The 72,089-nt window shown below is 46.3% G+C and overlaps 1 protein-coding gene across 2 annotated transcripts; it reads right to left on the reverse strand.

Annotated features, from left to right (window-relative positions):
* Positions 1 to 13,327: 13,327 nt before the first annotated feature.
* Positions 13,328 to 41,404, reverse strand: LOC142564917 (uncharacterized). 2 transcript variants are annotated; one of them, XM_075676120.1, is made up of 7 exons: positions 41,322 to 41,404; positions 37,668 to 37,761; positions 32,994 to 33,106; positions 27,714 to 27,782; positions 19,573 to 19,608; positions 16,260 to 16,325; positions 13,328 to 13,667 (listed from the first exon to the last, which is right to left on the reverse strand). In XM_075676120.1, the coding sequence occupies exons 2-7, from the start codon at positions 37,750 to 37,752 to the stop codon at positions 13,563 to 13,565; spliced, it is 474 nt and encodes a 157-aa protein (XP_075532235.1). In that variant the 5' UTR covers positions 37,753 to 37,761; positions 41,322 to 41,404; the 3' UTR covers positions 13,328 to 13,562. The 2 variants fall into 2 exon arrangements, with proteins under 2 accessions (XP_075532235.1, XP_075532236.1); XM_075676121.1 differs by lacking the exon at positions 41,322 to 41,404 and adding an exon at positions 41,226 to 41,311.
* Between the last annotated feature and the right edge of the window lie 30,685 nt (positions 41,405 to 72,089).

The following is a 72,089-nucleotide window of genomic DNA, read 5'->3' on the forward strand; positions in this document are numbered from 1 at the left end:
AAACACGACCTACTAATGTCCTGTTCTGTCGTTCCAAAATCATTATCATCATCACCAGCCTGTTTTATGTCCGCTGCAGGACGGGCTCGCCCTGCGATCTGCAGTTACCCCTGTCCTACGCCAACCGATTCCAACTAGCGCCTACGAACTTGCTCATTTCACTGCTCCACCTAGTCTTCTGCCGTTCTCGACTGCGTTTCCCTTCTCTTGGTACCTATTCTGTAGCCCCAAAAGTACAGCGGTTATCTAACCGGCGCATTACATTACCTGCTAAGCTGCATTGCTTTCTGTTAATGTCAATTAGAATATAGTCTATACCCGTTTGCTCTCTGATCATAATCGCTCTTTCTGTCTGAACGTTATGCCTAGCAATCTTCGTTCCATCGCTCTTTGCGCGTTCCTTGACTTGTCCTCAGTCTTTTTGTCAGTCTCCAAGTCTCCGCCCCATATGTCAGCACTGGTAAAATATACTGATTGCACATCTTCCTTTCCAGTGATAATGGTAAGATCAATGCGTGATCGACGAAAGACAGGAGACGACCGTAGTCCAAAACGCCAGCAAGAGGAAAGAGCCCCCCGTCTTTATTTCCACAGCCGTTTAAGTAGAACCAGCGTGACGTCAGTGACACGTGGTTCCATACATGCGTCAGGCGCAATGACTCGGCGCGCCCGGCGGGAGCGTGCTTTCAGCCGCAGAGAAGTACATTCCAGCCCATCCCCCCTTTTGCAAAATGAAAGTGGTTTTCGTGCATGACATTTAGCACACCCGCACATGAACAAAAAGAAAGAACCCTCAGTGGTAATCTACCACGGACAAAACCTTATTCATCAATCCCGTACCGAACTGGTCGCTTAACCACTCTACCAGACTTGGTCACAGTCACTGAAGCAGAAGGTACTAAAGTTGAAGTCATAGCCCCCGATGCTAAAGTTAATGAATCTGTTAAGGTAGCGGGTGACTCCCTGTTCATAAAAAATAATTCGGATGAATCACTTTCGTTTGGAAACTCGTAGCTGCCTTCTGCTTCCTCTGTTCTGGCAAGTGGTTGAGCATTCGTCGGTTACGCCGCAGCGTACTCCCATCCTGGGTGCGTATTATGTAGGACCGCGGTGTAGCGGCTGTGGCTAACACCGTTGCTCTAGTCTTCATGTCCGTTACCCAAACGGAATCACCAGCCTTTAGTTTGTTCAGTTCTCGGGTTCTGTGGCGCCTCTTGTAGTACCGTGCTTGTAGCTTCTTCTTGGCACTGTCTTTGGCCGCAAGATTAAGCAGCGGTGGCTGCACTGGACCAAGCAGCTGAAGCGCCATTGGAACTCTTGTCCTAAGACGCCGGCCCATGAGGATTTCAGCCGGACTAGGGCCCAGAATGCCTGGGGTTGCCCTGTAGGCAAGCAGAGCCAGGTATGGGTCCTTAGATTTAAGGATCAGGCGCCTAATTGTTTGCACCATACGTTCAATTTCCCCATTAGCCTGAGGGTACCTAGGGCTAGTAGTGACGTGACCAAAGCCATAATCATGTGAAAACTTATCCCACTCTGTACAAGAAAATTGTGGTCCATTGTCTGTCCCTACGGTCTCCGGGATGCCATGGCGTGCAAAAATGCTTTTTAGCCTTTCTATCACCGCCCTAGCTTTTGTTGAGGGAAGGAGGGCTACTTCCGGATACCGTGACAGGTAGTCGACCACGAGAAGAATGAATGAATGAATGAATGAATGAATGAATGAAGCCTTTATTTTAAGGAAGGAGACGGCTCTAGGCAAAATTTAGAATGGCTACCGGGGACTCTTTTGCGGACTTTGAACAATTCAGCGCTATGGTAGCGGAGGCACGGCCGGAGGCCAGGGAAACTATCCCATGCGATGACACTGCAACTCACATGGATATGCACCTTGCAAATCTATGGCGGAAGGTGAACCGCCTCACACAGCAATACCGGTATAAAGGAAAGCGTTACAAAGATCTAATGCGCCTTAAACATCAATACCGACTCATCAAGGAATACCAACCACGAGAAGATAATTACAGTTGTTAATAAAGCAGAAGTCGACCCCAACTCGTTCCCACGCGAAACTTTGCGTTGGGGTTGAAATCAATGGCTCCGAGTTCTACTTGACAAAACGCGCACAAGCAACACATTCTTTCACTTACCGCGCAAGTTGTTCACCGATGCCTGGCCACCAGACCAATTCCTTTGCCAAAGCTCTAGTTCTCGTGATTCCCTGATGTCCATCATGTAGTTTTTTTAGTACTTCCTTTCTTAGGCACTGAGGTACCACAAGTCTGGTCCCTTTTAGCAGCATGCCATTGCATTCGGCAATTAGTGCTCTTTCCTGCCAGTACGGAACTAAGTAGCAAGGAAGCTTTGGTTTTTTTGGCCAGCCTTGGCGACACAACTTAAGCAAGGCTTGACAAACGACGTCAGTCTTTTGCACATCGCGTATTCTGTTAACAAAATTGTCACCCATTTGAAGCCCTTGCACACATGTTTTGACGAAAGACGACACTTCAGAGACGGTCAGTTCACCGGCTAGTTTATCTGGTTTCGTCGGTGCTCTTGAAAGAGCGTCCGCCGTTATCAAGCTTTCACCGGGAACGTACACAATGTTAAAGTGATACCGCATCAGCCGCATTCTGAAGCTCTGAACCCTTGGCGGCAACACATCAATAGGCATTTTACCAAGCAACGAAACGAGAGGCTTCTGGTCTGTTTCAAGCATCACCTCAATACCGCTTATGTATTCGTCGTATCTGTCGGCAGCCAATGTTTACGCTAGTGCCTCCTTTTCCACTTGCGCATAGCGCTGCTCAGTTTTCGTTAGTGACCTTGAAGCAAACGCTATCGGCCGGCGCTCGCCATTGCGTTGTTTCTGGAAAAAGGCGGCACCGAGACCGTAAGACGAGGCGTCCGCCGAAAGAATAGTGGGAAGGCGTGGATCGTACATAGCCATGCACTTTGCTGAGCAGATAAGAGATTTCAAGCTTTCAAAAGCCGTGTTCTTAGCAGGGCCCCAAGCCCAGTCTGTCTCTTTCTGCAAAAGCTCCCGTAGCGGGGCAGTGGTTTGCGCCTAGTTCGGCAAAAAACGGCCTAGGTGGTTGGCCATGCCCAGAACGCTGCGTAATTGCGATATATCAGAGGGTGCTTTCAGCTCCTTAATGGCTCTGAGTTTGGCAGGAACCGGCTGTACGCCTTCCTCGCTGAGTAAATGGCCCAGAAAGCTTATGCTTCGAACACCGAACACACACTTTGCTTTGTTTAAGGTAACGTTAGACTGGGCCAGCTTAGCTAACACGTTCGATTGTCTAGATTCATGTTGCGCTTTGCTGTCGCCAAAAATGAGAATATCGTCCATGAGGTTAACGACGCCAGGAAAGCCTGCAAGGATTTCAGACATTCTTCTTTGAAAATACTCTGGAGCTGATGTAATCCCGAATGGCAACCTAGTGAAACAGTACCGCCCAAACGGCGTAATGAACGTGGTCAGCACTTCTGAGGCTTTGCCGAGTCGCACCTGATGGAAGCCGGAATTCGCGTCTAATTTGGAAAACCATTTTGCACCGGCAAGAGAGCCCAGTGCTTGGTCGACAGTAGGCAATGTGTATCTTTCTCTTAAGACAAACTTGTTCAATTGCGTAAGGTCTACGCAGATCCTTACATCCCCCGAGTGCTTTTGTATAGGTACTATGCCGGCACACCACTCTGTTGGCTCTTCGACTTTACGAATGACGCCCATTTGTTCCATCTTCTCGAGTTCTCGTTTTACAGGCTCCTGAAGCGGTATCGGAATTCTGCGCGGTGCGCTTATTGCAAATGGAACAGCATTTGGTTTAAGCCTTATTGTATACTCCCCCGGCATAGTGCCCAAGTTGTTGAAAACCTGAGGGCACAAAACTTCGTAGTTGGGTTCCTTGTGAGCCACAGAGTCAACGAACTTGACTCCCAACGCTTCGAGAGCCGGCAAACCCAGCAGTACATGGCGCAAAGGACTGACCACATAACACGTTTGGCGCGAAGTTTGTCCCCTCCAAAATATATCCGCCTGAAACTTGCCCAGAACATTTAAGCGGTCACCGCTAGCGCCAGTCAAGACCTCGTCGGCCTTTTCCAAGCTCGCGGGAAGTCCCGGAAATGATGCTGGAATTACGGACACTTCTGCGCCTGAGTCGACCTTTGCAAAACAGGCACGGAGTTGAGTAATACCTGAACGTAAGGCGCTTTGGCACGAGGCGCCCCGACCGCGCCCAAAAAAAACCTCCCCACTGTCCTTTTGTACAGACGACACTTGTACCTTTCGCTGGTAGCCTGGAGAAGTCGCTTTGAGGCACGCCTTGCCGAAGTGTCCCTTTAAGCCGCAGTTGAAGCACCTCTGGCGTCTCGCTGGGCAGGCTGTCCTTGGGTGCGAGTTACCTCCGCAGAAGATGCACGGTCCCTCGGAACGAGCTGATGTCGGCCGGGTTTTCTTGCTGCGTTGCGGTTTTCGGCGGTAGCCCACTGCGTCGACATTGCCGTCCTCACATGGCTTGCACGGTGTGTATTCGTGGACTTCGTTGCAGTTTCGAAGTTCTTGCTGCTGCTGAACCGACTCTTTTAGGCGGGCCCTCGCCAGAGCTGTTGCGAGAGACAGCTTGGGATCCATTTGGAGCGACTCGGAAAGTTTTTCATCCCGCAGGCCCACGACGAACCGGTCCCTGATGAGGCGCTGCTTGAATTCTCCGAAGCCGCATTTGTCCGCCAAGACGTGTAAAGCAGTCATAAACTGGTGCATTGACTCGCCAGGCATCTGGTGCCGCTTGTGAAAGCAAGCGCTCTCGCAGACAACGTTGCTGTCCTTGATGAAGTAATCGTCGAACTTCTTTTTGACCAGCTCAAATTTCTTCGAATCTTCTGCAGAAAGACTGAAGGTGGCGAAGATGTCCCTTGCTTGTCGACCCATGGTATAAAGCAGATTGCGTACTTGGGCCTCTTCCGGGCGCTCATTCAGGCCCGACGCATAGCGATAGTCGTCGAAGTGCAGTATCCACGCCGGCCACTCTAATGTAGTGTCGAAGTCCAGCGGTCGCGGCTGCTGAAGACTCGGCGGCGTTGCAGTGGCCATTGCAGCCTCCCTTTCTGACAACCTCGCGACGCTCTTTTCCATCGCTTTTAAAAGTGGGTGGATCGCATCACTTCTGACACCATGTCGTATCAGTGCCGCCGCTATCAGTGCGTGATCGACGAAAGACAGGAGACGACCGTAGTCCAAAACGCCAGCAAGGGGAAAGAGCCCCCGTCTTTATTGCCACAGCCGTTTAAGTAGAGCCAGCGTGACGTCAGTGATACGTGGTTCCATACATGAGTCAGGCGCAATGACTCGGCGCGCCCGGCGGGAGCGTGCTATAAGCCGCAGAGAAATACATTCCAGCACAAACGTCGGCCGTACGCGATCCAACCCGTTTTTATTCTTCTATGAATTTCCGTTTCATGATTAGGGCTCCCTGTAATTGACCTAGGTAAAGTACTCCTTCACAGACTCTAGAGGCTGACTGGCGATCCTCAACGCTTGTTCCTTTGCCCGGCTATTCATCATTATCTTTGTATTCCGCATATTAATCTTCAACCCCACTCTTGCACACTCTGTGTCAAGGTCCTCAATCATCTTTTGTAACTCGTCTGCATTGTTGCTGAATAGAACAATGTCATCGGCATATCGAAGTTAGATGAGATATTTGCCGTCGATCCTTACTCCGAAGTATTCGCAGTTTAATGGCTTGAATATTTCTTCCAAGCGTGCAGTGAATAGAATTGGAGATAGTTTTGCTCCCTGTGTAACCTCTTCATTTATAGCTATCTTCCTGCTTTTCTTGAAGATAGTTGTAGAACCTTTGAAGATATTTTCCAAGGTATTTACGTAAGCGTGCTTTACTCCTTGATTACGTTATGTTACACTTGGTTATACGTGGCCCTAGCGCTACAAAACAATATATTAATTATCATCATCAATTGTGGAAGCAGGCAATGCATTTGTCTTCTCGATTTATGTGGCGTTTACTTCAACGACCATACTGTCCTCAACACACTTCGACAAAAACCCAAGTCTTGGCATGAGTAAGCAGAAATAGATCGAAAGTCTTCTCTGACAATACAAAGTCTGCTTTTCGACGTCATCGAAAATTCGCCCAACACCAGTTGCAAAGCGTCGCAAACCGAGGAAACCGCTCGACCCCTCCGCCAGAGCCCTTACCGAGTTTTCGATCCTCTGAAACTATTTACGCTTTATCAGACGCTACGTTTTCAGTACTGCGGACTGCAGTCGCTGTTATTTGCCAAAAAATCAGAGCCACTTTGTTGAAGAAGGATAGTTCAACGCGAAGCTTTCCCCCACTACAAACTGAATTAAACTCCAAAGCCAACGACCACGCAACGGACACAGCATTCCGTTGCCGATACACAGGATTGGCTTTACGGGCACGATGGCGCTCACACTTACGTTCGCGTACGGCAGCCTCTTCTTCTGCCGGGTGCTGCACCCGCAGCCTACCCATGGTGAATGCCTACCAAACATGCCTACCAAGGCATTGTGTGACGTGCTTAATGCAATGCAAAGATATACAGTTCGTCTGAGTAGCGTGGCGTTCAACCACCTTTCTTTAAGAAGGGCCGTAGGTTTTTCTTTGTTTCAGATCCTAGGACAAACTTGTGTTAACGCGGACATGCTGTCTCCGATGAGCAGGGAAGCTCAGCTATTCAGGACTGGGTTGGTCCCATTTCCAGAAGATGCAACTTGCGCTTCCAGCGAACATTGTTTATATGCGCTACCCTTGCTGAGCTCCTCGTTTCGCGCCGTTATCAGGCACTGACAGGGTGGCCAGCCGACGCTGGTGTGGTACTGCGAGTGTAAACTGTAGTGTTCTACGTAGATGTGTAAGTAGGCAATCCTGTAGTGGGGTTTTTTGCGCTCGCGGACGAATAAGTGAGACATACTAAGCGTCGCTTTAATACAAGTACATTGAGACAACGCAACCAACCTTTCATTCACGTACCACAGTGGTTGTTTCAATTTGCGCGCCTAAAATTGGGTCCAAAATTTTCCCAATTCACTATTTTAGGTTAGGCTAAACAAAACTTCCTTCTTTGAAATTTAGACGATGTCACTGTCTTTTTGCGTTTGTATGACGAAAGAATTCAATATATGATAAACGCTCTACAGCACAGCCCTGACATTGGGCTGGCATTTTTGTTGGGGAATATAGAAGTGTCGACGTAAATGTTGACTTCCTTGGTTGCATGCCAGCAAATGGCATTCTTTGCTCAAGTTCAGATAAACTGCGCACTATCCGAAAGTATGTAGCTCATGGAGATGTCAAAAGCCTCTAATACATTCTTGCTATGCAGACGTTTTACCGCCAATTTATTCCAAAGTGCCTGGGAATATTGCAGCCGTTGAATCAGCTGCCAATTAACGAAACAAAATGCTGTTGGCAGAAAAGGAACAAAACGCGTAGCGGTCATTGCTTGAGTGATAGCACGAAATGCATGTTAGCAGTGACCAGATCTCATCAAAGCGTTCACTGTGCAGACGTAAGCAGCTTAATTCAAGGTGCGATACTACTGTAGGAAAACGACGATGCATTAATACCGGTTTCCTTCTAAAGCCACATGCTTAGCGCTGCTGATAAACACTAGAGTATTGCGAAGCTTGCATACTTGACAATCATTTTAGCGCAAAAAAAGGTTTACAATGCTTTTAGATAGAACTATATTTGCCATTCATACCTACCAAGGGGAAGACAGAGAAGACAGCAATTATTTCAAGCATCGAGGTCTTTGCTCTTGAGTTACAGTGGGCGGTGTCCTCAGTCCAGGACTCCGCTGGCCATGGCTGCTCGAAAAAGTTGCTGAAGAGGCGCTTCTCGTGCCCCCAGGGTATCGCCTGTCGGCTGTACCTCCCATCGCTCAAGTGAGATCCTAGGCGTCTTGAAGTGCTGTTTGAAGAAGCACGGCCGCGATATGTGCAAGAGTGTTGGGCGTGCGTCGCCGCATCAGGGGCAGACTCCGCGGTAGGTTATTGGGTAAAGTTTGCTTATTTGAAGAGGTTTGGGAATGCGTTTTGTTTAGTAAGTCTTAAAAGTGCCTAAGATAAGTGTAAGACTTGCCTCTTCCGTACCCAGCTTTTTACCATGGGGAACAGTCTTTACTTCAGCACTTTGAGAACCCGGCTGGGTGTCGGTCACAATAGGGCTTTACGCTGAATCTGTACAACTAGTTTCTTTGAGTATAAGAAGGGCTCCTTAAGATGAGTTGCTGATGAGCTCTCGCAAGCTACAGCTTCCACACAAGAACAGGTGGAAAATTCAGAAGTGCCACGGTTGACAGTGTTCCAGGCTTACTCTGCAGATTGTTGGGGGAGCTCCGGAGAATAACAGGCCCTTTCGTGAGGTAATCGATCATTTCAGCGCAAGGCACTGACGCCAATACAGGCGCCCAGCAGTCTGACGACTGCATGGTGACGGAAGAGAGCGTGCTGCCTCGGTACATAGAACAGGGCGACGAAGACGTAGACAAAGCTGTTACGGTGCTTTTACCGCATATGTTGCTCAAATTCGTCCTGCGCCACTATCACGACTCCTAATCAGTCGGCCCTTCATCACGACAGATTATTGCGAGAAAATTGCGAATGTCGTGTGCAGGCACACATGGATACAAAGGACTCGATGAACACGAATAGCATCGCCTACTACTATATTATCAGCCCTTCAATAAACTCACCAAACTCACCAATTGGCTTAGTACGCTACATCCTTCACTACAAGCTTTTCTGACTTCATGTCTAGGAAACATATTTGAAAAAGTCATACTAGCTAGATTAACTAACCTTCAAGAAGAAAACGACTACCTATCTGGGAACAAGTAGGGTTTGAGGCAGCACATATCAACGCAGGACATATTCCTAATACTGCATGACGAGGTGATAAACAACATCCCAAAGGGGGTAGAACACGTACTGGTAGCACTAGTGGTGGCACAGTATGGTACACGACCTAATTCTACAAGAACTTGTCAATACGGCGTTTGTAGAAAAATCTACAACTACATTCACTCCTTCCTAACAGGACGACAAGGTACAATAGCGCTAGGAGAAGTCCGATCTCAAACTCTCAGGATCCGCAATCGGGGACCTCCGAAAGGATCAACACTATCCCCTTTGCTTTCAATATGGGCATGAACAGGCTAGCTAAACAACTGTAACTAATACCGGGCCTAAAATTTGCCCTTTACGTAGATGACATCATGCAACAGAAGCATTCATGGAGCACAAAAAAGCGTGCTACAAGAGGCGATCCAAACGGTAAACCGTTTTGCAGTAAAGGTAGATATGGCTAGGGTGCCGGAGTAATCTGAATTCATCAGAATTCACGGCAGAAGTACTGCAAACAAGAATTCTCACTCCGGCTCGACTGACAAGAGCTCAGAGAGGCACAAACAATACGTGTACTTGGTACTCGGCTTGAAAGAAACAGACGCGCAGATAAAATAATCAGTACTCTCCGAACGACAGTCGAACAAACATCGAGGCTTATACGAAGAGTGACGAAGCATCGTAACAACTTTGGCGAGGCCGAGACTTTCACACTTGTTCACTCCTAGGTCATCAGCCGCATTACATACAGCCTCCCTTACTAGAACAGAACTAGAGCAGATATGCGCCCTTATACGAATGGGCCACAAAGCCGCTATCGGAATCCCGATGGGCACCTCCACGGCAAAACTAAATGCATTGGGAGTATACAACAGCTTGGAAGAACTAAAGGCCGCAGTATCTATATCGCAATGAGAGCGCCTAAACGTATGCCCAACCGGTAGAAAGCTGCTAGAAGCATTGGGATTCCCCGTGCGACCGCACTACTGCGAAGAATACTTAGGGGCTCTACCTCCAACCTTGCCAAAAAACCTCATAGTGACCCCAAAACCGAAAAGCATGTGTCCTTTTTACCACCAGAGCCGTTGAAAGGCTCGGACACACCAACTTAAAAAAAAAAGCTTAGGAAATTCTGCTGACGCACCATACACAGATGCAACTCCAAGACTAGGTGGCCTTATAGTAGTGGCTGTTAGCCCGACGGACCGATGAAATCCATAGGCACAGTGGAGAGCCGCTGTCGCAATGGCAATTCAGGCTAAGACGTAGCTGGCCATACATCTGTGATCCTCACGGACTCACAAGTGCCTTGTCGCCTGTTCAGTCAAGGCAGAGTAGCGGCGTGTGCCCTACGCATACTAAGTAACACGCTCCGGAAAACTCACGGTGTCATCTGGTGCCCGGCCCACGCGGGGTTTGCACGCCACGCAAGGGCACGTGCTGTCGCTCAAGAATAGGCTTGCCGAGCGAGAGTGCAGCCCGATACACTCCAGTCATATGGGCTGCAGAACTGAGCGTATTTTCCCTCTCCCAAATCACGAAGAAGAAGAAGAAGATCGGACCTTTTGTCGTCTCCACGCGGCATCCTTGAGCAGCGCTGTCTGGAAAGCAGAACATACGCGGGGCCCCACCCGATTCGGAGTGGATCCGATGCCCGAGATTTGAGAATAATTCAGACAGTTACCACGCCCACCTCGTACTGTGGCATGCCATCTGGCCTACGGCCTATCCAGGCCACTGGGGGCGGTGCGGGGGGAAGCCAACTCTCGCTCACGTGATGCGGGAATTCACGAGCAGGCCCCAAAATGGAATTCCCCCCTGTTGGAAAAAAAATCTCAAGTAAGGAGAACTGGGTAACCATGAACGAAAAAACCAGTCAAAAACACAAAGGACAAGAGGAGAGGTTGACACCACAGCGACTGGTCAACTGAGGTTTATTGGAATCGGTGTAGTGCCAGCAAAGCCAGCAGAGCATGCGCAACTGCATCATCGCTAATCACATAGCATGAAAAGACAAGAAACGCTTCTATCGTGACCGACCTAGAAATTCAAATTCTTCTTCAAGTAAGCGCACCGAGGTTATACTAACACAGTCATCACCTAATAAACTGATGTAGTACGCTTCCAAGATTTCTAGCTCTTCTTTGCCCTTGCCCCTACCAAGAATCGTCACATTGCTGAACAAAGGGTTACAACCACACTCATAGCAATAGCCAGGCAAGTTTGCACCGTTATCTGACCCCAGGGAGGAGTGGTGCTGACGCAAACCTCAGTTGTGCAGTCGTTGTGGTCTGAACCTCTGCTCTTGTCCTTTGTGTTTTTGACTGGTTTTTTCGTTCAAGTATGTACCAACTGGCCCAGATTTCAACCCTTCTGGGTAACCATCCTCGCCGACGCTGGCCTGGAGACCCAGAGGGGTCTCCTCGACCAGGCTCTGCGAGTAGCTCGGGGTAGTGGGGTCTCGGAATAGGCACCCACCCACCCACTCCCAACCTCTTACCTTTTCACTCAATAAAATGTTATTCTCTCTCCTTCCACTGGGCCACCTCGCTGTTGTCGCTTAGCCTCGGCCCCCTGTTTCTGCAGCGCCACGCCTGGGCGCCCGCGGCGTCGAGCCACAGCGTGCACGAAGCACGCTGGAGCACGTTGTTCTTGCATGTTGCCGAACAGAGCACTCTTGCCGCCTTTTGCGGGCCCTCCTTGCTTCATTGCGATTAGCGTTTCACAGGAGTTGCTTGCCTGGTGTTTTCACAATTAACAAGCGCAGGCAGGATTGCGCGATGTGAGGGGTGTGTAGCCTCGCCGAAAAACCCCGCACCGACACGTGCTGCGACGGCTTCTACGTGCGGAAATAAGCAGGCAAAAGATGGCAGGGTCTGCACAGCTGTGTTACAAGTCGTTTCAGCAAACAACTGTGTCTGATCGGCAGTCTTAGAATACAGGTGTTCCTGTGCGCCAGTACGGTGATTGGAGCGCGAACGCGACTGGACATATTTCGCTGGTTGACGTTGAAACGCTAACCAAAGCGTAAAGCGTGCAGCTTATGTGCGTTTTCATCGGCAGTCGGGTTAAAATCTCAAAGATCAGCTTTTATATTTGTATTTAGCGGTGACCGAAAAAGATTGCATGGAATGTCCCTAAAAATGAATACTCCAATAAAACAATAAGCCATGCGCCTCAACGCACTGGCTTGCACTAGGAAATTTCTTCTGCATACTCATTCAACCTGCTCGTATTTATTCCCGTAGTCTAAACATTAAAGCATTGGGCTACGGATTGTTTGTTTGAATCCTTTTTCACTTATATACAGGGTGTTTCAGCGAACACTTTCGAAAATCTTTACAAGTTGCCTGCGGCAAATATCACAATTATAGTTCATGAGCTGTTCTACTCGAAGCGGCGAACAGCACTAGCACAAGAAACTGAGATGCAGAATGAACTAATTAATGAACATGCACTAATTAAACTTCCATCTAATTACACTATGGCCCAAATTGCAATTTACCAATTCTAACTATGGAGCTCGCAAACCTGATCCACTTGGAACGAATTTTCAAGATGACGCCAGTTTCGAGATACAAATTCCGGAACTTTTGCGGAGAAATCCAATGGCGTTCCAGTTAATTGGTTTTAAAAACGTCGTTTCATGCACTTAAGCACAGAAGTAACTGGAATGCCAATGCATTTCTGCGTAAAGTTCGGGAATTTATATCTCGAAACTGCTGTCGCCCTGAGAATTCGTTGCAAGTGAATTTACCTCGCGAAGTCGACTGCTATAATTCGTAAATTGCAGTATCTGTCAGAACATAAGTAGCTGAATATTTCTTTTGTGAATTCTTGGTAGTTAGTCGATGTTCAATTTCAATTTTTTGTGGAAGTTGTGTCAGTCGCTTCGAGTAGACCGGCTCATAAACTAGAATTGAGCTATCTGCCAAAGGCAACCTTTAAAAAAATGTTGGCTGAAACGCCCTGTACATCTGGGGTCAGCGCACAATGAGGGGCTAGTGACATGATGTTCGGAAAAGAGGTGGTAACTCGCTAAGGAATGGCGTGTCTTCCACAATACACGCATACAGGCGACAGCTGCTGTACCCCGTGTGTGTGCATTTCCTTTGCGGTCGTATATTTGGCGCAAGATATCTCGTTTTTAGAGACTAAGCACTAAATATATATAAGCTGCATGTCTGTTTCATTCTCTAAAGGTATCCCTATAACACGTACCTTCTAGTAAGGAACTCTTAAGTACTGCTGAAAACGGACACCTTCTGAAGAACCCGCACATATCCAAAGATAGCACGTATATACATAGGCCAATGACAGTCTGTAAACCATGTGCAAGACGATCATTTACTACATATACATCAATATGCGTATGTACAATGATCGTCTGCTACATTTCCGCAAGATTCATTGTAATATACTCTTCATAGGTAGGCAAGGGATTATTAGGCAAGTGCTTTATCAGATATCAGGGAACACCATGCAAACTGCCACAACAACAGTATCATCTTTCGTTCAGTCTTCTTGTTTGACTAACTTTTTTTTAAATCATTTATATTCATCTTTGCTTCCGAATGCGACAAGTGTACACATTTTAGTCTTGAACATAGTCGTGCATGATGCAAATTCGTTTGGTGAAGGTCACGTGTCACAGAGATATTTTGCTTCACGTCCATCCATATGTGAAGACTGTCATCCGGAAAAATGCGGTGGTGTCGTCTACAGCTTGTATTCCAGCACCGGTACTTTCGAATACTTTAAAGAAGCACACCTAGAAAAAATCACAGAAAGCGCATATGTGAGACACAACCATATATCCAGTTATTCTAACGCTGCATCATGCGCTAAATGGTACTCGCCGTTGCATGATAACGACGGAGGTGCTTACCGATTGAACATCCACCGGTGGCGTGCGCTTTCCTCCACTTTTGTTTATATTTTCCAAATACTTACGATTTTATTAATTTGTGCGGTTGCTTTCCTCTAGGTTCCCTTAGGATTTCATTGGGTTCATTACGTAATCGCTTTTCTAATTCTGACCAGTAGGTAGAAGCAGGAAGGGGCACGAATGGGCCGATATGGCCCATGTGCTTTGGGAATGCCGACACCACGTGGAACAAGGACAAAGAGGAAGGGGGAATACAACAGCAGAACCCTCTGAAGCGGGGCGCCTCGCTGAGAGATGATAAGCCGCCCTCCTCAGTGAGGCACCCGAAGACCAGGAGTGGGCCGTCCAGCGGGCCAGGGCCGTTGCCGAGGATCTCGAAAGATTTTCCTCGGGCGCTGGACCCCTGGCAGCCCAGCCCCGGGCACCAACATCAACAACCGTTGGACAAATAAAGTTTATTCCTATCCTCAGAAGTGGGGGGGGGGGGCAGGCTCTCCTTTATATTTTTCTATTTCTACATACATACATACATACATACATACATACATACATACATACATACATACATACATACATACATACATACATACATACATACATACATACATACATACATACATAATGTCATAGGTTTAGGACCTCTGCTTTCCCTGCTTTAACAAAAATCTGGCCTCTCGGTACCCATTATCGTCGCTTTCATGTGAGGTTCTCGACTCCGCCAGCTTTTATGCCTTCAAGTAGCATACGAGGCATATTGGCCATCTGCCCGTTTAGGGATCACGTACTCGGTGACGCCTTTGTTGATGACGTACATCCGCCGTTGTGACACTACGTACTCTTCCAGTGGCAGACGCAGTGCAATACTCTAATACACAGCGAAGTAGACGGGACCACAATCGCCGCCGTCGCCCAATTGGTAGAGCATCTCACGCTTACTGTGGACTGTGATGGTTCAGTTCCCGCGAGTGGCAAGCTGTCTTTTCTTCCTATTTCTGTTTGCTTACCATTATTGTTTCTGTATTGCGCTCATCACTACAGTTAATTTCCCTAAAGCGTCTCATGGCTCCGCCGTCAGGTGGCTTCGTACAGCGATGCCCATTGTCGGCCACTCACCAGCGGCTGTAGCACAGCGGCCATGGCGTTGCGCTCGTGAGCTGCAGGTCGCGGGTTCGGTCCCGGTTGCAGCGCCCAAATTTAGATGCCATTGAAAAGCAAGGAAGATATGTGGGCTTTGATTTAGTTGCACAGTATAGAAGTGAGGGTGGTAAAAAAATTATATTGGTGTGACCCACTATGGTGTGCCTTTAAATCATATTGTGGTTCCTGCACGGAAAGTTGTTTTTATAATTTATTTGAAGTATATTTAACCTCTACTAAGAATTTACGCTTCTCGAAACGGTTCGTGATTTGCAAAGTATAAAGGCTGATCGATGGCGCCGTGGTTACTGTTTGCCTGTCCGGCCGAATATCGCGTTTTAGCTTAGTTCAATCCACAGTGGCATTGGTGGACGAAGTATTCACTTTCTCTCACACTAAGAGCCTCACCTTGTTTAGGTATGGCTGCCTCCGGACGACTGTGCATTCCAGAGAGCACAATATGCAGCCGTATATGACACTGTTAAAACTTTGTCCTCCCATCGCTTGCATTAAGCTTACCTGCTGGAACAATTCGGCCTCATCATCGTGAAACTAGTAGCGTTACTCGAAAAATCCTTCAAAATAGTTTGTGGTGACCCAACTACAACGTTGATAAAAATTTTAGCAAAAGCGTAGCAAAACAGAGTAGAGCAAGTTTTACTGCGCGAGTATTTTGCATTACTACCATGTGCCGCTCACTTAACAGACATATTTCACCAATAAAACAATTGCGTTCCTTATACAATATATTGAGACTACGTGCGACAATCCGGTCATCCAGTCTGATTACTGGTTAAGTGAACGCAATCTGTTGGACAGTGGCCTTCCGGCCGTAACACTGACCATGCGATTTATTTTTTTTTCTACAGTTATTGCGGGTACAGCCTCTTGTTGCTCTGCTTCTCCACGTAAGAGCGAGAGAAATGTATTTACTACAGCTTACAGTAATTCGGTTTTGTAACCAGAGGCCACTTTAATTAAACACATGCGACGCACCATACTAGCGAGAAACACCAGGCAAAAGACACCCGGAGAAAGTTACGCAGAAAATTATAGATATAAGTTTTTGCACGTCGATTATGAATTGAGTGTAACGCATATTTATTTAAACCTTGCCTCGAGCGCATGCCTTTTCTTGAGATTCGTGCACATATCCTTAGCGGCGCTATAGTGTTACGGGCAATATAGAAGCAGCCCCAACAGCCAACTTAGAAGAGTTACTGAATGGACCATGTCGTATACTTTTGATTCTTTGATTTCATGCGTACATTTTTTTTTTACATTTGCTCCAGGAATATGGATGCATTACCTGATGCTGACCAATCTTGAAGCACTTACCATAACTTTCTCTCCTGTGTAGGTGTACTCAATAGGCAATTGCAGCTTAGTATACAGTAAAGAACTCTGCGAAAAAAGAACGAAACATGAAAGTGTTGAATTGAATGTAATCATAGGAACAGTGCTATGAGTCTCTATAGGTCTAGCATGCGGCGAAAATCACGCTGAAGTGCATGCCGAGACTGGCAAATATAATCAGCGAGGTCTGCTGTGCGCAGCCGTCGCGCGTATGCAAGTTACATAGCGCCAGTTTTGCTCAACTGTGCAGTCCTTTCCCCATTTATCTGCTACCGATTTCTCGTCGCTACAATTATTCGATGACATTTACGGAAAAAATATCACTGCATTCTGGGCTATGAGACCGGGCTTTGCACGTGTTCCTCACTTTATATCCGCAATGACCCGGCGTTACTTCTAATGCATCCCCTTCGAAGTGTGCAAGATGCATGTAGTATGTGTTATATACATCCACACGTATACTTGTTTATCGATTGACCATGTTCCTTCGTCTAACAAAAACAAAGGTTGTCGCTCAGCGAAGGACGCGCCTGCATGTATCGGAAGTTTCTGGAATGGTATTGATGGTTTTATCCGCTGTAACTTGTCACCAAAGCCGGTGTAATCTGATTGCCTGTATGCGTGCCGCGAATGGTCTAGAACTTTCTGCAAGACACGCGGGCATCAGCGATTACTCTGCAACCTTCGATGACTGATGTGTAAAAGCCGATGTGCTTGACCCGCTGATCACGTTTCGACGATTGCCGATCGTGTTCGCCGCTATTGCTGTGCTTTGAATGTAACTTGTTTTTGTGGGAACAAGTTCGCCCACTAAAAAGCTAGTTTCATCATTCGCAGTTTTACCGCTCCAATATTCACCGTCACTGCTAAATGACAATAAAGTCCACAATATGCACGCGTTTTCAGTCAAAGGTTCATGGTGTCGGCGCGAAGCTGCAGGCAGAAGTACTGCCCGCATATGTTGTAGGCATATGTAAAACTGGGCACGTCTGTCTGAGTGGTGCTCAAAAACAGGTGTCAGATCACTAAATATTCCCTAAAACAACAACCATAGGGATTTATCGAGTGCAGTCCCAAGTCAAGTCATCGTTCATACCGCAAAGTCACGTAACGCCAATATTCCTGGAACTTCTCTAGGGAGTGCTCTAAGATTGTTTTGTTCGCCTTAACGAGCGTGCTTTCATAGCGGCTACGGCTTTGGGCTCCTAAGAACGAGATCGCGGGATCGAATCCGGGCCGCGCTGGCCGCATCGCGAGGGGGCCAAACACGAAAACCGCCGTGTACTTACATTTAGGTGAAGGTTGAAGAACCGCAGGTGGTCCAAATTTTCGGATTCCCCCATTAAGGCGTGTATTATGATCAAGTGGGGGTTTAGGGTTGAAAAACCCTTTATTATATTTTTGTTGGTATGGCTTCATATACTTGAGATTACGTCTCCATAATACCGTCGCCTCATATGCTCGCCTTGACGAGCTCATGCTCTCTTCTTATGACCCTATGCACATTATATAATTGTCTTCAATCCTTGGGAGAATTGCCGACCATTCATTGGGGAAATCATTGTCTTGGATATGAAGATATCGGCAACAATACGAAGCGCCGCTACACAGACACACATCATATGCCTCACGCTTAAACAAAATAGTACAGCGGTTAACTTAACAAGCGTAGCAAATGGTTCAATTGTTTTCGTGCGCGCGTATGCTGATTTAATCATAAAACGGTTTTATTCAGACACCATAGCATTGTAAGACGCTTATGACACATACCTAGTTGAAACCAATCGGCTACAAGAGCGATTGTCTCGGCTAACTAACTTCAAGTCTCAGAAATGAAATAGCTCAGTGCTCCTCCTTACTATTTCAGGCGGTACCCTGCGTGCTGTTTTTGTTTGTATTTCCAGCGCCAGATTTTTTGATGAAGTGAACACACTTTCTGTTTTAAGGTTCCATGTCATTTTTCTCAGTTTTGAATTTCTTTCGCATGGAGCTTACCATTCTTCTCAGCAGGATGAGCGGGCGGGAACAAAAAATTGTTTTTTTATGCCGAAGCATGCTGTGTTTCTTTAGACGCGGCTCTCTACCACTCTAGTACCACTCTAGGTAAAAATGACAAACATTCCACTCTGTGAAGATGGAATGGCAGCGAAAGTTGACTACAGTCAAAGCTCGCGAACGAAAAGCAAAGTTCTTTCGCTGCCATTCCATCTTCAGAGAGTGGAATGGTGGCCCGGGCTTGCGATTTTCGCTTTCCTTAAGCATCGCCGGAATTTTGTTCGCCTGTGGTCGATTCACGGCGGCGCCGCTTACGTTCTCGTTGCTGTTCGCTCCGGCGCTCCTCGTATGAATGTTGTGCGCATGGGTTTCTGCCCCATCGATAACGCAGCTGTTTCTACCGCCAATACCTCTCCTGCTTATATAGTGCGATAACCTTGACGTCACCCTATTTTTCGCGGCGAGCGTTCTAATCTGTTCTCCATTTTGGCTACGAAAAAACTACGGAAACTTAGTCATATACAGCTTTCGCTGTAAAAACACAAAGCTATGGCGCTATAGATGACTATACAGCAATGACGAGTCAGCGCATTTTGTATGTGGATGCAAATTAGACATTATTTGCAACATTTCATGGTTTCAGTGCTGTAATAAATAATAGAGAAGGGATGGCAATGTAGGTCAGACAACGCGTCATCATCAGTGATGCCGTATTAAGACAGAAAGCGTTAGAACGGAAGGAATAAGTCCATAAACAGAAAATACAGTCTTAATGTCCATGCCGTCAATCTCTCCAATCGACGTGCCAACAACCCAGATTAACAAGAATTTTGCTGCAGCAGTGAACTTTTCCTTCCAACCCAGTGGCCTAGAGATGAAAACAGCAAGGGTACCAGCCGAGGTTCTCACAGCCCCTCTAGATAGCCCTCTTTCTGTTTTTGGTGACATTTGTAACGGCATGCAAAGGGTACGTTAATATTCAACAGAAAGCTCGGATTGCTGCATTTGAAGAGCGCGCCCGTGAATTCGACTAGCCTGCTAAAATAGGAGTGCGTTAATCACGCCAGCGCGATCACCATCATAGGTGGTAAGTTTGGTTTCACTGTCCTTTGACGGCTATAACTGAACAAGCACGAAAGTAACAATTATTTGCCGTTCGATTTTTTAAAATGCGGTTGATAGCGCACGATTCCAATGTATGACTTCCGTGTTTAATAATTACTAATGCTGCCCGGACTTTAACATAAAGGAGTGTAGAGCGTTTTTATTGACGTGAAGCAAAAGAGGCACCTATACATACCTTATTCATCAGCATAGACATGCCACAATCAAGTACCTGTAATCAACAAATTTGGTTTATTTTACTGTGTAGTATTGTGGGAATAAATATATTACGTCCGCTACCTGTCTTTCTTAAGTTACAAATTATTTGTATTCTCTAACCATGATTCAAAAGTTCCTATTCGTAATAGAGAAATCAGATGAGCTGGTTTGAAACAATCGGCAATAAATGCTACCATAGAATACTCTAGCCCAACTGCTATTTAATATCGACATTATTTCCATTTCGCAGTTGAATATTCTAGCAATGTAACACGCATTAGATATGGAGGGAATTCGCTATATTATTTATTGCGCCCCAATATATAGTCTGAAGGCATCTGCGGGTTACTTATAAATGAAACTGAGAGGCCGGCATCAGTATTAGCAGAAACGCTACTCCTGCAGTGATATTGAAAGTTCAACTTTTTCATCGCTTGATACGATATATCTTGCCTAATAACAGCAGCGTAAATGAGCGCTACAGAAAGCTGTTTAGTGGTTATCTTAGAACTGAGATTTGCTTGCAGAAGTAAGCCATTGTACAGAGTAACTGTGTGATTCAATAAAACAAACAAGAAATAAAACGGAACCTGCGTTGCAAAATTTCTGCACAAATAACACACTGCCAAGAATAATGAAGCCAGCTTGGTTTTCAATTTTCAGAAGCGCCAAAAATCGCATTCGATCGAAAGTGTATCGATTGTGGGCTATTATCTGTCAGACCATTTTTTATTGTTGTTATAAAAAAGCTCCTTTAAACCGTTTCGTAAGCCACAGTATATTTTCTGATGGCCTTTATTGCAATGTAATGGCGGGCGCCAGGATAAGATTTCACAACATATGAGTTTAAAACGTGCTTAAGGCATTTTTTCTGGTCAAAGAACTGGGGAAGGAACAGACGCGATCCCGCTTCTGGAGCCATTTTCAGTTGCGGCTGAAAGAAAGAAGATATAGTCCAGGTAACGTAGGAACGGGCCTTGCTGAACGTTTACTTGTAAAGTTCAGCAGTGAAGGTTAGGCGTCCGCATTGCATTTGCAATACTCCTCCTATCTAAAGTTTGAAACTAGCAAAAGCGTCATATATGTTACCTTTCAGCAGCGATTGCTTACAAGTAAATAAAGGCAGAAGTTGAGGACCTGTAATGCTCGCCGTAAGGGGAATGTTACTAGGTTCTATGAACACACAGCTATATATTTGCTACTAAAAGCGGAATATTTTTTGTTTCTCATGTTGTTGATCACTTCAATGTTGATGGTGCAAAACAGCTGTCAACAGCTGCGTCAGTGCACCTGTTCAGAGCGGCGTTGCGCCATTACTAAGTCAAGCCACTGGCAAGTCTGCTCCAGAGCCCGGCACTTATTCGGCCTATCGAATAGTCAACTGGGGAAGCTTTGCGGTCAAGATTTACTACACTCCGGCTGTGCGAACAAGATCTGAGAAGCGTGCCCGCTATATTTTCAAGGTAACGAATTTGAACTACCGAAAGAATAGCGGTCCCACTCAGAAACTGTTAATAATTTCACCGGTCATCACCGTCATTCAACATCTCCGGTGTGATAAATATTTCACATACCTCAAGACAGTGTTCTTTGCATCCATTCCATCACTGCTGAAGCATACTGCCAATATCTGCCTCCATCACATCTAGGCGCACCAATTACACGGCATGGAGGTGCAGCTTTTCTAAAGAAAGCTGCATATTCGTGAGTTTCTCATGTCTATCAAATCTCATACCTATGTTATAGGTGCGCGAGTGCTGTCTTTGATTTGGGCGGAAGCTAATAAATACCTGTATGCATTCCCTATCCCTATCTATCTAGATATTCTCTATCTTTTCACCTGAGCACAAGGCGAATTCGTTGCCTTCAACCATCCGCACTTGGAAGTAGTGACGTCTTTATTGGAGCCTCCGAGGAATCTTCGTCTTTAAAGGAGGTATCCGCGATCAGATTCAGTTTCTGATGGTACATGTATGTGCTCATGTCCACTACAAAAATAAGTCGGCTCGAAAGCGATAGAGAGAGAGAGAAAGCAAGGGTAGGAAAGGCAGGGAGGTCAACCAGAACAGCATCCGGTTTGCTACCCTACACTGGGGGTGGGGGAAAGGGGAATAGAAAGAGGAAGAAAGGGAGAGAGTAAGCACTGAGTACGTGTGGGAGGGACACCGTACACAATGACACTACAAGCGGTCTCTTAAGCCTGCTTGTAATAGGTAATTTACGGGTAAGTCTTTCTATGGTTCCAATTGGGCACTATTTCGGCACAGTGAACGAGGAGGAGACAACGTGAAGGAAACCAAAGAAACTTTTGGTACCGATGCTGAGATGTCAAGTAATTAATATCAGCTACCCTTGGTTCACTGGATGTTGTATTATATTTAGCCGTTGTCACATCGCTGCAGCTCATACTTTTGGTGATGAGGGGCTACTCAAACAAACGTCAAGCTGCATGCGTGGTAGTGAGTCCTACAGCCTGTTTATTGCCACAGCTTAGGTTATGGTATTTTGCCTCTTCCTCATGATTCCAGTCTTCGGACCATTCTTCAGCAATACTCCCATTACTTTCCGATTATCACGGGCCCGTCAGTGATTCCTCTATGTCAACAGAAATTTCCTGGTATGGAAACTTCAATAGCAAAAATTCAAGAATGAGCACGAACCTTTCGATACACACAAATGTTCGCATACCTGATGAACTCCTCTACGACACGATAAAATTTACGTTATGAAGAATCTTCGGGATTTCTGCTTACTTCAGTGAAAGGGCCACTCCCACGTAACTTAGAGAGCTTGTTCCACTGCCCCCAAACGACGTCGCTAGCGCTGTGGCATGCTGTTATAACATGATAGTCCAATCGTATAAACAAAATTTGCCGCGTTATTTCTGCCCTTCGCACACCATATAAGCGAAGTTAGTTTAGCAAAATACAGCGCCTCTTTAGGCTGTACTGGTCGTAGGAGACGTGTCCAGCACAAGGATAGAAACAAAATCTTAGGAAATCCACATATCGCATGGCTAAGCACAGAGGGTTATCACATCATTTGGTCGCCGTCGTACATGAAATCCAAAGGTCGCTGTTTGCAAACAGTAGGGCTTCACATTTATTTAGAGAACGTAGGTTTGGGCATGTTGGTATTCCATAACTTTAGGTATTTAGCGCACAAAAAGGGACGAGAGACGGAGGTACGAAGCGTACACAGCCCTAACTTCCAACAACTGTTTTATTGTACGAAGCGGTGCACATTTATATAGGTAAGAGAAAACAGCGTACGCATATGTACTGCAGATGGGCAGCGGATTGGACGAGTTGGTGTTCCATGGTAACAATAAATTTCAAACAGCGCTAGACGACAGGACCAGAAAGAGGAGTGTTTGTCTGCACCACGTTTGTCTCCTCCTAATTCTGGTCCTGTCGTCTAGCGCTGTTTGAAATTTATTGGTACGCATATGTACTGTTTTATAGTCAAATGAGACAGCAACGAGACATGTGTAATGAAAAGTTAAGATAATATCGAAGATGAAAAAGCGACCATGCATAGGCAAAACATTTTTTTGTAATTGCAAGATTAAAATGCCATCTCTGTCAACCCAACCTCTGTCACACGTTTAAAAAATCGAATTCTTTCTTTGAAAGATCGATTGAAGGCGCACTAACACAAGCGTTCCCCAAAGAAGCGATCTTCGCCGCTTCAATAATCTCCGGTGCTGTTTGCGTTGGGCTTCTGTCTATCACAGTGCACGGATTATAAATAGAACTGCACCCATGCTTTCTTCAGCGAAAAGCCAGATGCCCCACTCCTCCAGTTCGCACATTATTTGCGTGTTCGCGCAACATATACCTCAAATAAGTAAATGAAATGTGAACGCAACTTGTTTAATCACGTACACAAGTTCCCAAAGTACTCCTTACCAATAGGCTGCCAGCATGCGCGTTCAAATGATAACAAAAATGTGAGCATAAAAACTGCGTTTTGTCGAAGCGAACTCAATATCTACAACAGCACATAACTTAGGTTGCTTGCATATCTTATGGCTGCTGAAAGTTGTGTTTGAAGCTTTGACACGTTTTTCGGAAAAGCAAGTGCTCTATGATTAGACGTTTTGTTGATATTGCTACACACGTGTGGTATTTGATTGTTTGAACGAGGCGCGTGGCTGCCATCACTCGAGAAAAGAGGAGGAAGAACGCTGTCTGGCTCTCGAGCTGTCGTCTGAACTGGCCAGCGATGCATTATCACTTGTAAATATATTGTGTAAATATCTCCAGTTTTAATCCTTCGTTCGCGAAATATTTTCGTGAAGGTTGGCGTTCCCCGTCCTCGCCACGGAGATCCGCAGCGGTCACACCATCCTGCTTTCCGTCATGGCTCCCGGTGACGACACCTCGTCGCCTTCTACTCCTGTGACCTCGACAACTGCGTACGTTACGCTTACCAATCCCCGCGATCCTGGCACATTCTCTGGCCAAGATAATGTCGACGTCGAAGACTAGCTCAGCCTGTATGAGCGTGCTATCCGAAACAACAGCTGGCACCCTACCATTTACCTAGCGAATCTCCTATACTACTTGGGCGGAACTCCTCGTGTGTGGTTCCGGACACACAAAGACGAGATCTCAAGCATGGATGCTTTCAAGGAGAAGCTCAGCAACCTGTTTGGAAATCCCACTGGTTGGCAGCTGGCTGCTAGAAAAGAGCTTGCTACCCGAGTTCTGTCTCCTACTGAATCGTATGTCTGACATACATGACGTGCTTGCTCTTTGCCGGAAAGTTGACATGAAAATGGCGGAGGTTGACAAATTCGGCCACGTACTCAAAGGCATCGCTGACGACGCGTTCAATGTGTTGGTCTGCAACAATGTGTCCACCATTGACGCCATTGGCAAGAAATGCCGCCGCTTTGAGCTCGCGAAAAGCACCGCGTAATTCCACAGTTCTCTAGGCTTCCTAACACGGCTGCAACGTCGTCTTGCTTCGACCTTACCGCTTCACCCCCTTTAAGTGAGCACGTTACACGTATTGTTTACCGCGAGCTCTAGGCCATTAGTCCTGCGTGCTTACATCAACGCCACCTTGACCCCACCATTGACCAACCAGCCCCAGCGAGCTCTCTCATTCAGGCAGTTGTGCAGCAATAATTTGCAAACCTAGGTTTTCCTGCTGCCTGCTTCGTCTCCCGACCTGACGCGCGGCGGTGGTGATTGCTACGCCTCACGGCAATCTTTATTCCCCACCCAGATACCGTAACCCTACCGAGTGGAGAACGGATGACCGACTCTCTGCTTCAAGGTTTCAAATGGTCAACTTGGCTTCGTTACATCGACGATGTCCGTGTGTTCTCCCTACTTTTGAGACGCACCTTGAGCGCGTCGCAGCTATCCTTGAAGTCTTCCGCAACGCTGGGCTCCAATCAAACTCATCGAAGTGCCACTTCGGGCGCCTACACATTACAGTGCTACGCCATCTCGTCGATGCTTCCGGAGTACAACCCAACCCGGAGATCAACACGGAGAACTTTCGAGCAGTAACGGCTTTTCCCATACATCTGTCTGTCAAAGACGTCCGAATCTTTTTGAGGTTCTGTTCTTATTTCCGACGGTTCGCGAAAGATTTCCCAGCATTCGCTCGGCCCCTTACTGAAATTCTAAAGAAACACGTGCCTTTTGCGTGGGGTTGCCCTGAGGCTGCCGCATTTTCACGCCTTATTATATTTCTCACCAACCCACCGGTCTTGGCCCACTTTGACCTGTCCGCACCTACAGATATACGAACCGATGCCACTGGTTATGGGATCGGCGCCGTCTTATCATAATGTCAACACAGACGCGACCGCCTTTTAGGCTACGGTAGCCGGCTGCTGAAAACAGCAGAGTGCAACTAGTCGATTACCGAGCGCGAATGTCTTGCTCTCCTCTGGGCTGTTTCAAAGTTGCGCCCATATTTATATGGTAAACCCATCTCAGTAATCACAGACCTTCATGCGCTCTGTTGGCTTTGGTCGCTCAAGGATCCTACCGGCCGGCTCGGTCGTTGGGCCCCCCCCCCCCCCAAGTACAAGAATACCCCTACACAGTGACTTACAAGTCGGGACGCCAACCCAACGACGCAGATTGTCTTTCTCGCTACCCAGCCGAAGATGAGACCTCTACGTCTGATACTAACACGGGCGCCTGTGTTCTCTCTGTTTTTCCACAGCTCCATGTCGCCGACGAGCAGCGCCGTGACCCGTCCTTACGTATCATCACTGACCGCCTGGAATCGTCACTCGCCGACAGTTCCCTTCGCTTATTCACACTTCAAGATGGCGTACTCTACAGCCGCAACTTTCACTTCGACGGCCGTCATTTACCCTTGTGATCCCTAAACACCTTCTCTCGGCTGTTGTCCACGAACTTCACGACCACCTCACTGCCGGTCACCTGGCAGTGTCGCTTGCCTACGACCGCATTCGCCGACGCTTCTTTTGGCCGCGGCTTGATTGCTCCGTTCGAAGATACGTAGCTGCGTGTGAGAAATTCCAGTGACGCAAGACACCATCGACGCTCCCTGCTGGGAACCTTCAACCACTCGACATTCCCGCGAAGCCATTATTTTGGGTTGCTTTGGACTTACTTGGCCCTTTTACTCGTTATACCTCTGGGAACAGGTGGATCGCTGTGGCCACGAATTACGCCTCGTTCTACGCCATCACCCGAGCGCTTTCTACAGGCTGCGTCACAGATGTCGCGGATTTGCTCCTACGCGACGTGATTTTATTACATGGAGCTTTTTGGCAACTTCTCACAGACCGTGGCCGGACATTCCTATCAGAAGTTATCGCGGACATCCTGCAGTCCGGGGCCGCGCGGCACAAGCTATCCACGTCATATTATACGCAAACAAATGGCGTCACGGAGCGTCTCAATCGAACTCTCACAGACATGCTCGCGAAATATGTCTTTTCAGACCACACCGACTGGGGCCTCGCTCTACCGTGTGTCGCATTTGCCTATAATTCCTCGCGCCACGACACAGCCGGTTATTCCCGATTTTTCCTTCCCTTCTGCCGAGAACCAGCACTGCCCCTCGACACAACCGTTCCTCGTTCACGCGTCACCGACGAGTGAATATGCACTTGACGCCATCGCCCGCTGTGCCCACGCAAGAGAAATTTCGCCTGACCGCCTTCTGAAATCCCAAGAGAGTGAAAGGCGTTTGTACGACCATCGACACCGAGATGGGCACTTCCCGCCAGGTTGTTTGGCGTTTCTATGGTCTCCGTTGCGTCGGGTCGGTCGGTCAGAAAAACTGCTGTCCCGTTACAGAGGCCCCCACCGAATGTTTCGTGCTGTGACTACCGTCAGCTGCGAGTTCGCCCCCTGACGCCCCATCTGCTTCTGCGCCCAGTGATACACGCACGTTACACGACTGAAGCCGCATCACCCTCCCAGTGATGACATTTAGACGCTCCGGGAGGCCGCTTCTGCCGCCGGGGATTATACTACATGCGTGTGGTATTTAATTGTTTGAACGAGGCGCGTGGGCGCCATCACTTGAGAAAAGTGGAGTAAGAATGCTCTCTGGCTCTCGAGCTGTCGGCTGAACTGGCCAGCCCTGCATTCTCTATTTTGTAAATAGTACCAAGTTTTGATCTTTCGGTCGCGTCACAATATAAAAAAGAACAAGGTTGACATCAGTTTTAGCGATGATTATAGGTCCTCAGGCGTACCTATCAAAGCTTTGCTGCGTTAAACTACGTCTACATATTTGAAAAATTGACTAAATAAACTTCAACCTTATCCTAACCTTAAGGAATGGTCTTTACCTTCAACACATTAGAACACCCCAACGCTTAAAACTTATTTTCGTACGCGGATGCAGCTTAAACTTAGAAATGTTGAGCCAATTCGGAGATAGAACGCACCCTCTCCATGACAAACTGACGCGCATATGAAGTGGTCAATCCTAACGTAAGATGCACAACTATTTGGCTGAGATTCTGCGCTTTCACCCTGGACTGCTGCTGCCGGACCAGCGAGTACCACACGCGAAGAATGATCTAGGCCATTGACGTTAATGCAGTAATGACAGTAGCGTATTGTCGCAAAAAAGTTTCACAATAGGGCCGGCAGGGCTTACCGGTTTGAGGTTCTTCTCTTCAGCCAGTGCAATGCACGTATTGTACATAGAGCATACAATGGGTACCAGCTGAAAACAAAAACTTTGACAGTGTTTCAAAAATGCGAGCAGTGAAAATTGTTACAATACGCGTCCAATCGAAGTAAATACGTCCAGCAGGACCCTTCGGAGCAATATAGGGAAATAAAGAAAACACGTTAAGGTTAAATATTCATGATAGTCACCTGTGTTATTCCTATACACTTAGAAAAACCAGCATGTTTCCTATTTTCCACAAGATATTTATGCTCATAGAATATCAGATATAGTATCTCAAGGCAATATTACTTCATAGCTCTTGCTCTCGCGCGTGGATTATGGTTGCCGGTGCTCGGTGTTAACTAATCGACTGGCTAACATTTCTAATGAGGAGCAGGAAGCTTAAAACCGGGCTTGACATCGCTGCTGACGACAACTCCCTTTGAACAAAAACCCTATATGGCACCAATGCTCTCCTAAGAAAGCCGCTGAACCAAGGTGAACGAAATTTTATGCTAAGCGAAAAGACGAAGCAACAATTTGATTGTTCTTATCGCAGAATACAAAATGTTGATTAAGGCCGAAACTGGCATAAAAAATAATGAAGGAAGAAATTTAATAACTGAACGGACAGATTTACGAGTGGAGTAGCCCAAGAATTCTAACGCATTTAAACCTCGTACCGCTCCTTCTTACTTTTCTTCTATGTTCATCTGATGCGGCGTTCTATTTTACTCCAGCGCAGACAGAGCACATGAAGCGAGTCAGAGTGCGCGTTGATGGAAGGCTTTGAATGGCACGACGTGCAAAATTTGCCTCTTGCCTTAACGGCCATTATCAGCCGTTCCTTTAGCGATGATATTCTTGAAGTCACATACGCATTTGAGGAGGATGAACCGAATCGAGTGCATGGAAAGAAGCTTACAGTAAAATCTGGCAGCCAGTAAACTGGCAGCGTCCTTGTCGACAAGATGTCAGAGCACAAGGGCTTGACGCTAACCAAAATGGCACTTAGGGCATAAAGTGAGGCCAGCTGGTCGAATACAGTTCCATATTACCCCAAAATTTCTGCTTAAAATAATAATGTTGTCTAGATAGCGCACACTAGTCTTATTTTCGACGTAGGATCTTGTCCATAAAGCGCTGGAATACTTATTTGGCATAACACAAGCCAAACAACGTGAACTCCGTGTCTGTCAGGCGTAACGTAAGCTGTCTTTTCTTTGACAGACGGATGCACTGATATCTGCCCTTACCCGGGACCGAAGGTCTACGACAGAAAGCATTTCACGGAGGGATTGCAGTCAAAAGCATCGTCAATGCTTGGTAAGGGATACACGTCTTTCTAGGTGAAGGCTTCAAGTAGTGGCAGTCGACGCAAAATCTCGGTTAGTTGTCTTTATTTTTTTTTTGCTAGTAAAACCGGAGCTGCCCAAGAACTGCAACATTCCTGAATTGTGTGCGTCGAGCACCCGTTCGGCGATAGGTTTTTTCTTGAGATATACCAAGATTTCTGATGTATCGAAGGCACTTTAGATGTGATGGTGGATGGAGGATTCCGGAAATGTATTGAGGACCCTAGCATAGAGACGTATCAGAGGCCGACACTTCGCAGGCAAGCATTTCTTAGAGCACATCCTGCTCGGAAGACAAAAAACTGCGTTTCCACCATACGTGGAAATAGAGCCGAATAGTTGGGAATAGGTGGACTGGTGTCCCAGGAGCTTGTCGCCATTCGTATATCAATTCTGGCTTGTTTCTCAAATGTTACCAAATTAAGTCCACCAGTCAGAGCAACAGGCTCAATACAAGGGTTACAAGGTTAAAAGGGTTACTCCATACAAGAAAGCACGACCGTCGATAGCGTAAACAAAAGATCAAGTTTACTTTACTGGTTCACGCAACTCTCGATGTTATATAAGCATACATCTACATGAATGCGGTAGTAGGCTTGACGGCAGGTTTCCTCTTATCCTATTCGTCTTGAAGACACAAGTGTAATTTGGCTCAACAAGACCACTGCAGGGTTCCACCTGGAGCATGAAGAACACACGAAAAAACAAGACTCTCCGTCCAGGCAGGAACACATACTGAGACAGAAAAATAGGGTCACGTTCATAGGTCTGCGAGTACAAGTATATAGATTGGCAACGGGTTCAGTAGTAAAATTCCTCCAGTCCTACAGTCAAACGCACCGCCGCATTCAGGTACGAGATGTTTGCCTATATAGCATCGAGAGTTGCGTGGACCAACACAGTAAACTAGGCTCTGAAACTCGGTCCTGAAATCGCGACTGAAACTGAGCAAAAATCAGCAGGACGCAACATTTCATCTCGAAGTCTACGAAAGGCTGTTTTTGCAATCCTACGCGAATGTAACCTTGTGTTCTAGCGATATTTCAATCGAATGCTCATAATCGAAATAGCGGTAGCAGTATCGACAAACGGAGTACTATTTACACCGTTTCTACACGCACACACCTTGACATTTAGCATAACAGACGCAGAAATCGGGTAAGCTGGCCATTCGGCGACAGCTCCTTCTTCAATCGCAAAAAATAGTTTGCTGCTGCGCGGAAGACAACGGAGTTCAACGTGGCGACGGCGAACGTGGTAGTCGGATCAGCGGCGGTGTAGGGCTGCGCTCGGAGACCGGGGACTGACCGCGCGGTTTATACAAGCACTGTTGCCCCGGAGGATGCACCCAAATGGTGAGGGTGTGTCCTCGCGCTTACGAAGTGGCTGGGGCCTGTAGCGTGCAAAATGTTCTGAGAGACTACGCGTGTAGCACATAGTTAAGCCACTGTTAAAACGAATTCGAGCAAGTACAAGTTGGATTTAGGCAGAACCGCACTGAGGGGTGATGTGGCGTCAGGTAGAATTCCGGAGGAACCAGTCGTGACATCGGGAGCTATCCCACAGAACCACATCATGGCGTTGAGCAGTACTCCGCAGCGTTACGTCGCACTGGTGAGAACGGGCATCAACTAACACTGGTCGGATTGGATCGAACACTCGTCCAGTTGACGTGTGCCTCATTAGATGGCGGCCGATACTCCATGTGACGTTCTCGCATCCAGGGTCGCTATTCTGTCCACGTTCACAAAGCGGACATTCGGTATCGCCATAGCGGCGCACCAGAACAATTGCGCGAGGCGATACTAAACGTTTGCCTTTCTAACACGAACAAGATAGTGGCCCAGGCTGGTGGCGGTTCGTGAATGCACTCGTAAAACACGCAGTGGTAGCTTTCGTGTGGTCTCGGAAGTCGTGCTAGACTGCCTTGAACCACTTGCGCGCAAAAGACTCGATGCCATTGCATACGGCGACGTTTACACTTGGAAGTGTGGTGATGTTGTCCAAGTACCCGCCATTTGATAAGATCTTCCGGTTGTAAGCCGCATTATTTCTTTAAGCCTGGGCTGCATTTTCCGCGGCTTATGAGCACGCGATGGTCGAGAGCTTACAGGCGTAGACTGCCAACAGTTGGCCAAGCTTAGATGACAGTCGCACACATACGCATTAGGCTATGCTTTCTGTTTCTGTAAGAATGGATAATACCAGCGACAGAGAAGGGGCGAGTTGTGATTGTGACTTCGCTGTAAGTGTAGCAGGGATATGGGGCATCAAACGGTGGCCGACTTCAACCAACCACCGCACACCATTGATTAGCTATCGATCTCTACAAAATGTTATACCAGATCGACCCCCAGGTAAGCCGCAAATTGCGTGGAAATGGCCACATGACGGCTGTAGCGACCACAACGCTGCAGCAAATCGAATGCATAGCCGCCGTTGCGGCTGCGCGTCTTCCTCGTTCGACCGATCACTCCGGCGGAGGGGATCGCCACTTCTGGCGCGCACACCGGCGACAACAAAAAATACGACGTCTGTCTGACGCAAAGTACTTAACAGAGTAGAGGTAACTCGAATGTGCCGCATTCCCAATTCCGCGCCCATTACTAAATCACTGGAGCGAGAATTCGTGGTCCGGCAGAACACGCGGTCTGTCTCAGCGAGGCCCCTTGTTTGATTTTCTGGTTTTCTTCGCAAGCGAAGTTGTCAGCCTACCTGTCTGTCTTTTGTTTCACGTGATATACTAGCACAAACATTAAACGTGTTGGTAAAAAATGAGTGCTCGATAAACAGGCGGGGTACAGCGCCCAGCAACTGTGGCCTACTAGCCCTTTTAGCGGCTGTCAGCGGAGGCGTCAGTTACAGCTGCGTGAAGTACTTGTCGCTGGCGCTGGCGAGCTTTCATTGACAATGTTCGTGTTAAACTAAGCCCGTGCAAACGTGTTAACTTTGCACTTCTTGACGAGTACAACAATCTTCGGCTTGTATGTAAGCAGGGCCCCTGATCGCAACTGCAATGCATAACGGATTTAAAGAAAGATCGGATATTGCAAGAGATAATGATATGGATCATTCAACGGCGCAGTTCTTTAACTTTGACGAAGCAGACAAATTTGTTTCAAGTGCATGGGTTTTGATCGCTCACTTACTTCCACTTGTAAGTGACAAAAGGCCGAAAAGTAAATCAAATAAATTCCTTTCGATATTTCGTAATAACGAAACTTTCATTTTGATTTCTCCCGCACTTAAGAACCACCTATTTGGGAAGCACGTCTCTACCAATTTTACCACCTAACAGTTTTATTCTTAAACTATACCCACCGTGCTTGATCAGTGGCTACGGTGTTTAGCTGCTAAGCACGAGGTCGCGGGATCGAATCCAGGCCCCGGCGGCCGCATTTCGATGGGAGCGAAATGCGAAGCACCCACGTACTTAGATTTAGTATCACGTATAAGAACCCCAGCTGGTCGAGATTGCCCGAGTCCTCCACTACGGTGTGCCTCATAATCAGCAAGTGGTTTTGGCGCGTAAAACCCCACGAATTAAATAATTTAATGCCTAACTATATTCAAACACATGGCCAGTGGCGTAGCAACAGGGGGGGCCGGGGGGCCGTGGGCCCCGGGTGCAAGGGGCCAGTGGGGGGGGGGGGTGTCATATACGTCTGAAGACACCCCTCTTTCCGCCGGCTACACCTGCGGGGGGGGGGGGGGGGGTGTTACAGAAGACCTATGGGCCCCGTGTGCCAGACGATCTAGCTACGCCAGTGCACATGGCGTCAGCTTATCAAACGCGTAGTCATTCAATGCAACAAATGCCTAATGCAGAGGATCTGTGCAGAGCATGACGCTCGATTTTATGCAATCCTAATGATACAATTTTCGTACCTTGATGAAATACACGTACCTGGCGGAGCTTATGTGGTGGGATAGTTTTTGTAAATGCATTCATTTCTTTCGTACACCTTCGCATGAATTCACCAAACGTAGCTTTAGCAGTCAACAGGCGCGGTCCTATAGCTGTAACAAAAAAATTTAAATACTAGATATTAATTCTTTCATTCACCTTAGAGAGTGAAGTGAACGTTCTCGTTGTGAATAACGTAAGGAAGCAGATTTTTAAGATGTGTGAGGTGTGTAAGAGGTGACGGACCACGCTTAGGTTGAAAAGCATGGATGTGAAGTTGCTCAAGCCAATTATAGCTCAGAATTATTTAGTTGGCGTGAAAAAGCAATTGCGGGTGCCTTCGTTTTGAAGTTAAGGTAAAATGGGCAAAGATATATATGATAATGGTCTGCTGCACTCTAGAATACGGGTCCTTTAGAAGGAATATTTTGCTAGATGACAAAGCATGATCACTTTGATGTTTGAATGATGCATAACCAACGCGCATGCGCGAGCCTGTTTGAATGGAAGCATTAGTCAAGCTAGCAATCACTGCATGTAGGAGAAAATGCGACACACACATTTCTGCCAGTTTCGATGTTAGAAAATGAGTAACCTAGTGTCACCATCTTCTTTTTGAAGTCGCCACGAAACATCCTCTTTTGGCGGAAAACTAGTAAGTGATATTTCGTATATTCCCTCAATGCAAATTGCCTTATTACGTTCATTTATCTTCATTGGTCATCGTGTCATAATATGCTCTTCAAGGTTATTAGGGAAAGTATGCGGCAGAATGCTGAAACAGTAAATTTCTCGCGTATTACTAAATAATATAAGACACAGGAAACTTGGCAAAAGCTGCCGTACGAATTTCACCAAAAAACTCAATTACTGTTTGCGCACCATAAAATAAGGACATTATTGAAGGCAACTTAGAGGTAGCTTTAGCTCAGACCCAACTCAGGCGCCGCCTATTCAAATACATGTAGGATGCAGAAATGTTTTTTAAGAGCACCAATGGGCCTATTTTAAAGAAATTTGTTACATTTGACATTTTACATTTGACATTTGAATAATAATGACTGCTAGAAGCGGAACTTCAGCTAAGGGTAGGAAGCGTGCTAAAAAATTTTAAAAAAGTTCAAAAGTTTGAAAACAATTTAAGCACGAAGTTACTAATCCGTAGATTTGCATCGAGACCAGATACCGCGGTACTGTAAACGACATTACATCATTCAATGACAAGAAATTTCATAAGCAAATTGATATCTTACGTGAATTCGTTACCTTGTGTACAAAGGTTCTGCTTAAGCTGTATTTTATTATTACTAATTTTTTTTCAATTTCATGTGTAACATATCAATTTCGTCCCCGCTATCTGTATATTAGATGTAATTCACAAAACTGTGATATCGTTTTTCATGGCTGACTTGCGGTTGTAAACGTTGCATTATTTTTTTCTGAAAATTCACGATTTTGCCAATTTTGATTCAAACGTTGACCACCTTAATCGAAGTTTCAAAACAAGCAGTCACTAGATATGTTTCGCCTTGAAATGCATCAAACCTCATAAAACTTGGTGGAGTGGCTGCCTGGAAAAACGAATCCTGATTTAACATGTGTTTAGATAGGAGCACCCGAGCTAAAGCTTCTTCTGAAAAGAGTAGTACACCTACTCATTGAAGCCATTATTCAGCGAACTCTTACAAGTAACTCTCATTTTTCATCTACGTATTGTAACGTTCTCTTCGTTTTATTTTCTCTGTACGGTTTTTCGTAAACAAATACACTATTGAAGGAAACTAGAAGTATTACAAGGCTTCGGAAATCCTCAGCCAGGACTCAAGTTGTTTCTATGATATCGTGCAACGTCTTTTTGAGTAGATGTACCGTTTACATTCCCAAGTGCTGAAATGTATACCTGTAGCCTTCGGATTTTCTTTTTTGCTGTGTCAGAAATGTGAGAGATCTGGTACCAGCAGGGAAGACGGAGTAGTCCGCTGTGAATCGTGAAGACGGCGTTTGAAACTTAGTGTTTGATGTCGTTACAATGGTGAGTCCGAGAGAGCAATCTCCACCTCGACATTTGTGTTCGCAAGGTCATAAAATGGATGGCGAGCTGTGCAGCCTCGACACATTCGTTTGGGATACCTGGGTAACGGTGTAGGAACACCTGTAAACGAAGTCTACAGGCGGCCCAACGCATTTGTGTTTGCTTCTTTTCTAAGCCAAATGCAAAATCGATTCCTCCAAAGCATTCCGGCACGCGGTCACTGAAACTCGTGCGATGATCTATAATGACTTGATCGTCGACAGTAGACATTTCCGAAGCTCATTTGGTGGCTTCGAAAATGTAATGCATCGTTAGACAACTTTCAATTTCACATAGAACGCGCAATTTGTTCGCGAATTTCACCGCGTCGTGTACGTGGTAAAGAGCGGCCTTTAGGTCATCATAGTTGGGCTGACGCACAAGGTTTACTCTCTCCAAACGGACACAGAACACCAAGGCACCACAAGCGTCAAAAGTGTGCTTTGTGTCCATTTGTTAGCGCGTCTGTACAACGAATCTGTACCAACTAAGCATGCTCTCTACTCTATCGAAGGAAACGGTGAAAGGAGGGCATGCAGCGCTCGCTTCTTTGATCTGAGTATACTGAATACAGGAGTTCTACACAATAACTTCCTATCATATATATTGCCCGCTCAAATAGGTTAGAAGAACGCATTATACAGAAATTCCCACCACCACCGGCTTGAAGAAAATTCATGAACTCTGGTACTTTCAGAATCGCTAGTGGGTCTTCTCCTTGATACAGGCTCCTGCGGGGCAGACTGTACGACGCTTTGATAGATCACCAAATCGCATGTGCGTTTTCTTGCCCTAAGAAGTGCACATTTCAAGAAGGAATACCTTTAGTGCGTGTGAAAGTGTACAACACCATCCACGACACAAACGTCTCATCATAATTAAGTTTGCGAGGTTTTATTCTAACTTTGCTCGTTAACTGAAACGTCATCAAATATTATGTATTCCAGACGGCTAGTACGAAGTATCAGGGTTTTCACGATTTTGAGTGGTTTGGTGGCTTCCAGAGCTACGCAACCGTCCATTTTCATGAGGGCCGAGAATGTAACAATTTCACTTTGCAGTGCCCAGAAGGAGCGCTGCACTACATCTCAAAGCTTTGTTACTGAAATATTTAGACTTCTGTCATGAATGGGCAACAAACTGAATGCCCGACGTCGGTTACTGAAAGATGCATGAAGTGCGGAGACAACACTTTCACAATGGTCAACCTATTTCTTGCAGTGCAAGCGTAGAAAAGCTCCTCGTTTAACCTCCGAACATTGATTTAGTCACGGCTCTGTGACGTGAGCAGCAGTGGGGGGTGCTGTATGCGTGTACTTAAATAAAGAGACGGTCTCCCCTATGTGAACTGAAACACATGCTTAAGAATAGATATTGCCGTTTTTCTTTCGGGAACATTAGTAGGACTTAAAATGTCTGCTTCGCTGTGTTGGCATTGTTTTTACGTGTCATAAAATTCTCTTCCACTTTTGGTACGAAATGCAATTTTGTTGTGTAATGTTCTACAGGACTGAACAGCATATAAATGAGAGCAAGGATTCCCAAAATATTCACTAGAAATAGTCGTAATTTTGCAACATAGCTTATATGTAGCTTTTCTTGCACTGATAAAACGTCAAATGACCAATCTTTATTGGCAAAATAGTCGTACTCATAATCTGCTGACATTAAACTTTGAAGGCTTCCTCGCTCCACATGGGCAGTTGTGCTGCCTGGCTTTCGAAGAAAAAACTATGTTTCCATATTCTATTAGGTTCGTTCATTTCTCAAACGTGATCCAGCTTTTCGGGGAGAATGCCGAAATTGCATCGAGGGTAATTGCAAGCCTGACTGGTTTCAGAAGCCAGTTGGGCGCTGACCTTAAATCTCCCCGTATAGACAGGTGTACGTGTGTGATTTATTTATCGCGGAAACAGATACTCGGCAACAGCTATTGAAAACGCGAAACGACGAGCAGAATCATTAAAAAAATGCCATGGTTCCGAGGAATGTAAACCTTACTTAATGGTAATATATCTTCCTAAAATTAGCGGCATTTTCATAAGGTTACCAACATTGCTGTAGGCTCATGCAAGGAGCCTGCCTTTCTGTACAGGGCATCTTGTAATTCAAAAGTCATGCAATGTCTTTCACTAGGCTGCTCACAAACTGTGCCGAAATTGAAACACCTCTTCAGGCACTCACACTTTTGGACTTCGGCAAGCAAAGTCACAAGCAAAAGGCGATGTTTCGTGCTTGTCGAGTGGAGAATAGTGAACAGCGCAGCCTGTAATAAAGCCTGCGACACGTCTTTAATACATTCTAAACACTGTACCTGAAGTGTGAGGGGGCGAGAGAGAGAGAAAGCACCCTTTTCAGAAAGGCAGAGATTTTCGCTGGTGCAAAGACATCGCGGACGTGCTAGTTTGCGTAGGGAAGGTAATTCGGGACCGAAAGACATGAGAGGGGCGCAAAAAAAAGAAATAAGCTAAAAAATAGGCACCGACTTTTCTGACTCATGGGCGCATACCCACCAATTCGATTGGTAAGGCTGGGGGAGGAATTGGTACGAACGTATATATTCCACAAAATAGCAATAATGAAATGTGAAAACCATTTCTCACGTGGCAGTCGTGTTCTACAGGTTGATCCATGATGAACTATGTATTGCATAGCAGCAAAGATGATTATCAAAGATGAGAACCCCATGGATGAAACCTGCAGTCCGATTGATAGGATATAGAAAACTTGATGTAGCACAAACTTGGCCAAATTGCGTGAGAATGAGTACACTCGTTATTTGAACAAAGCATCCTAGACTCAACTGAATCAGGCGTTAGAGATATAGGAGCAGGTATAGCCCACAAAATAAGCACGAAAATTTCATCATGGAAGGCACTGCTTAAAAATTTATTTGTTCACCAAACGCCAAAGCATTTTCCTTTAAGAATCCACTGCGGACGAGATAAGGTATCAAGGAGTATCATAATAAAATATGTGAGCTTTGATGGAAATGACCTAAACGCTTTTCTTATTGATGAATAGGGGTCACGTCTTCAATTACATTTCCTTCTAAACCAGGCGTGTCTGTAAATCGGAAATATTGTTCTGCACAATATTTAGCTGAATAAAACGAATTGATATATGTGTATTTTCATATGCGTTGGGGAAACATATTACTGTACAGTATTGATATACATCAAAGTCATCGCTATCATCTATCAAATTGCATATACATGTAACTCTTGTTACTATAGTTAGAGTTAGATATATCTAATACATACGAACACGACTGAAGTAATCCCTGTCAAGATTGCCACTGAATTGTAGAATTTTGTGCCTATAACGAGCGATGCATTTATAGTTGCGCCTATGCTATCTTTCATGGTTCTGCATCTCCACTTTTCTCTTGCTGTTGAGTATTGCAAGAGTTGTCAACTTCTCGGGTGATTGATGGTACAAATTTTCCTACACTTCGCCTGCTGGGTAGGAGAACTTCACTGAACGTAATGTTCGCCTCGCACTCCCCGTGTTGAATTTGCTCGATGTCAATAAAACTATTGCGTACTAATCACTAGGTCCTATATTATATCCGGCAGCATCTGGCACCGGATATAATATATGACGCACACCTGGACGTTGAGCGACGTTGAGACCTTAAGTCCTCCTTGTCGCAAACGTTTAAATTCCTTTACTGTCCGGCATTACAACAGCTTCATCATCATCATCATCATCAGCCTGGTTACGCCCACTGCAGGGCAAAGGCCTCTCCCATATTTCTCCAACAACCCCAGTCCAACCTCCTATGAACACAACAACAGCTTCGAGTATTATTAATTTTGTCTCTCATCTTGTAGTTCCGCCTATGATTACGCGAGAGCGTGTAACGCTGCCTCTGCTTACTTGCTTTTACTAGTTTCTGTATTTTCTTATGACGGCGAGGGAGAAGGATGGCGATGAATGACAGAGCCAGGGATGTTTCAAAAGCCAGTTCAATATTACTTGACGAAAATAATTTGCATTACAAGTTAGTTTATATAATTATTGCGTTTCGATCGAGGAAAATTACCACGGCTCATATACGGTAAAGTAGAGCAATGTATGAAATCTGCTCATAAAATTTGTGAAGCATCATTCCTTTCTTCAAAACTATTATTGTCTATCTATATGAACTGTTCTCGTGCAAGATTGTTATCGTGCAACTATATACGGCAGTATGGTGGCGCAACTTTTTATTTCAGTTTTGGTGACTTATATGAATCTACCTCCACATGTAGTGCGATCTAAATACTTCTTATTATAGTTAATAAACTGCTAAGGGCAAAGACGTATCTGGGGTAAAATATGCCGCTCAGCCAGGTACAGTGCCAACTCACACGAAGTATACCAGTCCTACCGGTATATTTCATTCCCGTTATCAGCGCATTTCGTAATTTTTTATTGTGCAATAATGTTCTAGGCCCTATAAGACTAGCATAGTTGGTTTCTATCTGCCATCAGCGGAGACGACCAAACAGTCAGAAGAACCAAAATAATTAGATGTCCGATTGCATATCATCCAACTTTGATGCCAAATTCCTGCTCGGGTTGAGAATAAGTGGTGGGAAGATAAGCTGATATGAGATGTGGCTAAAGTAAAAAAAATTGGTGTGTTCTATCTTCTTAACAGCGTGTACTATGGCCATGCTAACTCGTGTTCATTTATAGGTACTGGAACTTTCTTTCGCCGCCGCTCCCGTTTGGCCACATTCATGAAAACGCGAGAAATACAGAAGGATTGTTTCTACACAACATAAAGATGTAAAGAAGAAATATGGACTACACCGACTCGCTAATTATTATGGCCAACTCTGGCTGCCTAGAGGTCGTAGATTGACAGTTTCTTGTAATGTATATTGAGTAGCCGTCCCAATTATGGGGTGACTACATATCTTTATTTCGCTATTCGTCTAGTGTGGACAACTACGCTAGGTTATTCTAAACTAGTAGCTACACTAGACTCATCTCATGGAGGTGAGTTTTCGATCTCATTACCCTACCCGCTCAGTGTACACCGTCGAGCTTCGTTCAGGCCGCCGCATCAGGCAGCCCAGTGTCTACTAGCAAGTCTCAGGCCAACCTGCCCTCCATTTTTACCACTACCGTTTTGACACCGCAAGGCACATCCTATGTCCTAAACAGCTACCAGCGTAACCGCCATCTCTTCGCTTCCCTTCGTGGCGAAGATGCGGAGAGCTGGCTGGACAACTACGAGCGAGGGAGTTCCGCAAATTGTTGGGACACCCCCTCAAGCTGCACCATATCTTCTTTTACTTGATGGGTTTGGCGAAGACATGTTTCTTCAAGCACAAGTTACACTTTACTGACTGCGCAGCGTTTAAGCAGCAGCTCTCCCAAGTGTTTGGTAAACCGGCGGATCGTTCTACAATGACAAATGAAACCCTGGAAACTCGCCAACAACAGCCAGGAGAGTCTTACACATCATACGTCGAGGATGTTGTTCAGGTCTGCCGTCGTGTTTAGTTATCTATACCAAAGTCAGAAAAAGTGCGCCACATTATAAAAGGCATTAGAACAGGAGCCTTCAATGCCCTTGCCCTAAAGAACCCCACTACACTCGCTGACGTCGTGAAAACGTGTCAGCTCCTGGACAAGCTTGAGTCTGTTCGCCTTCAGCGGGACGTTGGCGAATATTCTTTTACGACGGACCCACAATTGCGTCTCATGATAAGAACAATGATACCCAAAGGAATCAATGGGCTTGTCATCGCCGTCGGTCTGCTCCAGATGCGCCTTCCGGCGCTGACTTGTTTGATGAAATCAGGGATGAACTGGCAGCCTTGACCTAGTCCGCGCGCGCGCATGCCCCCCGTCTCTCGTTCGCTCTCAACGTACTCGCAATTTGCTGCCTCGCCTCCAGGCAACGTCAAGTCAACGGTGCCGCTAACAACGTGCGCGTCCGTTGCTACCGCGCTTCCACAAAAGATCTCGCCAATACCGGGTGAGCCGTCATCGGCCCATCTGACTTCACTGGCTCCCGGAGAACCGAGTGCTCTTTAATACCCGAATTGGCGTCCGTCACTTCCTATGTGCTAATATTGCGGCTATCGCGGACATATTTCGCGTCTCTGTCGCAAGCGCTAGCAAGACCGGCGTCGGGGGTATGAAATGCTTGAACCCACCTTTCCAGTGGAGTTTCTGCCCAAACCCAGCGTTTCTCTTCGCCTCCACTGCACTCTACCTCACCACCCGCATCGACTGAAGACCGAAGTACTTACTATTCAGCCAGACACCGCTCACGTCGCCGCTACGGCCTGTATCACTCAACTCCACCAATCGTCCGAAAAGTTACACGATGCAGTTTTTGGAGGAAGAACCGCATACGTCAACAGCCCTGAAATTGTTCCAGCGCGCCCGTCCAATATCCTTTTGGTGTTTTTCCCAGGGGTGCGCATCGATGCTTTCGTGGACACAGGTGCCACAGTGTCCGTTATTCTTACTGATTTATGTTCCCGCCTCAGGCAAGTCTAAGCGTGGAAGCTTGATCTTGTTGATTAATTGGAAAAAGCAAACCGCGCAAAAAAGACAAGGACATGAGTGAGCGACATGCACAGAGCGCTGACTTACAACATGAAGCCATGAAGGAATAAATATATAGGGTCCTTCCATGCGCAATATGTGTCGGATCGTAAAAAAAAATGGGAAAATCACTTGCACTGCTTATAATGATAGGCACGTACCTACAGAGCCCACGGAAAGCTTGTCATTCAAGCCATGTCAAGATACGCCATTTCCGGAAATGAAAGTGCAATCGAAGGAGAACTGAGGCACGAGCTATCACACTTCATTCCGAAATCTGGCTGAGTGATTTCACGTGTAAGCTTTGAACTATGTTTACCCAGCGCTTCGCTTTTTTTTCAAAGCAGGACACGCATCCGTGGTCGTAGCAATGAATACCCAGATGGCGCGGTACCGTGTTGTACAAATTGTTGTGGTGCTCCCTGAGCCAATCACTTGAGCACGTTCCTGTCTGTCCCACGTAATTTTTGCCACAAGAGAGAACAATCACATGCACCACGCCAGTGATGCAGGGCACCAAACCCTTCCTGTGTTTCACAGTACAATAGCCACGCCTGGCTTGTGAAGCAAACTTGCAAAGCTTTCCTAATTTTTCTGCAGCGAAAAAAAACCACCGCAACGCCACTGCGTTGCCCTACCCTCTTCAGTTTGTGGGACACATCATGTATATACCGAAGCACTGCAATTTTTTTCTTTTCAACTGGTGGACCTGGTTCTCCATCAGCTTCGCCATGCTTGATTTGCTTAAAATTATTTTGCGCAATAGCTGATAAAAAAGCATTGATGTATCCAGCAGACAACAAGCGGTCATCCTGGGTATCAAAACTTTTTTGCGTGGAATGCAGTCATGTCGTTCTGAGGGCTCTGACAAGGCACACATTAAAATTCTTGTTTTGGCTAATTTCGAATGTGTTTACTGGAATGCGGGAAGCGGTTTCCCACTCCTTGGTTCAAACTACCAGCACAAATGTGTGCTTGACATGCGAAACCTCGTCTAAAAACATTAAACAGTTATTTTTGGGTAGCTCATGCAGCAGCTCTAACGGATGCAGGTTTTCGCCGAATACTTCTAACACTTTTCCTGCAACCTGCTCAAACACCTCCTCCGGACATTAAATCAGAACTAAAAATATCTACATAAAATTTTGCAAGCTTCCTCATTTCAAGTTCGAAAAGTTTGAATAATGTGGTCTCTATGTGCAAGGTAAATATTACTGAGAGGCGCAAGATATGAACTTATGTAAATTACACTTTTTTGGATATACTGGCTTTCCTCCCAAGAGAGAAAGGTACATATAAAACAAAACGATGACCATCCTAAATATCCACTAGCCACAATTCCTGTCTGCTTCTGGAGTGCTATCGATCCAAACTTGTTTAATCATCCTTCGGCACATTAAGGTGTCTCATCATGTGGGAGGACATAATACAAGTCTTTTACATCGATCCAAAAGCCCTATCACCCTTGTTTTCTTTCAGAAACCTTATGACAGCGTCCGAGTTTCTTACCAGATAAGGGTCATTAATTGTTAGTAGAATAAGCTTATTCTGTAGAAATATGGCGACAGATTTATGCCACGTCTCTTTTTCCGTTACAATTACTCGTATAGGGCCGTCATTATCGTGAGATTTAGCCGTAAATAGGAAGTCTAAATTTAGTTAGGCTGATTTTTCGACTGATTTTGCTAGTTTGTCAAGGCCAGGTGCATTGCAAAGCCTCTTGTTTTCGGATTTTACTTTAATGAGAGAAATATTCTCTTGTCGAAAAATTGATCCAATAGCTAGAATTGTATTGGTATTAAAGCTGGCAACACAGCAACGTCACCTTCTTTGTCAGAAGGTAAACACACCAGGGATCACCCCTTCAAAAAGGAAGATACCTGTTTAGTCGGCAAATCATTGCAAGGTGGTTTTGGCGTAACTCGGCGTCTACACTTTCAGATACACAACTATTTCACTCGGCTTCTGCAGTAGGTTGAGCAATTTGTCTGACAAGCGTGAGTAGTTCATGGTGTTTTCCGACGTTCCACTGCGAATTTCGCTACACTATTCAGAAACTGTCTCACTTCCTTTAGCAGTTTCATGTCACCTACAATGTCACCTACACATCGTTGCTTGGCTGCGGCGACTTCGGCATGATGCCTCGTTAGGCGCTGAGCACCCGCTGCCAGAGGAACTCAGTCGTTCTGTCGTATAGCGTGCACAATTCATGCCATTTCTTTTGCACCGTCGACGGTGTCTCGAGGCATTCAAGTGGAAGGCGAAAGCTGAAAGTAAGTAAGTAAGTAAGTAAGTAAGTAAGTAAGTAAGTAAGCAAGTAAATAAGTAAGTAAGTAGGTTTACTTTCCAGGCTCAACTGGAGCTTGACTATGTCCAGAAAACCCCTACAAGCATTAGCACACGGTTGGTGCAGAAATCAGACACACATACAATAATTACAGTGAACAGAAAACATTCACCAGTTGTACATTAAGAGTGTAACAATCTATCACAAAAAATTTAAACAATAAAATCGAAAATATAAACGCTCAAATGGTCATACAAATGTTGAGAATTAAATAGGAATAATCACGCAAAACATAAAAGACATAAAATCACATTTCAACAAAATATTTCCCCACCTACGCTTTGGTAGATCCTGTTGTTTGTTTATATCTGTTAAGAACATTGGGCAGGTTGTAAGACATTTGTAATTTATAGTTACTACGAAAATGTGGTATATTCTATCTATTAATAGTTCTTGTGTGTAGGTTAGCATGGCGCTTGGCCAAAGATGCCACAGTCGAACAAAAATCGGCAATGGATGCCGTCAACTTAAAGTGATACAAATGGTTGACCCGGGCAATGTTATATCCTTCAAAAGCATACTTGGAGGTAGTTGTATTGTTAATATTGGCGATTATTCGAAAAATTTTCTTTTGCAGTACGAGAACCTTATTTATGTTAGCTTTAGTCATTGTTGTCCATACTATGTAGGATCTTGCATATCCTCACCCCGTGCCCTGCGGAAGGTATGAAGCCAGCGCACAGGAATTTCTCCTCAGGTGGAAAGATCTTAACACGGATTCTGAGTGCGGTCTTTTGCATACTGCATCCGTGTTAATATCTTGCCACCTCAGGTGCACACTTGGCCCTGACAAACTAGCAAAGACCGTCGAAAAATCAACAACGCTAAGTTTGGACTTCCTTTTTGCCACTAAAACTCACAAGAATGACGGCCTCTACGAGTAATTGTAAAGGAAAGAAGGACTTGGCAGGAATTTGTCGCCATATTTCTGCAGAAACAGCTTAATCTACTAACCATTGGCAACCCCTATCTGGCAAGAGACTCAGACGCTGGCATTAGGTTATGAAAAGGAGACAGCAAGGGTCTGAGGGCATTTTCTATCGATGTAAAAGAACTGTATTAATCACTCCCACATGATGAGATGCTAATATGCGTAGAAGGACACATACACAATTTTGGATCGAGAGCAATCCAGAACGAGTCAGGAATTGTGGTTACTGGGTTTTTAGAATTCAGGTCGTTTTATTTTAAACCTACATTTTTCCCTGGGTAAGAAAGCCAGTACATTCAACGAAGTGCAATTTGCATAGGTTCATGTTTTGAGCATCTACTCAGCGATATTCACCTCGGACATAAAGACCACAACATTGAAACTTTTCATGATATGACCAAGGTTGCAAAAGTGTGCAGCTATGTAGATGATTTTTAGTCCTCATTGAATGTCCGGAGCAGGTGTTTGAGTAGCTTCCAGGAAAAGTGTCAGATGTATTCAGCAAAAACCTGCATCCGTTCGAGCTGACGCATAGGCTACCGGAAAATAAGTGTTTAGGATATCTGGATGTCAGACTGTGCATGGCTTGTCTCACTGTGCAGCACAAATGTATACATATGTGCTGGTCGTTCGAACCAAGGAACGGGGAACCGCTTCACTCTTTTCAGTCATCACATTCGAAATTTTCCCCAAGAGGAATCGGTAATGTGCTCCAGGTCATTGAGCTCAGCAGGTCATGACAAGAAACACATTCTATGCAAAACGTTCTCAGGCTTAGGTTGACCGCTTGCTATCTGCCGGATACACGAAGGCTTTAGTATCAGCTGTAGCAGAAAAGCTTTTTTAAGCAAATTAAGCATGGTGAAGCTGATTGAGCGCCACATCTGCCAGTCGACTAAAATACTTGAGTTGTTCCGTATATACGCGACGTGTCCCACAAACTAAAGAGGGCAGGGCAATGCGCTTGTTTAGCGGTGGTTTTTTTCCGCTCCACAAATACAAGCAAAGCTGTGGAACTTTGCGAGGTGGCGCGATTGTACTGTGAAACACAGGAAGGGTTTAGTGCTCCGTATCACTGGCGTTGTGTATGTGACTTCCACCTCTTGTGGAAAAGAGTACTTGGGGCCGACAGGAAGGTACTTAAACGATCGTCTCAGGGAGCACCCTAACAAATTGTACAACATGGTACAGGGCCGTCTCGATATTCATTGCGGTGACGACGAGTGTACGCCCTACTTTCAAAAAAAAATACGAAGTAATGGCTAAGCATAGTTCACAGCTGACATGTGAAATCATTGAGGCTGATTTAATTAGGAAGTTTGATAGCTCGTGCGTCAGTTCTTCATCGATTGGACTTTCTTCTTTGGAAATGGCTTATCTTAACATGGTTTGAATGGCAAGCATTCCGTGTTCTCTGTAGGTATGTGGCTATCATTATCAGCTTTGCAAATGATGTTCCAGGTTTTTTTGCCGACCATTCACATATCGCGCATGGTATCACCCTATATATTTATTCTTTCATGGCTTCATGAATAAACTGTTGTAAGTAAGCGCTTTGTGCGTGTCGCTCTCACGTCCTTGCCTTTTTTGCACTGTGTCATTTTCCAATGTCTCAGTAAAGTAACGACGCCTTACGATCGACCTACGCTAAGTGCAAGGGGACGCTGTTCGCCCATCCGATCTTTGTATTTCTTGTGCGAAGAAATCTGCCGCCAGGAATAACAGCCCTGTTACGACCCTAGACAATTTTCGTGTTAAATTCCAAGGAAGATTTAAGAAGTGAAGCAATACCTCATGTGACTTGATTTGTAGCTTTAAAACCGAGTCATAATATACATTTTAAAATGTGACGAATCAAAAGGCAAAAATATTGATCAACGAGAACTGTATTACTTGGATGAAAGACCACCACAGAACGTTTTGTCCCGGATATGACATACGCTTACTCGGTTTCCTCTAATACTAGAAAACTGATTCCAATGTGATGTAAGAACATCCTTAACAATCTTCAAACAGCCTCTGTGCTGCAGGGAGAAATTTGGAAACAGATCAAAATACAATAAATCAGTAGGCGAGATTTAGCCTAGTCATAAAAAATGGCTGTGGTGTAGGAATAAAGAAAAACGCTGCCAAAGACTCTAAGGAACTTACAACTAGCTGAATGCAAAATTTTTTTATGTTGTGTTGAGGAAAGTACGCTTGATTTAATTGGTCACAATCACCAAGTGCAATCATTTTCAGGATTTGACTGAATTAAGGCAGAAACAGTGAAACAAGTAAAACAACTGCTGCCATCAACAGAGTGTTAATGATATCCGTGAAGTCAAATTCTCTCTCGAAAAAAAAATGCACGGTTGCGAATTCAAAACAAATTTCGTTTCTGAAACATATTTACTGCCACACTGCACTATAACATGAAATCAAGAATGTACCTATATTTTTCTGATATAACATTTTCCGGGTGGACATCATTTGCAAGCGCTTTCAATTCTGCCTACTTAGAAGCAGCGGTGTGAGTTCTTCATGCTTAGCGGATGAGCTTCCCGACACTATAAATATCTTCGTGAATGCCTCTTCCTGCTGTACAAAGAAAATTAATGTCACTTCTGTTTCCGAGATTCCATTTTTTATCCACCAGGAAAATGAACACTGTCGCAAAGAACCTGTCCACTCTACATTCCTCCCGCCGACTATCTGTACTCCTAGAAGCAATATTAATTACTGTTGAAATATATAACTCTGCAAAGTGATCATGCCCTAAAAAAGCCGATTTTATTGAAACACTGCTCTGTGGCTCTACAGAGGGGCAATCAAAATGCACATTTTATGTGGGCAATATGAAAGTAATGATAGAAAAATATGAGAGATAAATAAGAAAGGTAAAAGGACAATATATAAAAAACTGAAGTAGAGATTTTTGACAGTTTCATATCATAATAAGTTAGCCGTTGCTGATTGTTAGCTCCTATCCTTACTCTATTGCCTACCACAATAGATGTAAACCCATCCACTAAATGCGATCGATACTTAATAAAGTACATGTAAAGGTTTAAGAAGCAAAGCAAAAGTGGACTCAGAAACTTAGGAGCAGTAAAGCACGGTAATTAGAAGCGCGGTTTTCAAGATACTAGTTAATCTCGGCGGTCGTCAAACAATAAAAACATTTAGCTCTTCGAGATATTGGTCAATGTATGGCCTTCCTATCTTTCATTGATGGAATATTCGTACCACTGTTGTCATAATGTCGCCTCCGTCTTCCCTAGGCCAGTCGCGGCGATCGCGTCCCTGTCGTATGTGCCTTCATTATCTTCTTGACTGTCAAACTGTCTCTGCTGTACGCCGCCGTGTCCGTCGTCATCATCGCCAAACTGCAGGTGTCGTCGTGCGATCACTGTAATACCGCAGTCGTGCCAGAACAGCGCGAACGTGACAAAAGTCCGACACCAAGACGAGGACAAGTGGTCACTTGCGACTAAAGTTTTGTCAGATGTACGCAAGCTTTGTACATGTGTAGACGATAATGTCAACATATTCCAGGAATGAAATAATTCAGCAAAGCCCCATCGATCACGAATTACCTAGAGCATAGGTTTGCCTCGTTTCAAGAATTTCATTTCTTTATTAGGTCGTCATAGTTTGGAAATATATAAACAAATCATCCGTCTAGAGTATGTCGTTATCGTCGTCTCTTTTTCTACTATGTGCCGCCTTTGCGCTCCTGACGCCCAACCGTTCATAACCGACTTGCCCAGTCAGCCAACTTGCGAAAATACCGCATTTACCTCATACTTGTTCTTGCTGGATATTTCTTGCTTAATTTATCTGTGTCCCTTGCTCTGTCTGCTGCATTTTTACTTTTTATCCCCAATAAGAGGTTGATTTCAACTCGGTTGATTCTTCCTTAGTGGGTCTTTCTGAGCCGCGAGGGAATGATTGGTACTCAGTTCTTTGCTACCCATGCCAGGTGTGGTGTGGCTGATGCTGCTGGTGTTGCTGCCCCGATGGGTTTGCCGGTTGATGTGTTATTAGATCCGTATACAGTGTGTAGATGAGCGCCGAATGCCAGCACCACAAAACAGGCTAATATAACCCTTTTCTCCTGGCGGGCAAAGTAGTGCAAGTAAGTGCACCTCCTGTTCTGCATAAAGAAAATTCCGACATAAAAATTGAATATTTAACGTCGGCTGATAGGTGATACATAAAGCACACTGACTTTGAGAATAGCGTATAATTTTTAAGGCATTTGTGCGCTTATTTTTCTTTTATTTACCCATTTCCCATATCCCACTAGTGTGTGTTCTATTTCTGGGCAAATCATCCACAACGGGTATGTGTCACACAGAAGTACACAATCAATAAATGTAGCTATATACGTGGCATACTTCTATGCTGATACGCGTGTCATTATCGTTTTTTGGTCCACAAGCTACAGATATAATTTTTGTGCTGTTATTATAACTTACAGAGAAGCGCAAAACCGACCCTTGTTCTAGAAATGTGCTCATGTTAGTCCTACATCTTTTCTGGAATAGCAATAATAGGGACATTCAAGGCGCACTTCGACCGTCGGCGTCGCCGCGAGGTTCCGTATGACAGAAAGCGTGCGACGGCGAGCCCTTGAACGAGGTACAATGCTCATAAAACTGTCGAAACAAATGCACGCATTATAATAATTACGACGAAGGCGCGAAATAAAATGACGGACGAAGGAAGACGACACGGGACAGCCATAGTCTTCCTTCGTCCACCGTTTTATTTGGCGCCTCCGTCGTAATCATGTATACCCAACTTGACCCCCAGAAAGTGCTCACTAATTGTAATGGCAATTCTCAAAGCACTTATGAAACTGCATGTGGCACTCTTCATCATGCACTTTTATTTCGACTGCGGTTTCGTACACATGATACAGGCTCATGGCCAGTCAGTTTTCTTTCATTATAGGAGCGTAATTTCTGCTCATAGGCTACGTTTTCGGCCCACGCATACTTTCCCATTCACAGAAGTAACGATGCGATATTGAACCCTCGAATCGTTGCACGGAAGGTACGTTCTACAATTTACAATATTGCTCTTACAATTTTTATTTATCGGTCAGTACGTATTATTCTTTCGATCACTGCGTAAGCAAATTTGTTTTCGTATGAGAGGTTGAAGTTTTACCAGACTCGTTCAGCTCCGCAAATTTTTTCTGCCAGACTGATTCCGCATTCTATGACGGTGTCTCACAGGGCGTCCGAAGTTGCAAACGAACTCCGAGAAGCGGTGATGACTGAGATCCAGCCAGCGATGAAGGAAGGTCACTGCTCGATGGCCCTTGACATGTGGACCGACGACAAAAACGCAGCCTATATCACTGCAACAGCGCATTACGTGAGTGTGAAATCGAAGTTAAGAGCCTTGTTTTGTTCACTAGCGATTTTCCGCCCGAGAGAAAAACGGGAGAGACCATCGGTAAAGAGGTTGTACGAAGGAGCGCTAAGTTCTGGATTAATGAAGGCATGTTAAGCAACGAGGTATTCATAACAGACCAGGGTGCCAACATATTTGGCTCGCGGCGTCAGTATGCCAGAATGAACTTATGTGCTGATGTCTTGGACACCGTTCTTCGCAACGCGTTTGGTGACGGGTACCTCGCTCAGGAACTGCCCGACATTTTGGAACAACTGCAAAAAGTGAGGGCTGTCGTTACTCTTTTAAAACAGAGCGGACTCACGAGCTAGCTACCACATGGTGTGCGCCAGGAGATATGCACGCGGTACAATTCGAAGTTCGCTATGATACAGCCCATGCTAACCCAGTACGAAGCGATAGAGAACCTCCTGGATTCAAGGGGCAATCTACTCTTGTAAGACATCAATAAGGCCTTGTTGACGGAGGTCACCGAATTCTTGGAGCCCTTCAAGGAAGCCAGCGAAAAGCTTCAGCAGGACAAAGTAGTAACACTGCCCTTGTAGTGATATACTACACAAAACTGAAGAAGCAACGTGCTGCTGCTTCGACAGACTTACCAGAAGTATGCAAGTTCAAGTCGAGCAAGCTAGAATTTCTTCAAATGAAGATGCCCCATAGGAGAGCTTCACAAATTCGCAACGTTCTTCTGGCCGCCTTTCCGCCATCTCCGCGTGCTTGATGAGCACGAAACGAAAACTGTTCACGACAGAATACGCGAATTTTTGATTGATGTACATCTGCGTATTCCGCAAGGAGAAACGAGCACAGACCAGCTGGGTAATCGACCCCCGGCAAAGCGTAATTCCTTGACGAATTGAAGGAGAGGCACGGTGCTGCGGAAACAAAGCCAGCCGACAGTGAGCTTGACAGTTACCTTCGAGACAGTGGCTCGTGTGGCGACACTGAGAAACTGCTTGAATGGTGGGAAGCCCAGTGTAGGAAATACCGAGGGCTTTGATTTCTAGCAAAAAAAGTACTTTGCATCCCATCCATGAGCGCCAGTAGCGAACGCAACCTTACTGCAGCTATGTACGTACTCCAAGCGAGGAGGACCTGCTTGAAGCCAGAGAGCCTGGACAACTTGGTGTTTTTGCAGAAGACCATGTGAATTTTTGCCTTTTGCAGGCTTTCTCAGACTCCTTTTCCCGTGGCATCGTTTTCGGGTGCGGTCTTTCTGTGTCACTGCGTTATACGTTAAGCGTATTTTCTATCTTTCATTACAAAGTAAGAAACCATTTATCTGAATAGCATCAAGGGGCGGGACAGATGGTTTATACAATAATATTGTACTTGGCAATTACGTTTCCCTGTAGACGTTATAATATGAACGATTTACATTTCATCCGCTTTGCTGATAAAATGTAAAAAATATAACATATGAAAAGCTTTTTGATCTTGCTGCAACAAATTATGATTCAATTACCTCTTTCGAAAAATTGTGTAAATTATGTTTCCAACGCGAGTGTATAAAAGAGCATTAAAGAAAATGACCCGGGTTTGCTTCTATACGCTTTTACATTTTAGTTGTCCACTCCTTTTAAATAATTGTTCGGTTTGTTCTATTGTCACTACACTTTTATTGTAAGGGCTTTTCATGTATTACATTTGCATGTACCACATTTCATTTATATTCCTTGGTATTACGTGCCAAATCCACAATAATATTACGAGGCACGCCATAGTAGGGCCCGTATTATTTGGACAACTTGAAGTTCTTTAACGTGCACCTAAATGTTGTCACGTGGTAGTGACGGTGAAGAAAGAAGCAATACGGTGAAATACAAAACTAGCTTTTATTGGGCGAACCTGTGCCCACAAAAACAGGCTACACTTATGGCACAACGATAGCGGCGAACACGGTCGGCGATCGTCGGAAATCTGATCAGCGGGTCAAGAGCGTCGGCTTTTAAAGGACAGCCGTCGAATGTTCCAGACTAATCGTTCGGACCCGCGTGCCTTCCATAAAGTTCTACACCATTCGCGTCAGGCGAATAAATCAGATAACACAAGGTTCGGCGACAACAGAGTGCGGATAGAAGCATCGATAACTTTCCAGAAACTTCGGATACATGCAGGCGCGTCCCGCGCTGTGCGATAAGATTTGTTAGGCGGCGAAACCTGGTCGCCCGATAAATGTAAGTACACGTGTCAATACCCCCTCTTAAAAAGCATCGTCCCGATGCTACAAATATAAGAGAGCGAAACACAAAAGGACACTTATTAAACAAGAAGCAAAGTCGAAAGGTCAGTTACGCGAAGTCCCAAAGTTCATCAACGCTGGTAGTACGGCTTGAGTCGCACAACGTGGACAATTTCAGGTCGTGAGCGGCGCCGCTGTGACAGCGAAATGCCGTCTGGCACGACCTCATGGTCGAGTGCGCCAATACGTCGGATGATCTTGTACGGTCCGAAATAGCGACGTAAAAGCTTCTCGCTTAGTCCTAGTCGACGTATAGGGGTCCAAACCCAAACACGGTCACCGGGCTGGTACTCGATGAAGCGTCGTCGGAGGTTGTAGTGTCGGCCGTCGGTACGCTGCTGGTTCTTTATCCGTAGGCGGGCGAGTTGTCGGGCTTCTTCGGCGCGCTGGAGATAGGTAGCGACGTCAAGATTCTCCTCGTCAGTGACGTGCGGCAGCATGGCGTCGAGCGTCGTCATCGGGTTCCTGCCGTAAACCAACTTGAACGGCGTGATCTGTGTTGTTTCTTGCACTGCCGTGTTGTAGGCGAAGGTTACATACGGCAGGACCGCGTCCCACGTCTTGTGCTCGACGTCGACGTACATTGCTAGCATGTCGGCGAGGGTCTTGTTCAGGCGCTCCGTGAGACCATTCGTCTGCGGATGGTAGGCAGTTGTCCTCCTGTGGCTTGTGTGGCTCTACTGCAGAATGGCTTGGGTGAGATCTGCTGTAAAAGCCGTTCCTCTGTCGGTGATGAGGACTTCTGGGGAACCATGTCGCAGCAGGATGTCCTCGACGAAAAATTTCGCCACTTTGTCTGCGCTGCCTTTTGGTAGAGCTTTGGTTTCAGCAAAGCGGGTGAGATAGTCCGTCGCCACGACGATTCACTTATTCCTGGATGTTGACATCGGAAACGGCCCCAACAAATCCATCCCAATCTGCTGGAATGGTCGACGAGGAGGTTCGATCGGTCGTAGTAATCCTGCTGGCCTTGTCGGTGGTGTCTTGCGTCGTTGGCAGTCTCGGCATGTCTTGACGTAACGGGCGACGTCGGCGGTCAGACGTGGCCAGTAATAGCTTTCCTGTATCCTCGACAGCGTCCGGGAGAATCCGAGGTGCCCAGCGGTTGGATCGTCGTGTAGGGCGTGCAGTATTTCTTGACGCAGCGCTGACGGCACAACAAGAAGGTAGCTGGCGCGGACTGGTGAAAAATTCTTCTTCATGAGCAGGTTGTTTTGTAACGTGAACGAAGACAACCTGCGCTTAAATGCCCTAGGGACAACGTCGGTGTTCCCTTCCAAATACTCGACGAGGCTTTTTAGCTCCGGGTCTGCTCGTTGCTGTTTCGTGAAGTCTCCTGCGCTTATTATCCCAAGGAAGGCGTCGTCGTCCTCGTCGTCTTGCGGCGGGGGATCGATTGGGGCGCGTGATAAGCAGTCGGCGTCGGAGTGTTTTCTTCCGGACTTGTATATTACCGTGACGTCTTATTCTTGTAGTCTGAGGCTCCACCCCGCCAGCCGTCCTGAAGGGTCCTTTAAGTTAGCTAGCCAACACAACGCGTGGTGGTCGCTGACGACTTTGAATGGCCTGCCATAGAGGTAAGGGCGGAATTTAGCTGTAGCCCAAATGATGGCGAGGCATTCCTTTTCAGTCGTAGAATAATTGCTTTCCGCTTTTGACAGCGACCGGCTAGCATACGATATCACCCGTTCAAGTCCTTCTTTCCTCTGGACTAGGACGGCACCGAGGCCTAGGCTACTGGCGTATTTCGGTATCGGCGTCCTCGTCGAAGTGTGCAAGTACCGGCGGCGACTGCATGCGTCGTTTGAGTTCTTGAAATGCCTTGGCCTGCTGCGTTTCCCACTTGAACTCGACGTCACATTTCGTTAGATGTGCTAGCGGCTCCGCGATGTGTGAAAAGTCCTTCACAAAGCGCCTATAGTAGGCACACATGCCAAGGAATCTGCGCACTGCCTTCTTGTCGGTTGGCTGCGGGAAATTTGTGATGGCAGCTGTCTTCTGTGGGTCGGGGCGTACTCCGGATTTGCTGATGATGTGTCCTAGGAACAAAAGCTCATCGTAAGCGAAGCGGCACTTTTCCGGCTTCAGAGTGAGCCCTGATGAATTGATGGCTTCTAATACTGTCGCAAGTCGCCTAAGGTGATCGTCGAAATTTCCGGCGAAGACAACGACGTCATCCAAGTAAACAAGACAAGTCTGCCATTTCAATCCTGCTAAAACCGTGTCCATCACGCGCTGGAACGTTGCAGGCGCCAAGCACAGTCCAAATGGCATAACCTTGAACTCATAGAGGCCGTCTGGCGTGATGAAGGCGGTCTTTTCGCGATCCCTTTCGTCGACTTCTATTTGCCAGTAGCCAGACTTGAGGTCCATCGATGAGAAGTATTTAGCATTGCAGAGCCGATCCAATGCGTCGTCTATCCGTGGAAGGGGGTATACGTCTTTCTTCGTGATTTTGTTCAGTCGACGATAATCGATGCAGAAACGTAGGGTTCCGTCCTTTTTCTTCACTAAAACAACTGGAGACGCCCACGGGCTTTTCGATGGCTGGATGATGTCGTCGCGCAGCATTTCGTCGACTTGTTGTCTTATAGCTTCGCGTTCTCGCGTCGAAACTCGGTAAGGGCTCTGGTGGAGTGGTCGAGCGCACTCTTCGGTTATTATGCGATGCTTCGCGACTGGTGTTTGTCGAATCCTCGATGACGTCGAAAAGCAGTCTTTGTATCGACGAAGCAGACTTCTGAGCTGTTGCTGCTTGATCACGGGGAGACTTGGATTTATGTCGAAGTCTTGCTACGGAACTGCGGTCGTGGGCGTAGATACGACAGAATCCGAGAGGACAAACGCATCGCTGGTTTCCTGTATTTCCTCGATGAATGCGATCGTCGTGCCCTTGTTGATGTGCTTGAACTCCTGGCTGAAGTTTGTCAGCAGCACTTTCGTGTTTCCTCCGTGTAGTCGAGCGATCCATCTTGCGACGCAAATTTCACGGTCGAGTAGTAGACATTGGTCGCCTTCGATGACGCCTTCTACGTCAGCGGGTGTTTCGGTGCCGACCGAAATAACGATGCTGGAGCGAGGCGGGATGCTCACTTGATCTTCGAGCACACTCAAGGCGTGGTGACTACGAGGGCTCTCCGACGGTATCGCTTGATCTCCCGACAGCGTTATTGACTGCGACTTCAGGTCGATGATTGCGCCGTGTTGGTTCAGGAAGTCCATGCCGAGAATGACGTCTCGTGAACACTGTTGCAGGATGACGAAGGTGGCAGGGTAAGTCCGGTCATGAATGGTAATTCTTGCCGTGCAGATTCCAGTCGGCGTAATGAGGTGCCCTCCAGCGGTCCGAATTTGGGGGCCCTCCCATGCAGTCTTAACCTTCTTCAACTGGGCGGCGATGTGTCCACTCATTACGGAGTAATCGGCCCCTGTGTCGACTAAGGCAGTGACTACGCGTCCGTCGAGAAGCACGTCGAGGTCGGTGGTTCTTTGTCTGGCGTTGCAGTTAGGTCGTGGCTTCGGATCACGGCTGCGTCGTGTTGAACTCAAGTTGGAACGTCGCCTCGTCACGTCGTCGTTCGTCGGTGCAGTCTTGCCTTCCTGACTTCGTCGGGACGGCGGCGTGTCGTTGTTATGTCGTCGAGATCGTTTCTTCGTCGTCTTCGTCGGCGGCGGAGTATCTTCATCAGTTCGACGAACAGCAACCGCACCTCCATCGGTTGCTGCTTTTAGTTTTCCGGATATGGGCTCGGAGAGCGGCCCCGGGCTGGGCCGGTGTATGGTCGGCGCTGCGGTGGCAGGTAGCGACGTGGTATCGGTGAACGGGGCGGTCGTCGAGGGCTCCAGTGAGTAGCGGCGAGGTAGTCGGCGATGTCACGAGGGCGTTCACCTTCCATCAGGCGCTTTGCGTTGACGGCGAAGCCTCGCAATCCCAGGTCGCGGTATGGGCATCGGCGGTACCCATGGCCGGCTTCGCCGCAGTGGTAGCAGAGCGGGCGGTGGTCAAATGTCCGTCTTCCTCGTGTAGGTGCGCTGGGCGGCGGGTGGGCGTGCTGGCGGCGGCGGCGGTGGGCGACGGAATTGCGGCGTTACAGGGCCCTGGCGTTGTCGCGGAGGGGGAGCTTGACGGCGTGCGACGGCGGCGTAAGTCATCGCTTCTGACTGGGGTTGCGGTAATTGTGGTTGCACCTCAGGAACTCCTAGCGATCGGTGCACCTCTTCTTTCACGATGTCGGTGATCGAGGATACTTGAGGCTGCGACGATGGCAAGACCTTGCGCAGTTCTTCGCGCACAATGGCCCTGATGGTCTCGCACAGATCGTCCGTGGCCATTGATTGAATCCCGGAGTAGCTTGTTGGCTTGGTGCGTCGGTCGAATTGCCGGTTCCGCAATTCCAGTGTCTTCTCGATGCTCGTCGCCTCACGAAGGAACTCGTCGACGGTCTTCGGTGGGCTTCTTACCATACCGGCGAAAAGTTCCTCCTTTACGCCACGCATCAGTAGACGTACTTTCTTCTCCTCGGACATTTCTGGGTCGGTGTGGCGGAACAGGCGGCTCATTTCCTCTGTGAAAATCGCTATAGTCTCATTCGGCAGCTGCGCTCTTGTCTCCAGTAGAGCTTGGGCTCGCTCTTTTCGCACGACGCTTTGAAATGTTTGCAGGAAGCCGCTTCGGAAGAGGTCCCAGGTCGTTAAGGTGGCTTCTCTGTTCTCGAACCACGTCCTGGCAGCGTCTTCCAATGCGAAGAAATGTCGCAGTTTGTCGTCGCTGTTCCAGCTGTTAAATGCAGCGACCCTCTCGTACGTCTCGAGCCAGGTTTCTGGGTCCTCGAATGTTGAACCGCGGAACGTGGGGGGCTCCCTGGGCTGCTGCAGCACGACAGGGGATGCTGGGGCTGCCATTGGGGTGGATTTGGTGGCAATCTTCCTGCTCGTCTCAGGTAGAAGTCCGTGCTCTGGGGGCAGTCCTTGCAGACGGCGGCTAGCACGCTGGTCTTGGGCGACGTTCGTTTTGTCCTCGGGATTCGGGCTTGGATCGCGGCTTTGCGGGGGCGTTCGGTACATGAACGCTCAAGCACCTCCACCAGATGTCACGTGGTAGTGACGGTGAAGAAAGAAGCAATACGGTGAAATACAAAACTAGCTTTTATTGGGCGAACCTGTGCCCACAAAAACAGGCGACACTTATAGCACAACGATAGCGGCGAACACGGTCGGTGATCGTCGGAAATCTGATCAGCGGGTCAAGCGCGTCGGCTTTTAAAGGACAGTCGTCGAATGTTCCAGACTAATCGTTCGGACCCGCGTGCCTTCCACAAAGTTCTACACCATTCGCGTCAGGTGAATAAATCAGATAACACAAGTTTCGGCGACAACAGAGTGCGGATAGAAGCATCGATAACTTTCCAGAAACTTCAGATACATGCAGGCGCGTCCCGCGCTGTGCGATAAGATTGGTTAGGCGGCGAAACCTGGTCGCCCGATAAATTTATGTACACGTGTCAATATAACTCCACGGGCTTGCATTTCGCCACTTTCGAAAAGCGGCCGGCTCAGCTGCGGGAACCGCACTCACGTCCTAGGGCTTAACAGCGCAACAGCTTAAACGCTGATCTAACACCGCGGGTAAAACAACATTTTGATGCTTGTTCACACAGAATTTTCCGTCTAATCACCCTCTACAAAGCACAAGGCACCAATAATAATCATCATCATCAACAACAAATATCGTCTAGCGGGCCCGGACCGGGCCTGGTCGTGATCACGCGCACCCTGGCTAAGTTTAGCAATGAACGCCTGGGCCCGGGCCAGGCCCAGGCTTGGAACCACGGGCCTGGGCTGGGCCCGGGCTTGGAACGAGGGGTCGTGCCCAGGCTTGGCCCGGTGATGTACGACCGGGCCGGGGCGATCCCGGGCTCGGTATCACGGCCCTGGGCTGGGCTCACGCTTCACATCTTAAAACACCTTAAACATTTACAAAAACAACGTGTTAACGATTAGACTCCAGCGAAAAATTTACACCAGCAGCAAAGAAGAATAGAGTACGTTGATGCTACTATGTGAGGTTGATCGCTTTGACACCAAGAGACTGCACCGTGCAGACCATTCATATTTGCGCTTCTGCTCCTCTCGTGAACGAGGCGCTTAAACCGCCAGGCCCTGTTCCGTTGCGCTTACGTTTACCCTAACACGGGACTCGCGAAACCCTAGTGCGTTAGTAATCTTCCGGTGTAAAGTGACGGCCGTAACGACGCAACTCCTGGCGCCAATCGGATATCAGCAGCCCTAAGTGCTGCAGCCAGTCCGCTCGTGTGCTGCCTTAGAGAGGGACACAATGTCGTTGCTTGACTTATTGCTAGTCGCTAGGTTTGCAGTCCACAACACAACCAAGGCGAACAATAGTGCTCTCGAAAAGACTGAGAGAAACTCTGTCCGCCGAGCTCTCGTCAACATTGAGCACGATGTAACACAAGCACACGACGCTTGCTGTGTGACGGAAGTGTTTAAGTGTAGTGAGAAATTGTTCTTGTGCATTCTCTTTTTGTTACTTTCTTTTTATAGAAACAAATTAACTAGCATTCCAACTATTACGAACATGATTCGTTCAACATAAAGGTGGAAAAGTTATCGATGACGCGCCCTGGTCAGCCAGTGGGATAGCTCGCCCTACGTGCGTTGTTTGATTTACGTCATATGGGTAGCGGCGGTTGAAAATTACGCTCAGCAATGTGCTGCCATCGGCAGCAATGCACATTTAAAACATTATAATAAAATACACGCTTTACGCGGACTACTTAGCTGCCTCAAATAATGATCCAAAGGACCTACTCCAACGACTCAGTACGTTTGTACAACATCATCAAAATCGGTATACGGTCTCTTTAGGCATATGAGAAGGACGAACGGAATCGAGTACATGGAAAGAAGCTTACAGTGGAATGTGGCAGCATACTGTCCGTGTCTACGAGATGTCAGAGCACAAGGGCAAGACGCTCGGCAAAATGGCACTTAGGGTGTAAAGTGAGGCGAGCTGGTCGGAAGCAGTCCAATACTACCACGTGCTGGCGTTAGGGTCGTGGAAAGTTCTACCAAAAATAATAACACTATCTAATTAGCACATACAAGTCTCATTTTTGACCCCGTAGGATGTTGTCCATAATGCACTGGAATATTTCTATGGCATCATAGAAGCCAAACGACGTGACCTTAAACTCAAAACGTTTCTGAGGCGAAACGCAAGCGGTCTTTTCTTTGACAGACCGATGCAATGACATCTGCCGTTACCCGGGAGCGAAGGTCTACGATAGAAAGTACATGGCGGAGTGAAAGCTGTCAAAAGCATTGTCAATGCTTGGGAAGGGATACATGTCTTTCTTGGTGACGGCTTCAAAGTAGTGGTAGTCGACATAAAATCTCGCTTAGTTTTCTACATTTTTATAATATATCCGGAGCTGCCCAAGCACTGCAACACTCATGAAGTGTGTGCGTCGAGCGCCTGTTCAGTAACATTTTTTTTTCGTGAGATATACCAAGGTTTCTGATATATTGAAGCCACTTTAGCTGTGTTGATGTGATGTTGGCTGGAGGATTCCGGCAACATTTCAGGAAGCTCGCATTGAGCGATATCATAGGCCGACTCGTCACAGGCAAGCATTTCTTGGAGCGCATCCTCCTCGGAAGACATGAACTGCATGTGCATCATACGTAGAAAAAGAGCCAAATAGTTGTGAATTGGTGGAAACATGTCCAAGGACTTTGCAGCCATTCGTACGTCATTTATGGCTTGTTTCCCAAATGTTCTTAAATTAGACCCACCAGGCAGAACAACAGGCTCAATAGAAGCGTTGAACCGTAACGAGAAAGCACCACCACGGATTGCTTAAACAAAAGGCAATATTCACTGCACTGGGCCACGCAACTGTCAATGTTGTATATGCATACATCTACGTAAATGCACTAGCACGCTTGACTGTAGGAATTCCTCTTCTCAGATTCTTAATGATCGCGCAACAGTCATTTGGGTCAAATAGGCCACTGCGGGATCCCACCTTGAGTGTGAAGACCACGCGAAAAATTAAGGCTCTCCCAGCAGGTAGAAGCTAGAAGCTTCGCAACGGCGTCGCCGAGAATTTCAACCAACATAGTCATAACTTTTATGAACGTAAAGTCTACATCTTACAGTGAGATTTCGGTTCTGAACGAAAAGAAAATTCAGAGAATCATACCTTATCCGTAAGTTCAAGATATCGCAACCAATAGGCATAAACGTTTCAAAGAAAGCTTTAGAATCTATTCGCTATGTTGAACTTCAAGGTATAGGCAACAACAGTTAGTTTGGTTGCTTAGTGTTTTTTTTTCCTTTTCTCTATTTATTTATTCCATTTCAGTATTTGCCTTTCCTTTTTTTATTTTTTTATTTTTGTTCACGAGCCCCGGTTCCTGCCGCTCCTTCTATTGCCTCTTTAGAGACACGATAGCCCACAACATCCAGCAAAACAGGGAATAGAGGAGTGCTGAGCACGCCGTTGACATGGCGGCAAACACACGGCCATTGGCGCGTGATTGACAGACGGCCTTATCACTGGCCTTGGCCAGAGCACTCCTTTATTCCCTATTTGACACTCTTGCCGCTAATACCCTTCGCTCTTGTCCGCGCCCAGCCGCCTTACACATTCTCCCCTTTATGAGCCCACATATATATACTGTGGCGAGGAAAGCATATGTCTCCGTGAAGAAGAGAAGTCCACGTATCGAAACAATGGCTCCTGATTTCACCTTCTCGTTTTGCTCATTGTCATGATTAAGAATGTACGCACTGATCTACAAATGACACGACTTGCAGATGACAACGCCATTCTACCTGCTGTATATCTTCCACTCACATGGAAAAAAGCGATTATGGTCCCCATTTTGAAACAAGATAAATATTCGTTGGTGGCAAGTTACCACTCGATAGCTCGAACAAGTTGCGTTTGTAAGCCGTTTCAGAAAATGAATATTCGGCGGCTCCTATGTTTCCTTGAACTAAACAAAGTGCTTGATCCCTATCTCTGTCACTTCAAAGAATGGAGGTCCACAACCGATCACCTTGTGCGCATTGAGAGATATATTGGCAAATGCATTTGTACAGAAATAGTTTTTCTTGTTCATATTCTTCGATATGGAGAAGGCGTGCGACAAAACGTGGCGCTAAGGTATCTTGGAAGACTTGTCGGCAATGGTCATGCGTGGCAGTGTGCTCATCCTAATACAAAGCGATTTGTCCAATCGCACCTTTCGCGTTAAAAACAGCAACGCGTAGTCACGTCCATCTATAAAGGAAACTGGTGAACCTCACGGAGGCGGGCTCAGCTGCGCACGCTTTATAGTTAAGATGACCACACTTCGTGCTTCATTACCAACCGTCATTTCATATTCTTTCTACGTTCATGATATTGAAATCGGCTTCAAATCCTGTCCCCTCGCAAATGTGCGAGGGAGAAGTACAGCAGGGCTTGAACAAGGTGCCTAAGCGGGCAGATAAAAACGGATTTAATTTCAACCCCGCCCCAGACGTTCTTGTGTTCTCTTTACATTGGAGAGAGGCCTGGTTGAAGATCCGTGTATGGAACTGTGTGGACAACAAATACCTTTAAACGAAGAGCGCAAATTTCTAGGTGTAATACTTGACTCGCAGCTTACTTACGTCCAACACATAAGATATTTCAAAGCGAAATCTCCAAAGACAATGTTCTTACTGAATATACTATCTCACACAACAACGCTAGTGATAAGTGAATAATGAATATTCAGTCCCAGACTTGCTATAATGCCATGGTATACAACTCTGCCGCCCCGAGCATACTAAATATACTGCATCGAGTCCGCAATCTAGATATCCGCCTCGGGACAGGCGCCTCTAGAACAAGTCCCATTGAAAGCTTATACTTAGAATTGAATCCGTGCTCACTCCATCTGCAGAAATCATACATCAGCTTCACATATTTCGTGAAAGTGCGCTCTAATCTTGAACATCCCTGTTCTAAAAGTATTAGTGATTCGACGTGCATTGCACACTTCCATAATCAACCCTCAGTGAGACATACAGTCATTTTAACTGTTTTTCAGGGAGCTTATCATGGAAATGGATGTCCCAGTCTTCGAACATCACTGAAGGCCTCTGATGAAGCAGCTGCCGCCTTGCGAGTGGCATGTAATTGAATGTGACATAATTTTTGTAAGAGTTACAAAATACGCACCAGACCTCGAAATTGGAATGCATTTCTGTGAACTCCAATCGAAATACTCTTGTTTTGAATTCTACCCCGATACATCAAAAGCGCATGCTGGCGTGTCCTAGGTGGCTGTTGGTATCTCTTTCTGTGAATCAGGTGTATTGAACCCCCATACAATATCTTTACTGCAGAATCCTATGCTTTACTGTCTGCGGTTCATCACATAAAGAAATTAAAACTAAAGAAAGCAATAATATTCACCGACTCGTTAAGTGTCGTAAAAGAACTGATGTCCTTAAGAAAACACAAAATCCTGTTTTTATTCAGCTTGCTCATACTTCTGCAATATTTATTTCAACTCGTAGACATGTGACAATATTGTCGCGATGCCACGAGATGGATAAGGACCACGAACGCCAACAATACGAAAGAGACGACGTAGTGGGGCTAACCTAACCTTCGGCCATACTGGTTGTACCGGTCATCCCTTCTGCAGAGTAAACACGGTCCCATTTAATCATATAACTCAGCGCGTTTCATTTTTGGTGGAGGTGCGGGGTATAGCGCAAGACAGAACTCCGCATTGGGCTCGTCCTCCGCCATCCTACATTGGTGACAGACGACCAGGCCGCTGGGTCAAGCACGGCGTGAGCACCTGGACCGTCAGCATCCGCTACACCACAACCGTCAACCGTCTTGACCTATCCGGGCAATCCCGGCATCTCCTCTGGTAATGACACCGACGAAGTTGACATCGAAAAATGGCTTGGCACATACAAACGCGTGGCTTCACGCAAATGATGGTACCCGGCAATGATGCTCGCAAATCTTCTCTTCTACCTCGAGGGAACGAGCACGCATCCGGTATGATACACACGACGACGGGTTGACCAGCTGGGACGTATGCAAGCAAAAAATTCGCGACCACTTCGGCAAGCCCGCTAGTGGCAAGTGCGCCCCTACGAAAGACCTATATCCTGTCGGGCTCAGACAGCTACCGAGTCGTACGTTGCGTACAACCTTGATGTCGTAGCTCTTTGCCGCCGCGTCGATGCCAGTATGCCCGAGGCTGACCAAGCGAGGCACATTCTGAAAGGCATCGCCGATGATGGGTTTAACTTGCTCGTTTTTAAAGGCGGCTCGACGGTACACGAAATTATTTATAAGTGCAGACGGTTCGAATAAGCAAAGAGCCGTTGCATCGCCGGACAGTTTGTGCGGCTTCCCAACGCGGCCTCTACGTCGTCGTGCAAAGACGCTCATTCGGCTCTTCAATCGTCCACTACAGATACCGTTGTCCGAATTGTGCGGCGCGAAATCTAGGCTGCGTCGCCCTTTTAATTCGCACGCCCTTCTGAAGATACGCAAGCGACCATCTCCCTCATTGAGGCAGTTGTCGGTCAAGAACTGGCCAAAGCAAGAATATCACCCATGTGCTCCATCACGCGCCCTCCGGTTAGCCCTGCCTCTCTTGATCGCCCTCCACCGACGTTTCGACGCTATCCAGATCCGTCCCAATGGCGAACAGCAGAGGACAAGCCCATATGGTTATATTGTAGTGGCGTGGGGCACAATTCTCACTATTAGTGTTATCGTCAGCCTTGATTTTCACGATCCACGTTCTACTACAGCCGCAATGACAACAAGCGCCAGCCAATTCATCTTCCAAACGACCCGACATACCATGACCGCGCCGTTTCTGCGTCGCTCAGACGCTCGAGCCGCGCGCCGTCACCGTACGATCGCAGGTGCCGCTCGCCCCTGCCCCGTCGTTTCATATTTTTCATTTTATTTGAATTATTTATTTTTATTTATGTACATCAACAGAAATCGAAGCAAAAGCAAAATGCTACACAGCCTGACAGAGGCTTTTGCTCCGAGATACAGTTGAGCACGCACTCATAATACAAGTAGAGAAACAGCAACAATACCGAATAATTAACAGAAGATAATTATTTAAGTCTAAATTGTCTCCACAGATGTAAAACACAAAAAAGGAAGTTAATATCACATAGCAAAGAAAACAAGCAAATCGACATATATATATATATATATATATATATATATATATATATATATATATATATATATATATATATATATATATATATATATATATATATATATTCTGACAAGCAGTAAGAAAAAGAAACAGTGTGCTCTCGGAAATAAAACACACAGTGAAGATTGAGTACGATAGAAAGCCAATACACATGGAAGTTGTAATCAACATTTAAAGCGTACTTACACATATTGAATGCAGTTTTCTAGAAGAATTTTTTTCAACCTACTTTTGGAATTTTGTTTTTTCAGGTCTAAGATGTTGTCAAGTTAATTAAGCAGACTGGGTATATTGTGCAGAATATGCGGCCGACCACATGTAGTTCTAATTTTTATGTTCCTATACTTTGTGTACGGAGGCAGTATTGAACACATCGAGAAGAACTGTACGTGGGGTATAGCTTATTATTACGGATATGCAAAAAAGGTTGAGATTATAGATTTGGTTAGCTTGCAATATAAAAGGTTTTGAAAATAGCGGACGCGTGCTGAGAACTTACGCGTGACCATAATATCTCTGAAATATTCGTAGTGCCTTTTTGTGTAATCTGAGTAATGTGGGAAAATTCTGTGCTGTCGTTGTGCCCCAGATCAACACGCAATAACTGAGCCTGGAATAGAATAGTGTTTAATATAGCACTTTCTTCAGCCAAAGTTCTAATAACCGACTTAAACTTTACATACATCCAACACTTTACTTTATTCTACTGCTAATTTATTTATATGTTCATTCCAAGACAGGTCTTCCTGGTACCATACACCCAGAAATGTTTGAACCTTAACTTGCTGAAGCGTCTCTACCCTCAAAGGAAACATTTATTCTGATATTTCTTGGCTGATTGAAAGGTGCAAATGATATGTATTTAGTTTTACTCGCGTTTAGCCGTAACTTCTTGATTTTAAGCAAACAAGACAGCCTACTTAGGTATGTATTTACAATCTCTTCAAGGTTAGATATTGAAGCTCCAGCAAACAAAAAAAAATTCGTCATCAGCATACATAATTATTTTAGGAGAATCCGGAATGCAACACAGGTCATTTACGCAAATTGTGAATAACACGAGACCGAGTACAGATCCTTGTGGGACACTTTTGTTAACCTTAGCATGCGAGGATGTCTCCTGATTAATAACTACATACTGGTAACGGTCTGTCAAGTAATGTTGTAGTAACCTATTGGCAATACCATGGGCGCCGAAATTATTAGGTTTTTTTAGAACACCATGACACACGGTATGGAATGGTTTATGGAAATCTACAAACAGTCCCAGCGTGTAAAGTTTTCCTTCAAGCTTATTTGGTATTTCACTTTTAATATCCAGTAATGCAAGCTCGGTGGATTTGCCTTTTTAAAAGCCAAGCTGGTCCTGACTTATGATATTGTACGTATTGCAAAAAATTTTGTAATCTGATATTATCAGCGCTTTCAAACACTTTCGACAGCATCGGAAGTACCCATATTGATCGGTAATTTTCCAATTTGTTTCAAATAATGCAATTATTTTCAGTTGCTCAGAAAAAATGGGAGTAGCGAAAGTAAGGTTAATAATGTATGATAGCGCGGGCGATATCACATCAGCAACGTATTTTATTGGCATAGTTTTGATGTCATCATGTCCTGCCGCACAGTTATTTTTAATTTTGGTTATTATTTCTTCAGTCTCACAACATTAAATAGAATGCAAAACTATGGAGTTAGGTAAAACACGATCATTTATGGATAATCTTGTATCATCGTCATCACATACCTCAACGTAGCCACAACTAGTAACGAAGTAATCGTTCATTTCAGTTGCAACCTCTCTGTAGCCAAGGCCGCTAGAGTTAGCTAGAATGCTAGGGACATGGTTTTGTTTTATTCGACCGGAAATATTTCTAACCTCGTTCCGAATTCTCCTGGGATCATTACACATTTTACAAAATAAATTCTCATAATATCTCAACTTTGCACACCTTAGCTCACCATTTAGCCGGTTTCCCTCATTTTTAAACTCACTAAATAAATTTATGAGGCGTGTCTACAAATTCATGGTACATGCTATTCTTTATTTTCTAGGTAAAATATTAGTTATCCAGGCTTTTATAATTTTCTGACTTTTTATGTACCTTACAGATACCGGGAAAGCATCATCATAACATTTTCTTAGTTTAGACATGAATACGTTGTATGCCAAGTTAGGACTATTTTCTCCGAACACGAAGCCGGAATATTTCTATTGTCCTAGGACTGATCTGGCGTGACCGCACTTTTGCATTAGCTGCGCGACTATAATTGCAAGAAGGAAGGGCACAAAAAAAGGTAAATGGTCGCTTACTTCTCCAACCATCACTCCAGCAACGCAATGCGACGAGTGTATGTTCACCCCCCCCCCCCCTTATCCTTCTGTACACGCATCGGCGGGAAACTGACGAATGCAGCTCTCGGAGGTCACGCTGCATTGGACTGTCGACCTGCAAATCCTCTCCTCACCTTGCCGACAGGTCAGAACCTAATCGCCGTGGAAGATGATGCCCTACCTGTCAATGCCTTGATCGACACCGGCTGACACATTTCGATCATGAACGCTGATCTATGGAAGCGGCTCAAGAAAGTACTCACTCCTGCTGAATCCGGCGTCGTACGAGTCGCTGATGGGGGAACTCCCGCTGCGCTGGGAATGTGCGCCGCTCGTGTCAGCGTTCCCGGTCGCCCCACATCTCCATGTGCTTGACCATTGCCCTCATGACCTGATCCTTGGCTTGATTCTTTATCGGCCAACTCAGCTATAATTGACTTCCCGGCTGGTGTAGTCAATCTTGATTTCCCTGATGTTTCCGACCTTCCCGACACCGTACCTATAAAGCTCTGTTTTGCCGACTTTGTTCGTCTATCTGCGCAGGCACTGACCTGTATCACTGCTGTGCGCAACCCCAGTCGTCACTCTGTCGTCACTCTGTGTTGGTGCCTCACTCTCGTGCTGCGCATCGTTTCCTCACACAGAAGTGACCGTATGGGCAAAGAAAACTTATCTTGCGCTCAAATTTTGGCTTCTGCCCTTACGTGCTCCCCGAAGGGGTCACTCTCGCCACACTGTCACCATCCCACGAGTAAGATTTTCCTACCTCTCGCCTCTTCCGTCTTCCTCCAACTCTACCGCAGCCTGCAATTCTCATTTCGCCACGTCGCAACATTACAAAGATTGTAGCCCTGGACCTTACCCCCACACAAACTGGCGATCTTCGTCAACTTTTCACATATTATGCGAACATTTTTTTTTACTTTGAGGGTCGGCCACTGTAACAAACCTCCCTAGTTCAGCATCGCATTCATACTGGCGATGCACCGTCTATTGAAAGATGGCCCTATCGCGTGTCACACGAAGAGCGCCAAGTAAGACTACAGGAGGCTGATAATATGCTTAAAAAGGGCACTATTAAACCATCTCGATCCCGTGGGCTTCTCCTGTTTTCTTTTCAAAGAGAAAGTAAATACCAAGTGGTTCTGCATAGATTACCGCCATCTAAACAAAACAACTAAGAAGGATGTCTAACCACTGCCACGCATACACGACGCGTTGGATTGCCCACACGGAGCGACGTATTTTTCATCAATAGATCTGCGCTCCAGTTAGTGGCAGATTGCCGTCGCTGACATGGACAGTGAGAAGACCGCGTTTGTTACGCCGGATTGCCTTTTTCAGTTTTGAGTCATGTAATTCGGCCTGTGCGACCCTCCAGTCACCTTCGAACGTATGATGGACACGCTCTTGCACAGCTTTAAATGGTCCATATGCCTTTGTTACCCCGACGACGTCATCGTGGTCTCGCAGACCGTCGCGACACTCCTGAAACGTCTGCCCTCTATTCTTTCCATTTTCCGTGCTACTGGGCTAGGATCAAATTCTTCGAAGTGCCACTTTGGTCACCGCCGAATTACTATCCTCGGTCATTTCGTCGTCTCATACGCCGTCCGCTCCGATCTCGTAAGAGTTCGTGCAGTTCTCGGTTTTCTTGTGCCGACCTGTGCGAAAGACGTCCGCGGCTTTGTAGGCATACGCTCTTATTTCCGTCGATTTCTCGGAAACATTGCGTACATTGCCCGGCCACTGAATGAACTGCTGAAGACAGGCGCCCCTTTTCATGGGGTGCAGATCAAGCTGCTGCCTTCCAACGCCCTTATTACCCTGCTCAATTATCCGCAAATTCTTGCTCAGTTTGACAAATCTGCCCCAACAGAGGTCTCTACAGATGCTATTGGCTATAGAATTGGCGCGATTTTTAGCCCTGGCAACACAGGCGTGACAACGTGGGCGTGGCTTCCGCACAGGCTAAACGCAAATACTCCATTACAGAGCGCTAGTACCTCGCACTTGTATGGCCACTCAGCACTTTCGGGCCGTACTTGTAGGGTTGACCTTTCACTGTTACCACGGACCGTTACGCTCTCTGCTGGCTCTCGACATTTAATGATCCAACGGGTCGTCTAGATCGCTGGGCACTACGTCTTCAAGAATTGACCTACAAAGTGGTGTACAAGTCCGGTATGCTGCACGAGGATGCTGATTGTTTGTCACGGCACGCCGTCGACGCTCCTGACTCCAGTAAGGCAACTGCTGGAACATTCAAGCTCTCCGCCTTCCACCACATCGGCGAGGAGCAAGCACGTGACACATCATTGCGCAACCTCATCAGCCGCTCCGTTCTGACCCGTCAGACCGCCAGCTTAGTTTGTTCCTCGTTTTGGATGTCATCTTATACCGCCGAAATATGCGCACAGTCTATGAACTGTTAATAGTGGTTCCTTCTGAACTCCGGGTAAATTTAGCGACGCAACTCCGTGATGTCCCCACCGCTGGACACCTGGGTGTTTGCAGGACCTGCGACCGTGTACGGCGACGATTTTTCTGGCCTGGACTCGTGCCGTGCGACGTTATGTCGCAGCTTGCGAACCATGCCAATGGCGTAAAAAGCCGTTTTGCTTTAGGTGGAAGCCTCCAGTCACCTTAAATGCCCACCGAACCATTTTATCCTGTTGGCCTCGACTTGTTGGGCCGTTTTCCTACCTCCAGAGCTGGCAATAAATACATTGCCATTGTAACGGATTGTTCAACCCGCTATGCCATCACGCGAGCCATCCCGACCAGTTGTGCTACCGAAGTCGACGAAATCCTGTTCCTTGACGTCATCTTACATCACGGAGCTCCTCTCCTGCTAATCACAGACAGCGGCCGCTACTTTTTGACGAAGGCTATTGACGAAGAGCGAAGTACTCTTGTGCGACGAAACACAAGTTCACGACAGCATACCACGCTCAAACGAATGGCCTCCCTGAATGCCTGAAGAAAACACTCACAGATATGCTTTCGATGCATGTGTCTTCATGATAATCGTGACTGGGGGGGAAACCGCGTATTTATTTGTGACGTTCGCGTACAACTCGTCACGTCAGGACACCGCTCTCTTCTCGCCCTCCTATTTTTTCTTTGGTAGTGATGCAACATTGCCTTTCAACACGCTACTTCCAACTGCTCTCAAGTCCCCGTCTGAGTACGCTCGCGACGCTATACCTACAGCCGCCCAGGTACGCCAGATTGCCCACTGTCGCCTTTGCGAGTCGTAGGTAAGACAGAAGTGCCTTTATGACAACCGCCCTTGTAATGGCCAGTTCTCCGCCAGCGACCTCGTCCTCCTTTACACACCTTCACCGCGTACGGGCCTCTCAGAAAAACTGCTCTCCCAGTACTCTTGCCCTGGCAGCGTCGTCCGACAGCTCAGTGACTTGGCTTATGAAGTAGCCCCAGCGCATGCTTCCCCGTCGTCCACGTAAACTGATATCGTCCACACGGGTCGTCTGAAGCCCTATCAAGCGGCCGCCATCTAGAAGGTGCCGGCTCGGCGTTTTACCCGCCAGTGGTTATGTCGCGGTGCCACGAGATGGATAAAGGTGACGATCACCAACAAGACGAAACAGACGACGTAGGAAGGCTAACCTAACCTTCGGCCATACTGGTTGAACCGGCCATATCTTCTGCAGAGCAACACGGTCTCATTTAACCTTATATCGCTGCCCGTCTTAATATGCTGGGTTCCTGGCCAAAGATGCATCAAGGGTAATGTGCTGGCGGAACAAATGGGCACAGCTCATACATCTCAAGCTGCTAATCCTATCGCTCTTAGTCCTGCCACATATCTCAAACCTTTCTTGCGAACGAAACTGCGAAGCTACTGGCTATGCCTGTAAGAAAATTAAAAAAAAATAATAAGGTCCACTTATTAAGCCAAATTTAGGATTCTGGCCCTCCGTTACAAAAAAAAAACGATGAACTGATGTCCTATTCTGCCATTTCATAATCATCATCATCATCATGAGCCTGCGGGGTGTCCACTGCGGGACGGCCCTTCCCTGCGGTCTCCAATTACCCTGTTATGCGCCAACAGATTCCAACTTGCGCCTGCGAATTTCCTAATTCCATCGCTCCACCTAGCCTTCTGCCGTCCTCGACTGTGTTTCCTTTCTCTTGGTACCCATTCTGTAACCCTAATGTTCCATCGGTTATTGAACCACCGAATTCGAGGTCCTTAACTTGTTCTCAAGCTTCTTTCTCAGTCTCCAAGTCTGTGCCCCATTTCTCAACAGTGGTGAAATGCACCGATTGTACACCTTCCTTTTCAACGATAATGTTACGCTTCCAGTCAGGAGTTTAAAATGTCTGCCATATGCGATCAAACGCACTTTAAATCTTCTATGATTTTCCTTCTCATGATCAGGGTTCCTTGTGATTAATTGACCTAGGTAAACGTACTCCTTCGCATACTCTAGAGGCTCTCAGTGATCCTGAACTCTTGTTCTTTTGCCCGGCTATTCATGATTATCTTTGTCTTCTGCACATTTATCTTCAATCCCACTCTTGCGTTCTCTCTGTTAGGATCCTCAATCATGTGTTGTAACTCGTCTACATTGTTGCTGAATAGAATATCATCGGCAAACCGAAGGTTGCTGAGATATTCGCCGTCAATCCTTACTCCTAAGCCTTATCAGTTTAATAGCTTGAATACTTCTTCCAAGCTCACAGTGAATAGTAATGGAGAGATTGTATCTCCCTGTCTGACCCCTTTCCTCATACGTATCTTCGTGCTTTTCTTGTGCAGAATTAAGGTAGCTGTTTGCTATAAAATAATTCTTTCCAAATGTATCCTTCATGTCATCGGCACCCTTCGCAGTCATTGCCATAATTTTATTACATGTAGCTTTTACGCATTTTACAGCGGCCGTATTTTAGGCCC

Source organism: Dermacentor variabilis, chromosome 11 (genome assembly GCF_050947875.1).
Source record: "Dermacentor variabilis isolate Ectoservices chromosome 11, ASM5094787v1, whole genome shotgun sequence".
In the NCBI taxonomy this organism is placed as follows: domain Eukaryota; kingdom Metazoa; phylum Arthropoda; class Arachnida; order Ixodida; family Ixodidae; genus Dermacentor; species Dermacentor variabilis.

What these genes read in the sequence shown, in the direction of transcription:
- LOC142564917 (XM_075676120.1), bottom strand. Translation starts at nt 37,752, where the DNA reads ATGGGGTTCTCATCTTTGATAATCATCTTTGCTGCTATGCAATACATA. An exon ending in CACCACATAAGCTCCGCCAG is followed by an intron (nt 27,783 to 32,993) that starts GTACGTGTATTT and finishes TTTTGTTTTCAG; the next exon opens with CTGGTACCCATTGTATGCTC. An exon ending in AAGAGAAGAACCTCAAACCG is followed by an intron (nt 19,609 to 27,713) that starts GTAAGCCCTGCC and finishes TGTTGATTACAG; the next exon opens with GTACTTGATTGTGGCATGTC.